The sequence below is a fragment of the Carcharodon carcharias genome, chromosome 2, assembly GCF_017639515.1.
Source record: "Carcharodon carcharias isolate sCarCar2 chromosome 2, sCarCar2.pri, whole genome shotgun sequence".
Lineage (NCBI taxonomy): Eukaryota > Metazoa > Chordata > Chondrichthyes > Lamniformes > Lamnidae > Carcharodon > Carcharodon carcharias.
This window is the reverse complement of record NC_054468.1, coordinates 135,203,001-135,275,089: the sequence shown is the minus strand read 5'-3', so window position 1 is coordinate 135,275,089 and position 72,089 is coordinate 135,203,001. Positions and strand designations below refer to the sequence as shown.

The 72,089-nt window shown below is 43.8% G+C and overlaps 1 protein-coding gene across 1 annotated transcript; it reads left to right on the top strand.

Annotated features, from left to right (window-relative positions):
• Window positions 1–26,024: 26,024 nt before the first annotated feature.
• On the top strand, window positions 26,025–30,176 carry LOC121289345 (cystatin-like). Its single transcript, XM_041208709.1, has 3 exons — window positions 26,025–26,357; window positions 28,521–28,628; window positions 29,888–30,176. The coding sequence occupies exons 1-3, from the start codon at window positions 26,028–26,030 to the stop codon at window positions 29,975–29,977; spliced, it is 528 nt and encodes a 175-aa protein (XP_041064643.1). The 5' UTR covers window positions 26,025–26,027; the 3' UTR covers window positions 29,978–30,176.
• Window positions 30,177–72,089: the final 41,913 nt, after the last annotated feature.

Sequence of the window (72,089 nt, the reverse complement as noted above, 5' to 3'; positions counted from 1 at the left end):
TAAACTGAGGCAAGCAGCTGTGAGCATGAGTGCAGACATTTTAAAGCATTGAAAAAACTCCTGTAAACTGATAAATTCTAGTGTATCATCTCTGCATATCTCTGAAGTAAAACACACAACAAATGACAAAGAGGATGATGGAGAAATGTTTCATTATACCGGCTCTAGCACCATTCTTTTCTTTGCTGGGGATCCAACCATGCTGTGGGATCAATGGATTTTGGGGTTCAAGGCCTGCTTGCTCACTATAGGGATGAACATTCCGGATATAGCAGTGACCCCCAAGAAGTGAATATTTGAGTAGCCCACAGAAGATACATCTACATTTGATAAGGCAGTAAGTGCTCTTGAAAAATATTTTGGGAGAAAGAAAAGTGTGATAATCGAACAAAATACATTCTACCAGAGATACCAGAGAGCTCATCATGGTCAAATACCCTCAGGTATGTTCCCAAATTGTGGAAGTGCTCATTGATTTACAATGCTATGTTCAGCTGGAGGGAAAAAGTGCGATTCATGCTTAAGGAGGAATCATTTTCCAAAGCTGTGCAGGTCGAAGAAGAGGACTTCATTGGTTCAACACATGGAGGAGTCCCTTCCTGAGAGTGAAGTACGGCATGTGTATACCATTAAATGGGAAAGCACTAGGTTATTTTAATGAATGCTCAGCTGAGATCACGGGCATCTCAGTGTAGTTTTCCATCGATGTTGGTTGTATTGAGCAATAAACAATACCATTGATATTTTTTCACAACTTTCACACTCCTGCGAAGGGCACTCTTCAAACTTATGATGACTCTATTATTCTGGTTTTGGGAATGATCACTGTTCCAGTACACTACAAAAACGTCAACCTAGTCAGGTTCATGTTCTACACAGTCAGAGGCTATGGGTATAAGCCTTTTCGATAGACTTGGCTTCAAACTTGAAGACCCCACCTGAGCACACATTAACATGATCGCTGACACAGACTATACATGCCAGTAACTTCCCTATTTACTGGGTTTCGGGAAATTAAGGGGTACTGTCATGCTCCTGGTGTCAACACATCAACTCAGTCAGTTTCACAAAATTTGAGATGGTTTCTATTTGCAATTTGTGCCAAAGTGTCACAGGAGCTGAAACAGCTTGACACAGATGTTATCACTGAGCGAATAGACTCATCACTGTGGATATTGAGCCTAGTCCTTGCGCAACACAAAAGACTATGGCTGGGATTTTTCACTCCGGGCCTAAGTCCCGTGAGGGGAGCGGGAAGCAGGAACATTTCCTGCTGTGGAGCCCAGCAGAAACTTTCCATGCTCCAGCCTCTGTAGGGGACTGTTTGTTTTGTCCTGTTTTGTGTTTGTGTGTGTGTATGGGGGTTCAAATATATTTCATTTTGAAAGGGGGAAAATCGTTACACTTCTAAACTACAACTTGTATGTTAATCAGTTTATTAACTTGTTTTTAAAAAGAAATTTGTTTTATAATAAATAATTTTTTTTTTTTTTGTTTACTAAAAGAAGCCTGGTTAGAGTCTTTTTATGCTGGGAATAACCATACCAAATGTGACAATTGGCCAGTTTTGTGAGTGAATTAAACATTTAAACTATTGTTGCGACCTGAGGAGAAGTGGGGCTGGAATTGACCGTGCAATCCTCCCACCACGATCTGTAACACAGTACATTGTAGGAAGCGAACAACTAATTGCTTATGCATCATATGCATTGTCAGAAACCAAACACAAAACCACTACGGGAGAACAGGTATGAGTCTGCATCTATATTTGTGAACATCAGCACATATACCTCTACGGTAGAAAGTTCACTCAATGCACCAATCACCAAGCATTGACTACATTGTTAGCCACGTCAGGATCTGGTCACTAACCTCGAGAGATGGTCAGATTATCTTCACCAGTACAACTTCCAGGTCGAGTGTCTTGCCAGTTCACGCAACCAAGTAACTGACATACTTAGCCATACTCCAATCACAGACAATATTAACAACAGTGAAGGGATTTGTGATGTTGAAGACTACTGCAGTGATAGCACATGCAGCCAAATCTTGTTACGTGAAATGAGTTGAAGGTAGAATCGGCATCAGACAGCGCACTGCAGAAAATAAGGAAGTATCTAAAAACCAAGTGACCTTGTGAAATTGAGGAAGGACTGGCCCCGTACTACAGAGTACACAATTAACTCTTATTGTTTGATGACAACTGTATCACATGTGGAATTTGAGCATTTATCCCAATAGCATCTTGTCCATGAAAGACATCCAGGTGTTGTTAAGAGGAAACAATGATCCCATGAGGCAGTCTGGTGGCTAGCAACATCTCACTGTATAAAAGAGTTCATTGGAAACTGTGTAGTTTGTATGCTCATTGAGAAATCAGCTGAATCGCGTCCTGCACCAACCAACCCCATGGCCAACAAAGCCATAGCAACGATTCCAACGGTGGAATTTTATGGTCCTGAGGCAACGAGGGCAGGGCCATAAAATGAGGTGAGCCATTCAAAAGTCCATTGAGTTTGGTGGGGCCGAAAATTCCCGCCAGTAGTAGGGGCCATAAAATTCCGGCCCAAGCAGCATTATGACCACAGCCGATATTAGATGCTGCACAAACCAAATCACAGAGGGAAACTTGGCTTGGGACCAGATCATTTTTTTGGTATTCTGAAAACGAGAAGATATCATTGATCTCAGAAGCAAGAGGTCCTGCAACATTTTTGGGATGTTAAAAGTTAAAAGTGAAAGTTTTATTAATGGGCAGAATCATCCTAGATTTACACTAAGAGGAACAGTGGGTGGATAATGCGATTTTTTTACCCGCTGGCCAGTGGTGGGTTTTCATGCAGTATCATCCCAAACCCTTCGCATTAGTTATACATTCCTAGTAAACATGCCATTTCGATGGTGGGCAGGGTCTCATTCACCCACCATGCCATCACCTCGCTGCTTCATCATGCTGGGCACCATATTTAAAGTCCAAATGTGCACACACATCTCAGTGCTTTCACCCCAGGACTATTGCAGAGATGTCCACGAAAGGCAAAAAGACTGCAGCCCCCAGGTTTAGTGACACATCACTGGAATGCCTTTTAGACACCGTGGTGGCCTGCTGTGATGTCCTCTACCCCAACTCTGGCCGTAGAAAGGGCAGCGGTGTGATCAACCAGGGAGGCAGAAGCAGTGGTGATGAAGAGTGCCAATGCTGCATGGAAGAGGTTAGCCATCCAATGCAGAAAGAGGATCGTCTGTGTAGCCAGGTATGGTAACCATCTCAGCATTCTAAACTCGCACACTCAAGCCCATCACACATTCACTGGCATCTCACTCACTATCAGATCAAGGGACATCACCACCCATTCTCACACACATACCCTTCACATGGCCTCATCTCCTCTGGAGACTGCCTCCTGAGCCCTCACCAACTCGAGGCCACATGCACAGATCAACATACGGTCGCACACACATCCTGGGTTACCCTCCTTCCCCAGTATAGCTCTCGTCCTGCAGCCTCTTCCCTTGCCTGAGACCACTTCTTCCCCTTTGCCTAACCCTGCAGCCATTGAAAAGCCACCCACATATGGCTGATCTGGTAGGTAGAGACCTACCGTGAGCCCCCCTAAAAGTGGTGTGGTGCTCTCTGTGAAGCCTGGCACTGATGATTGCAAGTGTTGACCGAAGCAAGGTAGGCAAACAAACCTTAAGGTCCCGAGCGAAGTGCAGCCCATCAGCTGCACGTCGTTTAGGTGCAGTTGTGAAACACGTCAGCGTGTTTTCCTGCTGATGAGGGGGGATGATCCAGCGGGTGGGGAGCAGGGTGGATGATTTCGGCAGGCTGGCCTAATAATGATATGCAGATGTATTACAATGAGATTTCTGACGTCTGATGGTGGGAAACATGGCCTGCCATTAGTGGGCTGACTGTACAATCGCAAACTGGTTTCATGCCGTCGTGAAACCGATCGCACCATATTGTCCGCTCACGCCATGAAACACACCTATCGCCAGCGGGCATGGAAAATCCTGATCAACAAGAAGAAAAGAAAACTTAAGCACAAAAGATTACTATTAAACAGTTAAAGTTAGTCTTATAAAACATTCCCCAAAAAAGTCTCACTACTTGGTCAGACCCTCAATTAAACACCTTCCAGGCAATACTGCCTTTTAGATGTTTAACTATAAAAATCCAGTAATATTACCCAAGGCAAACTGCTGTAGCTTTAATTAAGGCATACCACATGACCTCTAACTCTCTTCCACTTTACTGTGGCGATCCAAGACTGCTTTTTGCAGCCCAAGACTTCTCTGGCTTGACTGGATAGCTGATTCAAACAGCATCTTCTCCTAGCCTAGAGCTAACAGCACCCAGCTCAGCTCAACCAACAGCTACATCTCATAGCTCCAGCTCAACAGCTATAGCTCCCAGCTACAGTAACTCTAAAATACCCTTTTCCCCTTTTCATCTCATGTTCCATTGACCTCACACCTCTTTGAAACTCAAATCCTTCAAAATAGAAAATTTTATATGCTTCCATTTGGTCTTTGCTTTCGAGTCAATAAAATATAACAGCCCTTCTATTTACCTATGGGACTCCTGCAAGATGCAAACATGTTTCTTGGGACCTCTGATTTCCTTTTGATATTCAGCAAACTCTCAACTTACCTAAAAATGCAAATGTTAGATCTAAACTATTCACACGTACCTCAAACCTAATGCCTCTATCCATTTCATGGTTTAAAGCCCCCAGATAATCTCCAGCAACCTTTCCCCAGCTTACTTAAATCATTTACACACACACACACACACACACACACACACACACACACACAGAAACATGGTCTCCTTCACAGAATAACACCGTATTCCCCAAAAATATTTTTTTAAATCATCTACTCTCACAGCAGATAATTTTGGAGAAGTGTAAGAAGCCCCTAGCAATACATGTTTTTTGCTTGTTCTTCATGATTTACATAGCAAATGGCCAGAATTGCTACAATAAATTCCATAATCACCACTTTAGTTATTAACATTCTAAACAAATTGTTTATAAAATGGACTGCAGTTTTTTTTCAGTCAATCCATGGAGTTCCTAGCAAGCCACGGAATTCACTACCATCTGACATTGCAATACAACCAGCAATCAAACGATGGTGCCAAACGATTCAACAGGGTGACAAAGGACAGTCTGAGAGCTAGTATGTTGGAGGGGAAAACAGTTGAACAATCTGTTCACATCCCACTTCAATCCACTCCACACCCTCTGACTGAAAAGACACCAGACCAACTTATGACTGGTCATAATGTTTGCATGCCACTGACCATTCTTTAGCCATCACTGCTATCCAATGAGAGTGTCAGAGCACAAGCATAAGGAATTGTAAATCAACAAGATAAAGCAAAAGTGTACATCAACAAGCGAACACACACAAGAAAACCACAACTTGAAGTTGGAGATTTGCATCAAATGGCCAAACCACAACCACAAACTTGCATAATCTCTATCAAGACCAAAGCAGATCAAGCAGCTGCACAATACCAAGTTATCTGTTGGATGATAGCACAATGTGGAATGCAAGATGCTTGATAATGAGCAGACCATGATATTTCAAGGAGTGCGATTATGAGGATGCATTTTCATTTCCGATGAGTGACTGTAATGTTGATCATCTGCCTCATTGAGTTAATCATGCAGAACTGCAACCTCAAATTTGTAGATCTCAGTGCCTTCATCACATATCTCAAAGATTATTTCTGTACTTAGAGCAAATGGATAAGCTGAATTCTAAGAATTAACTCAATGTACATATGTTTGTTTTTTTTGGGATGATTTAATTTCAAATAATGTCTTATAGTTTCACAAGGGGAAAAGATGTAATGTTTAATTTTCAATTATATGTGTCTACTGAATGTTGACTGCTCACTGTGTTTGATTAGTTAAACCTAGGTATGGTCACTTAGATAAAGAAACTAAACTAAGGCAAGCTGCTGTAAGCATGAGAGCAGACATTTTATAACATTGAATAAAACTCCTGTACACACATAAAATCTACTATATCATCTCTGCATATCTCTGATGCATAAAACACAATAGTTATGTCAAACGTAGAATATTGTGTTCAATTTTGGCCAGGGATATTGAATCTGAACATAAGAATAAAACATAAGAATAAAATAACTATGAGTCATGTTTATCAGAAAAGTCCAGACACTTGGTGTCACGAGGATTACACTTTATTGCCAATGTACGCTGTTATTTGTGTGATTGATTTAAAAGATGATTCTACCAAATGTTGAATCTTCATAGGATCTGTATTTTGTGTAATCACTTTTATATTAACACAACATGTACCTGGTGACTATTAACAAATGAGAGCTATTGTTGTAACCTCACATGTAACATATTGCTTTAACACATGTATTTTTGAATATTACAGTAATTAGCCTGCAGAAGAGTGTTTGGCACCATATAACATAAAAACTACTAAGTTTTACAAAACTGTTAGTTAGAAGAAGCATTCTACCCTTAATGCAATTAACAAAATATAAAATTGCTAACACAGCAGTAACTGTAGCCATATTAACAAATTGTCCAATTACCACTGACAAGAGTCTTTGGAATTATAGCCTTATAGCAAGAAATGAGAGACCTGGGAATATCACGGAAAAATTTGACACTTTTGAGTTCGTAATCCATGACTGGGAAGTTTATTTCTAAGTTGCATAGAAGTATGGAAATGTGAATGTAATTATATTCATTTCAATTTAAGATTGTATACACACGATTGGGAAAAATCTTTGATTACCTTTTAAGCTAAAGATGCTGATGTGGATGACTAAGGCTTACTTGTACAACTTTAGAAAGTTAGATGCTTAGTGAAAAACTAAAATGTGGGAATTGTAAATATGGTCTGAGGGGATTTGGAATTGGTGTCAGAAAGTTAAAATGTTGAGAGAGGCTTATAGCCGTTCCCAAGGGGAACTGAATAAAGGACTCGGATTCGCGATTAGATCTACAGTGTTCCCTTCACCCTTTACTCTGTGTCGATACACCTCTCCTTTATGCCACTCCACAGAGATCCAGATTCAAGGAGGCAAGGCCCCCTAAGAGGGTCCACAGGCAGAGAAATTGCACTCTCAACAATTTTAGTACCAGTGCGTTGGGAGGCTCAGGCTCTCCATAGCAGGTCACTGCTGACATCTGCAGCCTCTTAGAACATGACCTCCTTCCCAGTGGAGTACGTGGGCACACATTGCCAGTAGCTGTCATGGTGACTGGCACCATCATCTACACCAAGGAAGGTCAAAGTGACACAACAGGATTCTAATCTAAGGGCGGCGAAAAACAGGATAAGCAAAAGAAACTGGGCTGATCCCCATTCCATTACTTACGTATACATAAGATGCAACCTCACCTAGGTAATGATTGAAACACAACTTGTTAAGAAAGGGAAAGGAGTGTCACATAGTGTGGGTGGAAAAATAATAGCAAAAACCCATACACAAACAAACCTCACCATGAATGGCACCTTTCAGGCCAAGTTACATAAATGTATGGCTTATCTTGGGTACGACATTCCTCCATTGTCTGAAGACTTCAGTGAGTTAGTGTCACATTTGAATATCTCCTCAAAGCAATCCTACCAACTTGAAAAAGGAACTCAAGGCTAGATTATGAAATTGATGCATGAGAGGCCTTTGGGTTTGAACTGCTTCACATATTCTACCTGTTGTAGTACACCTCTCAGTAGATGCAGCTATGATTTATGTACATCACCAGCTAGGAAATGGACAACATGATAGCTAGTCTGTAGTGTGTAGTCATCCACGTAAGGTCTGTTATCAAGAGCTCTTCAGGACTGTACATATGCTATTTAATCTTCATGAGCAAAGAACCCACACTTAAGCTTACCAATCCCAGTTGAGTGGTCGGTGCATTTGTGTTTTACTAAGATAGTATACAAGTGAAACCATTTTAATTTCAACATGTTCACCGCCAGCAGTGGTTAAAACATCATCAAGTTTTCTACCAAATAATAATTGATCTAAGTATAATATGACAAGATGTTGAAATAGTTCTGAATACCAGACAGACTGTGGTTAGGTCAAAATCTGTTGTTTGAAATGGAAATTATGTGACTGCAGGGACATTAAAGAAAATCTGATAATGATTAGGACATGTTCTGACGTGAATCTGTAGATATAGAATATTTGAGTTTCCAAAATACATTTAATAAGGTGCCACATAACTGCAGAAAAGCCTGTGGTGATGGAGGTAATATATTAGCATGGATAGAGGATTGGCTAACTAATACCAGAGAATCGGGATAAAAGTGTCATTTTCAGGTTGGCAAACTGCAACTAGTGGGGTACAACAGGAATCAGTGCTAGAGCCTCAACTATCTACACTCTATGGTAATAACTTTGATGAAGAGACCAAGTATATTGTAGCCAAATTTGCTGACCATATAAAAATAGGTGGGAAAACAAGTTGTGAGAAGGACGCAAAGAGTCTGCACAAAGATAGGTTAAGTGAGTAGGCAAAGTAGCAGTATAATGTGGGAAAATGTGAGGTTATCTACTTTGGCACGAAAGATGAAAATTTTTTAAATAGTCTAGAGAATGCTGAGGTTTAGAGAGATCTGGTGTCCTCATACATGAAACACAAAAAGTTAGCATTTAGGTACAACAATTAATTAGGAACGCAAATGCAACATTAATCTTTATTGCAAAGGGGATGGGGTAAAAGTAGGGAAGTCTTGTTACAACTGCACAGGCCATTGGTGAAACCGCACCTGGAGTACTGCATATTGTTTTAGTCTCCTTATTTAAGGAACAATATACCTGCATTGGAGGCAGTTCAAAGGTTCACTACGTTGATTCCTGGGATGAAGGGTTTCTTTTATTAGGAAAGGTTGAACAGATTGACCATATTTCATTGGGGTTTAGAAGAATGAGAGGTGGTCTTACTGAACATACAAGATTTTGAGGGACTTGATGGGGTAGACACTTTGTGGCTATTTCCCTCATGGGACAATATAGAACTAGGGGGCATAGTTTCAGAAAATGGGGTTTCCCTTTTAAGATGGTAATGAAGAAGAATTTTCTCTCTCAATGGGTTGTGAATCTTTGGAATTCTCTTCCCCAGAGAGCTGGGGACACTGAGTCACTGAATATATTCATGGCTGAGATACATAGATTTTTGAATTATCGGAGAGTCAAGGGTTATTGGGAACAAGAAGGAAAGTGGATTTGAGGCCAAGATCGGATCAGTCATGATCTTATTGAATGGAGGAGCAGGCTCAAAGGGCCAACTAATCTACTCCTGCTCCAATTTTTTAGGTTCGTATGTTCTTACACTGAATACACTGTAGATAACATGGTGGACAATATAAAATGAGCATTATTTCTTCAAGCTGGGTGGATTTACCAGCATAAATTTAGAACGTCATTAATGTGCAACAGGTTATCTTTCTCACTGTCTGAGTCTACAATATATTTGTTGATGCTTGATTGGCTTGCAGCAGCTATCCATAAGCACTCTTTGCTCAAGCAAGTGAGTGCTCAATAGATCAAAATTGTACATTAGGCGATGGAAGACCAAAAAAGAATCTATATCAAGACATTTCACAGGTCATTAACTTTCATTGATTGGTCTTGGAAATGTCAATATGTCCCACCCAGCTCTAATTCCTGTAGTTAAATGTAAAGGACAAGCTTTTTGCATTGGATTCTTCCCAGCTCAACCTCCAAGATGTACTTGATCCCAGCAAAAACATTGCAAGACAGGTAGATAAGATGTTTAAGAAGGCATAAGGGATACTTTCCTTTATTAGTGGAGACAAGAAGGTTATGCTCGAACTGTATCAAACACCACTTAGGCCACAGCTAGATTATTATGTACAGTTCTGTCACTCCATTACTGGAAGGATGTGATTGCACTGGAGGGAATGCAAAGGAGAATGGAGAATTTCATCACTAAGGAAGGATTGGATAGGCTGGTTTTGTTTTCTTTGGAACAGAAAAAGCTGAGGGGAGATTTAATTGAGCTGGATAAAATTATGAATTAGAGTGGATAGGAATAACCTATTTCCTTTAGCAATGAGGTCAAAAGCAATGAAGCACAGATTTTTGCAGAAGGTTTAGAGGGGAGTTGAAGAGAAATTATTTTGCCCAGATGATGATGGCAGTCTTGAACTCACTGTCTAAAATGGTGATAGAGGCAGTAGCTCTCATCACATTTGCCTTCAGGTCATCTACATTCCAGAATTGAGAGAAAGCCATTCAGCCTTGCCCCCCTAAGATCCAAAACAAAGGTGCACCAAGTCCTCATCTGAGAGTTGATCTCCCGGATGATGCTGCACTAACGTTCCATTCTGACAAACACTTGCAGTGGCAAATGGATAGCCTCTCTCACATCTGTAAAGAATTTGGTTTGACTATCAGCATCAAGCAGACAAATGTCCTTCTCCAGGATGCTGCCAAGCCACCATCTACCAGCATTGACAATGTGATACTCGAGGTTGTTGATAACCTCACACACCTAGGCTTCACAATCACCAGCAATCTGTCACTTGATACTGAAATCAACTCACATAGCGCTAAAACTGCAGCTGTTATGTCCAAGTTGAGTAAGAGAGTGTGGAACTAGTCATTTGGTAGTACAGAACAACAGGCAGAGTACACCAGCCCACACTTGCAAAACTCAAACACAGTGTCCAACATTAAATGTGATTTTGCGATTGGGCAGCACTTGCTAAACAATCCTGATTGCGCTAAGAATTACACTGACAACCAATTTAAGATTATCAGTCTGACTCATAGAGTTGCTCATTTATGCATGCTAGAAGCTACATGTATTCACAAACAAGGCCGTGTCCTTTGTAGACAGAAGGAGCAGGTCTATGCATTACACTTTTTTCAACATATCCAAAACTTGGGAGATAGCCATTCCCTGGTTCATTCTCCATGGCAATGCCTTGACTAGTTGGAGTCAATCTGTCCGGTTTGAATTTAAACAAAATGTTGGCAGTTAACTGTTTTGAAGCGCATTCTCCATGGCAACACCTCTACCAATCAGAGTCCACTTACCAACCAATCAGCAGTTTCTCCTCATGCAGTATAATTGTTGTTCCCTTTACAATTTGCATTCTCGCATATCTGTCCTGATGAATGCAAGACAAAAAGCTTCGGCAACATGTCTCTTTTTTCAACAATACTGAAGAGCGATGGGCTTCATCCTTGGGTCTTGAAAGAAGTGGCTAGTGAGATAGTTGATGTGTTGGTTTTAATTTTCCAAAATTACTTGGATTTTGGGAAGGTTCCATTAGATTGGAAAATAGCAAATATAACTCCTTTATTCAAAAAGGGTGGGGGACAGGAAAAGCAGGAAACTACAGGGCAGTTAGCTTAACATCTGTCATAGAGAAAATGTTAGAAGCTATTATGAAAGATGTTATAGCAGGACACTTAAAAAAATTCAAGGTGATCAAGCAGAGTCAACATGGTTTTGTGAAAGATAAATCATGCTGAACCAATTTATTGGAGTTTTCTGAAGGAGTCACAGGTGCTGTGGATAAAGGGGAACTGGTGGACATATTGTACTTAGGTTCCAGAAGGCATTTGATAAGGTGCTAGATCAAAGCTTATTGCCGAAAATAAAAGCTGATGGTATAGGGGCAACATATTGGCATGGATAGAAGATTAGCTAGCTAACAGGAAACAGAGTGTATCCAAAAGGGGGTCTTTTTCTGGTTGGCGGGACATAACGAGTGGAGTGCCACAGGGATCAATGCTGGGCCTTCAACTTTTTACAATTTCTACAAATGTCTTGGATGAAGGGACTGAAGGTATGGTTGCTAAATTTGCTGAAAACACAAGGATAAGTAGGAAAGTAAGTTGTGAAGAGGAAGTAAGGAGGCTACAAAGTGACATAGGTATGTTAATAGGTGGGCAAAGATCTGGCAAATGGATAAAATGTGGACAAATGTGAAATTGTCCATTTTGGCAGGAAAAATAAAAAAGAAGCATATTATCTAAATGGTGAGAGATTGTGGAGCTCTGAGATGCAGAGGGACCTGGGTATTCTATTGTATGAATCATAAAAGCAAGTAATTAGAAAAGCTAATGGAATATTCTTGTTTATTGTGAGGGGAATTGATTACATTAGGGAGATTATGTTTCAGTTACACAGGGCACTGGTGAGACCACAACTAGAGTACTGTGTAGAGTATTGGTCTCCTTATTTAAGGAACAATGTAAATGTGTTAAAAGCAGTTCAGAGAAGGTGTACTAAACTAATACCAGGAATGGGCAGGCTGTCTTATGAGGAAAGGTTGCACAAGTTAGGCTTATATCCATTGGAGTTTGGAAGAGTAAGAGGCGACTTGATTGAAACCTCTAAGATCCTGAGGGGTTTTGACAGAATGGATGTGGATGTTTCATCTTGTGGGAGGATCTAGAACTAGGGATCACTGTTTAAAAATAAGGGGTTTCTCATTTAAGACAAAGTTGAGGAGAAATCTTTTCTCTCAGAGGGTCATGAGTCTTTGGAACTCTCTTCCTCAAAAGGCAATAAAAGCACAGACTTTGAATATTTTTAAAGCAGAGCTAGATAGATTCTTGATAAACAAGGGGGTGAAAGGTTATCAGGGGTAGGCATTAAGAGTGGAGGTTACAATCAGATCAGCCATGATCTTATTGAATGGTGGAGCAGGCTCGAGGGGCCGAGTGTTCTACCCCTACTCCTAATTCGTGTGTTCGTATGTTACCTGACTGTGAACACTAAACTTTGAGTCGACCAAGACTGCATCTTTAGCACCTTCCTGTAGTGAAGCCTGGACAACATATGCCAGGCAGGAGAAAAGGCTAAACAGTGGCCACCTTTGCTGTCTCAAATGTATCCTCAGCATCTCTTGACAGGATAAGGTCACCAACTCAGAGGTTCTGAAGAGTGCTAGTTCCATCAGCATACACTCATTGCTAAGCTAATGACGCCTGCATTAGCTTGGTCAAGTTCATTGGATGGATGGCAACCATATAGCCAAAGATTTTCTGTACGGTGAACTGGCCACCGGGTCACAAACTGCTAGGTGTGCAAACCTCCGCTACAAGGACATCTGTAAGCAAGACATGAAGATGGTGGATGTTGAAATGACAACTGGGAGTCAGTCACTGACGGCTGTGACCTTTGGAGGCTGACTGCTTGGAAGGGCATTCAAAAAGGTGAGCAGAAACGTAAAGCTTAGCTGGCCAAGAAGTTGGCCCAGAGAAAACAGAGGCCAGAGAATCATGCACCTTTTCAGCCCACTGTTTTCCTCAGCAGCAAATGCTGCAGAGACTGCCATGCCTTAGTGGGCCTCCTGAGCCACACCGGGTGATGCTTAACAGAGAGTTGACCAACATGGCACAAACCATCATCTTAAGAGGTGGAAGGGTTCCGCAATCAAGGAATGGGGTATACAACTTAAGGAATATGAGATGTATAAGTTTCATCATTCTAGGGGTAATTATGTAACTTTATTAATGGGTGTGTTATGTTATGAATCTAATTAATTTGGTGACATGTTCAACCAGAATTGTTGAAAAAAATCAAAGGTCAATTGAAATTTCAGCCTTTTAAATTGAATTACTTTCTTCTGAAATTTATTTCAAATAGGTCAACAGTCAAATTGTTTAATTTGGCATGAAAAAAGCACAATGGATTTTCTATAGATATAGTTAATAACTTACCATAAGCAAAATATTTGTGTATTTGGCCCAATAGATGGTGTTACTTTTACAAAGTTAAGGTGGGGTCAGATGAGACAGTCGTCTGAAACCTGCGTTGCAATTTCCTGTTTGTTGGACTTGGTATAAAATTCCGTGGTTTTTCCTTTGACGCAATGACAGGAACTGGCTTCGGGCACTCACCCAAATAGAGGAGAAATCAAAACAGAATATTCCAAACTATTTATTTTAGGGAGCAGTAAAATGTCTCAGCAAGCATTTGGGAAAGATTGCAATATCTGAATTACTGTTGGTGAAATTATATTTTTGAGAACAAAAGGGCATAAAAACAGACTACAACTGTTCAGCTGATCTATCTACACACTCATGTTCATGTTGTTTTGTAATACTTGGCAGCTCAGCACAGCACAACAGGAGTGAATCTTGGAAAATAACAAATGTTGAGAAGTAAAATGTGTTGGGAGATAAAGTAAAACCTGATGTAGATAACTGACAAGCATATGAAGAGTTCACCATGGCAGAATAGGAACAAGGAACACAAGGAGGTCACTCAACCCATAGAGACTATTTTACCAGTCAGTTAGATCATGGCTGATCGCTATTTTAATTTCATCTAACTGCTTTTGTTCTGTAACTCTTAATGCCCTTGACTAACAAAATATATCCATCTCAGTTTTGAACTTTTCAATCAACCCTTAAATCTCTTTGCTCCTTCACAGGTTAGAAAATACTTTGATCTATCTTTTTTAAGTTAACATGGATGACCTCATACTTCCTCACGTTAAAAACACCACCTGCCCACTCATTTAATCTATCATGACCTTTTGCAGCTTTCTGCTCCTATCTACATCATTTACCATGCCATGTAAATTAGATCCCTCGGCAAACTTAGATATGGCTCTTGATTTCTCCATATAAGTTATTTCTAAATACAGTCAAAGGCTGAGGCCCCAGCACAGAACCCTGGGATGTGCCACTAGTCACAGCCTGAAAATTTGACTACATATCCAGTATCCCTACACTCTGCGCAGGATTTTCCCTCTGGGGCCAGGGAACAGAAGTCAGGACTGTTTCCAGATCCAGAACCCAACTCCGGGAGATACAAGTTGTTCACTGGGATTTTCAATGAAAACCTCCTGCGGCACCACCCGCCCCCCCCCCCCCCCCCCCCCCCCCCCCCCCCACCCCCCACCGCCCTTAACTGGCATGGAGACAAGTTCTCTATCAATTAATGGCAGTGGGCAAGCTTTCAAAGCTGGGAGGACCAATCTCCCTTCCAGCTTGCAAGGAGCAGCAGGTTACAATGGAAGGTAAGTGATGCTTCAAAAGGGAGATGGCCTCTCTCCAGAAGTTTTAAGTTTTGAATTAAAAAATAGATTCAGCTTCCAGACCACCGCTGGAGTGGGTGCAGGGGGAGAGTCTCTCTGGATGGCGGCCTGTGGCTGGGTGGGGAAGTTGGAGAAAGCATGGGGATGAGTGGTTGTATCCACTTGCCACAAGCATTTTCCTCTCAGGAGATTGGTCTTACAGCGAGGAGGAGAGCCTAAGAGGGAGGAGAGTGCAGGCACAGAGATCTAGACAGCAACAATCACATGGCCATCCACCTGGCTACCTCAGGGTGGGGAAACTGCAGATCACAAGCAGGCTCCAGTGTAGAGAAAATGGTAGCCTGCAGCAAGGATATACAGACAGAGGATGAGCTACCTCGAGATATCAGAGCAGCAATGTCGCCAAAGCCTACATTTCTCTGAGAGGCTGTCACAGATCTTTGTGCCATGATGATGGACGAGCTGAGGCCCTGTGGCCCTTAATTTCTACACCTCTGGTTCATTCCAGGGGCCCACTGGAGACATGTGTGGTATCTCCCAGTGACATACTATTGCATCAAGGTAGTGACCAATGCTTTCTTCAGGAGGACCAGCCAATACCTACACTATCACACTGATCTGGAGAGTCAGTCGCAGAGAGACAGAAGATTTGGGGCCATTCCTGGATTCCCCAGCTGCAAGGTTTGAAGACTGTACACATGTGGCCATCAAGACTCCCACAGTCCAGCCTGTGGCCTTCATTAACAGGAAGAGATTCAGCGCACAACTGTGACCACCACCAACATACCTTGCAAGTGTGTAACGGTATCCGTGAAGCAGACACAATGCCTACATACCCAGGCTCTGCAAGGTGCCTGAGCTCTTCACCCCACCATGCGCCTTCAAGGTTGGATTGCTGGCAGCAAGGGCAACCCAATAAAGAAGTGACCACTGTTACCAGTGAGGAATCCTAGGATGGAAACACACTTGTATCTCCCTATTCACCTGAGATGGACAAGGAGCTGGTGGAGATTCCAGGCAACTCATCCACCACAGGCCTTAGCACTGCTGTGTAAAGCTCATGGACAAGGTGATGGCATGCAGGCCCTCGGGCATCCCTCACAGCCACTGACTGCTCTGCTGGATCTGACTCTCCGTGAGAGCCGCCAATTTCTCAATGAAGGTGGCGAGGCACACAAAGGGAGATCGTGGCACTCATGGCCTGGATGGACTCTTCCACTGTGCGAGTCACAGTGCACAAACCCTCTGAAAGCACCGCCAGATCTTCACACACCTCATGCTAAACTTCCAGCATCTGATCTCCTACTGATGAGTCCAAAGGCACTCCTCAGCCGGAGGCTCAAGATGGGCCTGGACTCCCAAAGTCCTCTGGTTGTCAGTGCCCTCAGCTGTCAAAACCTTTGAGAGCTGGTCAGGCATGTGGCGTGTGTGGTGATCATATCAGGTTATGACCCTGGACTTATTTGTGAGCAGTCATCCAGTGACATGAAAGTAACTGCGCTGGTTGAGGTAATGGGAGAATGATCTGATGCTGTATCTCTGAGGTCTCCTCCTCCTCCTTAGAGGTGGATGGCTGTTCTCCAGAAACAGTTGCAGTCTGTTCATGTGGTTATCCTGTGGGACAGAACAGAAGGATCAAAGAATTTTGCCCTTTCAAGCATGAGTCTGCAGAATCAACTGGTACTCAGTTTGATGTATATACAGTGGAGGACACAGGAACACCATTATTCCTTCACACCTAAGGCTCCTTCATGAGGTTCCTCACCCTCTTGCAATTGCACTCCAACCTCATCATCCATGAGGGAGTGGCCACCATGCTGCCCTGCCAGCTCAAGCACCTCCTTCTCCATGGGCATCAGGATAACTTGAAATGAGATCCTACCAATGGTATGGGTCCTTTCCTTGACATTGTGGGCCCTCTTCTCATGCAGGAACACACAAGAGTAATGTTAATCACGCCACAAGAACAGGAATAATGCCTATGTAGGTGATATCTTAGCTGCTGATTTTGGGGCCACTGGCAGGTATGTAGCACTCTGGAGCGACCTTGCAAGGGTCACCACTCCAGGCCAGCAGTCCTTGGCAGAGACACATCCATTCCTTTCATAGAAAATGCTGCAGCCTCACTCCATTACTACTGAGCTGGTGAGCTCTCCCTCCCCAGCAGCTGCAGCCTTACATTTATCCATTTACTGACCTCTAAGGGAACTGGGTTGTGGTACTCACCCATGCAGAGCGGAAATAGCGGATGCAGGTTTGGAGGGGATGGCGGATTAACATGCTTGCGGTACTGCAGCCAGGTTCTCCAGGCGACCTCAGGTTTGCAGACCTGCTCTGCAATCACCATCCAGGCTTGCTTGGTTAGGTGGGGTGGTCTCCAGTTTGGAGGGGATGGCGGATACAGGTTTGGAGGGGATGGTGGATACAGGTTTGGAGGGGATGGCGGATACAGGTTTGGAGGGGATGGCGGATACAGGATTGGAGGAGATGGTGGATGCAGGTTTGGAGGGGATGGTGGATGCAGGTTTGGAGGGGATGGTGGATGCAGGTTTGGAGGGGATGGAGGATACAGGATTGGAGGGGATGGTGGATGCAGGTTTGGAGGGGATGGAGGATACAGGATTGGAGGGGATGGTGGATGCAGGTTTGGAGCAGATGGTGGATGCAGGTTTGGAGGGGATGAAGGATACAGGTTTGGAGGGGATGGAGGATACAGGATTGGAGGGGATGGAGGATACAGGTTTGGAGGGGATGGTGGATGCAGGTTTGGAGGGGATGGTGGATGCAGGTTTGGAGGGGATGGTGGATGCAGGTTTGGAGGGGATGGAGGATGCAGGTTTGGAGGGGATGGTGGATGCAGGTTTGGAGGGGATGGTGGATGCAGGTTTGGAGGGGATGGTGGATGCAGGTTTGGAGAGGATGGAGGATGCAGGTTTGGAGGGGATGGTGGATGCAGGTTTGGAGGGGATGGTGGATGCAGGTTTGGAGGGGATGCGGGTGCAGGTTTGGAGGGGATGGTGGGTGCAGGTTTGAAGGGGATGGTGGATGCAGGTTTGGAGGGGATGGTGGATGCAGGTTTGGAGTGGGTGATTGAAGCAGGTCTGAAGGGGATGCAGAAGCAGGATGGCGGCTTGAAGAAGTGTTCCAGTGCTGGCAGCCTTTTAAAAATGACACCAGCACATCCACCAGTATCAACTGATAACACGGCTGTTGCCTCAGTCTCCGCCTCTTGCCGCTGAATGCTCGGCCCCACATCCTCCACCTGCTGGCGAGATAGAGGTAACTAAAATGGTTGATGGGGCAATATCTTTGAATGTTATTGATATGATCTTCCAGAAAGCACTCAACAAAATTCCCTGTCAGAGACTATTAACAAAAATCAGAGTACAAGGAATTGGAGGCAACCTATTGGCATGGGTAGGAAATTGGTTAGGAGCTAGGGATCAGAAAGTATGGATCATGGGAATGTACTCAAGTTGGCAGGATATCACCAAGGATCTATATTGGGACCTTATCCTTTCACTATATAAGTAATGTAGGTGAAGGATAGAGGGACATATATCTACGGTTGCTGAAGACAACAAATTAAGTGACACAGTAAATGCTGTAGATTGAAGCAGAAAATTGCAAAAGAACATTGGTAGATTAAATGGGCAGAACTGTGGTAGGCTGAATTCAACGTGGGGATGGGTGAGGCATCCACCTTGAATCTAAACAAGACGGGTCAGAGTGAGAAACTGGGAACTGCAAAGGAGCAAGAAGGATAAAGGGTTCAAGTACAGAAATCACTAAAAACTAGAAAATAGGTACAAGTGAAAAGGGCACTCAACAGGGTGTGCACTTCCACCACACTGCATTAACTCAATATGATTACAATTATTAAGTTCTTCCTTGAGGCTTTTTCCTATCTGGTTGATGCTTAGTAACTATAAACTGAAAAAACAAATATTGTTATTAAGAGCTTCCATCTCAATGGAGAGCTCCAGTCCAATCCATATCCAACAACCTGCCTTGAAAACTCTGCTCAGATGTTTTACAGCTGTGACAAATTCAACCATCAGCAGCTGAGACAATCCACAATATTCTAAAACAATCAACAGCATTCTAAATGAAACCCAAAATATATATTTTTAAAAAGTGAATTTGCCCTATCCCTATCTAACTCCTTTATAAAATTTCAGGCCTGGATCTGTAACTTCACCAAAAACTAATCAATTCTTCCTTGGACTTTGAGATATATTTTTTACAGACAAAGAGTAACAAAAAATAAAGATTACCTCTGCCCACCTTCAGTACCTGACGTGAAAGTCAACTAAAAAGTCAATGAAATGTTGCGACTCTATCTCAAGAGGTTAGAATGCAAAGGGTTGGAGGTTATGGCACCATGATTTAATGCTCTGGTTAGACCCCACTTAGATTTCTCTGTTGAGCTCTGTGTACCACTTCAGGAAGGACATATTAGTCCTGGAGGGGTTGCAGTGAGATTCACCAGAATAATACTGAGGCTAAAAGATTTAAATTGAGGAAAGGTTGCATAGGCTACTTTTGTATTCCCCCCATGTAGAAAATTTATGGACAATCTAACTGAGGCGTATAAGATGATTAAAAGATTGGGAGAGTCCAGAACATGGGACAAATTCTTAAAATCAGAGTTGTGTTTTTAGGGGTGATATTAGGAAGCACTTCTTCATACAAAGGGCAACAGAAATCTGGAATACCCTATTTCAAAAAGCTGTTGAAGCTGGGTCAATCAAAACATTCAAAATTGAGATTGATAGACTTTTGTTAGGCATGGATATAAGGATTACAGAAGGGAAGAAATTTCCTGTCGGCGAGTGGGGATGGGGCTCGCTCGCCGATGCATAAAATGATGCACGGTGATGTCGGGCAGGCATCCCGACGTCACTGCACATCCTTTAGATTTTCAGTTCGGCGGGCGCACAGCCAACTCAGCTGCATGCCTGCCGATCTGTCAAAGGCCTATTAAGGCCATTACAAACCTAATTAATTCAATTTAATGAGCTGCCCATCCAACTTTAAGGTTGGCAGGCAGGCGAAGAGCCCAGGCAGCCTTCGCGTTTTTCATGAAACCTCATCCACGGGTGGGATGAGGTTTCATGAAGTGTTTTAAAATCTAATAAAAATGTATACATTTATCCTTTGACATGTCCCAGCTCATGTGATAGTGTCACATGAGGGGACATGTTTTAAAAGAGTTAAAAACCTTTATTTAATACTTTAGCACTGAAACAAATCTCCCTGAGGCACCTCTGTTCCTCGGGGAGATCTCTGTGCTCTTTCGCGCGCATGCACAAAAGAGCGCAGGGAACCTCTCAGGGAATCTACTCTCGCCCTCACAGGGAATATTCAGTGCTTCTGGGCGAGCATCACGCTGAGCGGGCCTTAATTGGCCCGCCCACATAAAATGGCAACGCGTCCCCAATTGGGGGTGCCGATCGGGTTTGTGTCTGCCCCCACCCACCCCTGCACAACCCCGCTGACAGGGGGAAATTTCTGGCCCAAGAGGAAATAGATGGATTTAAGATATAGATCAGCCATGATCTAGTTAAATGGTGGAACAAACTTGAGGGGTTAAATGGCCGACTCCTTTTCCAATATTGCCATGGTGAAGCCTTCATACGACAGTCAAATCTGCAGGTTTTATTTCATTTCCCAACATATTTTATTTCCTAACATTCAACCTGCTGTGCTCAACTGCCATGTATTACAAAACAACATGAAAATGGCTATGTAGGTCAGTCAAAGTTAGTCAGAGTACCTATATTTCTCAATTCTGTTACCACAGCTACCATTGGCACATGAAAACTCCCAGCTAAGTCACAGCTCCCTCTCATTAAAATTGTTGTTACTACTTTTTACAAAAAAGTATTTTGTTGGTTAAAAATTGCAAAACACCACCAAATAATGATTTTCCACACTGTAGTGTACATTGGCATTCCTGATAAGACCAAGGATTCATTTGTGACCTGCATCTCATTTAGCAATCTGTCCTGGAACCACTGCAAATATAAAGTGCAGAGTGTACATGTTGCAATTTCTGGTTTTATTTTTCAACTCTGATTATCTTTGCCCATCTGATTGTTACAAAGGGCGAACAGGTTGGAGGAACCACCTGGAACAGGACACATGAGCGCACTAAGATGCTCTCTCAGTCTGCTGCCAAAAGATAACAGGGGCAAAATATATGCAGCCTGATAGAAACTGATGTACCATTGAAATAAATATTTTAGTCTACATAGGTTGCATAGTGAGAAAAACAGACATACATTGATATTGTATTCTTCAATTCAAAACATCCCAAAACAATTTACAACCAATTAAGGACTTTTGAAGTAGACTCTGTTAAAATGTAGGAATCATGGCAGCCAGTTTGCACACAACAAAGACCTACAAACTAGAATGTAGTTAAGTAACCAGATATTTCTGTTTTAGTTATGTTGGTTGAGGGATAAATGCTGGACAAAACACATGGGAGAACTCACCTGTTCTTCTTCAACATGGTGTCGTGGGATCATTAATGTCCACCTGAGACAGCAGATGGACCCTCAGTTTAATGTCTCATTCAGAAGACAGTACCTTCAACAGAGCAGTGCTCATTCAGTACTGCCTTGAAGTGCCAGCCTAGATTATGTGCTCAGATTTCTGGCACAGAACTTGAGCCTACAACCTTCTGGGAACATTGATTTAAGGTAATGCAGATGGACAGGGATGAAGAGAATTTCTTTTAACACAGTGAATTTGGATGACCTGAAATGCACTACCTGAAAGTGTGGCAAAAGAAGATTCAATAGCAACTTTGAAAAATGAATTTATATACACTTCAAGAGAAAAACTTTATAGGGCCATGGGGAAAAAGGGAGAAGGACCAACTGGACTCAGCAGAGGGCTACCATTGTGGCCAGGCTGTGGCCTAATATTTCATTAATGGCACATTCCCAAGGTGATGTTGGAACAACGTTCAGTGGCATTTGACATGCTGAAGCCACTCCCACTGGCCCATTGAAAAGAGGACATGTCATTTATCTATCTTTCCTGGCACCTTTGGCTATCAGGATGGAGAATGTTACATAACCTAGTGATATCTGAGTCAATTCAATGTCCTGGTCATCTGTCCAATCTATGGCCAAAGCTAAACAATATTGCATAGAATTTACAGAACCAGGTCATTCAGCCCAACTAGTCTATGCCAGGGTTAAGGCTCCACATGAGCTTCCTCCCACTCTATTTACTTCATCTCACCCTATCAACATATCTTTTTATGCCTTTCACTCTCATGTACTTATACAGAATCATAGAATTGGTACAGCACAGGAAGAAGGTTGTTCAGCCTGCTGTGTCCGTGCCGTCTCTCTGCAAGAGAAACTCACCTAGTCTCACTCGATCCCCTGCCTTTTCTCCATAGCCCGGCAATTTTTTTCTCTTCGGCTAATTATCCAATTTTCTTTTGAAGGCCTTGATTAAACCTGCCTCTACCACACCCTCAGGCAGTGCAAATCCAATCCCTAACCACTCACTTCCTCTCAAATGCATAACCGAGAATTGCTTTTGGGTGATGTCACTGATGAGTATTTGACAAGCGTGTAAAACAGTTTGACTCAGCTTGGCTTAGCTGTCGGACATTGTCTTCCATATATTCATGCGGTATCCCAGGTTGCCATCCCTTTTTCATTTTTGGAAGGGCTGCTCCCCAATTGTTGATTGTATGTTTCCCCCACAGTGTTCTTCTCTGAGCATCCAATGTGTAGGGTGAGCAGGTATGATGGGCCTCCTACTTGAACTGCTCCTGGACCTGATGAGAGCTCTCATATACAATACAAGTGTGTGTTGGAAATCTGGGCTGCTTGACCATGCTTAGAGTTTTGGAATGAGCCAGATGAACACAGAATATCAGTGTATGTTTCCACCAGTTCATTTTAAGCTTTCCTTGTATGACAATCTCCGTAGAGACCAATAAATTTTTAAAAAAGGAATTCCCATGACTCCAACAGAAAGTATTGATGGACAAGGTTTCATTTTTTTTAGAACTTTTACTATATCGATTAAACAAAAATCAATATAATTCAAACATTAACTAACTGGTAAATGATACTTCAAATTGAAGGTTAAATTTCACTTTAAGTAGTCTCTACAACAAAGACGTGCTTCATGTAGTTACAAGCACTCGCATCACTTCCCATACAATTGTGGCACACGTGCAATTTCACAGTCTTTCCAACTCGACCTCCAGTACATGGGATCTCACACTCCCCACTTAATGGATTCTGCCCTTGAGACACTTTCAATGGCAGCCACATGGCATTCAAGGTTCATGGATAAGGTTAACCCTGACCAGGTGCACACCTACGAACTCCCTCTCACTCGGGTCATGACAGTCCTGTTGAATCAGGACCAGGTTCTTCAGGATCTTCCACACCACTACCTATAAACTTCAGCAACTTGAATAAATAGTACTCACCACAAAACACTTCTAAAAACTAAACAACCAATACCAATAAGTTAGTCTGTGGAGCGTAACGGAGTTAATGTTTCAGGTCAAGGTCTCATTTTGATCTCTATTCAGTTGATAAAAACTCATCCCAACCTGAAATGTTGACACTGTTTCTCTTCATAGATGCTGCCTGACCTGCAGAATATCTTCAGCATTTTTTGTTTTTGTTTCAGATTTCCAGCATCTGCAGTATTTTGCTTTTGTATTGGTGCCCTTTTTTGAGCCAGGTTTCTGTTATCACCACAACATCACATTCCCATGTGGCTATCTGCACCTGTAGCTCACCACCCATATTTACCATATTATTGTTGCATTCCCTCTTAATAACTTACTAATACCTTACTATTTCTTACTCTATTGCTGTTTTTCCCAATCTTTTGTGCATCTGTTTCTCCTTTATAATGCTACATTCTGGTCCCCATCCCCTGCCAAGTTAGTTTAAACCTTCCCCAATGGCACTAGCAAATTGCCCCATGAGGATATTGCTCCTGGCTCTGCTGATGTGTAACCTATCCAGCTTGCACAAGTTCTACCTCCACAGAACAGGTCCCAATGTCACAATAATCTAAAGCCCTCTCTCCTGCGCCACCTCTCCAGCCATTATTCATGAACTCTAACCTACTAGCAACAGTGAGTGGCGAATTGGGAAATATTACAAATATGCTTGCAGCCTGGAAGGAGCCAGACATTTAAAGAACTAGCCACAATCAGCTTCACAGCCACAGGTTTTGTTGACCTCACCCTGCTGTGGGGCCGAAACTGTGGTTTTCAGTGAACACCTCCTGAGTGAAGTGGAGACTTCTGACACACTGTTCCTCACCAAGGCTGAGTTAGGAGAATTTTTCCTTCAACACCCTGGACAGATATGGGCTCCTGCTGAGAGGTCTTCTCCCCCCTTCTCTTCCTCCTTTTCAGTCTTCCAGCTTGTCCTGCTGTATCACCTTTGCTCATTCTCCCTGTCATGCTGTCCAAGTGATTGCTGCCACGTCTGGGAGAAAGTGTGTTCTACAGAATCCTCAAGCCAGGACCACGCTACTACCTGTAGGCTTCAGCAACTTGAACAAACAGTACTCACCACCAAACACTTCTAAAATCTCAACAATGAATGGCAACTAACCTGAAAGTAGTTGATCTCTTTAAATAATGCTAATGGGAGATCCCTCCTGCTGCTAAATGCATGTTCAAGCTGTGCAAGTTTGAGGCAGAACACTGACCGTAAAGTTAAGCTCCAAAATGGCACTAGCTGGCATCAAGTCAACTTTACACACTGATTGTTGACCTACCCTGCACACTTCTGGCACATGCTCCCAATATTGGAGCTAATGCTCTCATCAAGATGGAACTGCCACAGATAGCATCAGAAGTGTGTGCATGTCCTGTGGATGCCATTTTGGAGCCAAAATATCACACATGCCATTTTAAAAATGGGTGCTATCTAACTAAATCTTGAGATCCTTGTCTTGAAGTGTGATAGGCTGATTAATATTCATGGAATCACAGAATCATTGCATGGTTGCAACACATAAGGAGGCTATTCAGCCCATTGTGAACTTCCCAGCTCTCTGCAAGAACAACTCACCGAGTGCCACTCACACGGATTTTCCATGTAACCCTGAAAATTTTTCCGGTTCGAGTATAATCCAATTCTTTTTGAAGGCCCCAATTGAATTTGCCTCAGAACATTCTCAGGCACAGCATTGTAGATCTTAACCACACACTACATAAAATTGCTTTTTCTCATGTTGTCATTGCTTCTATTGCCAATCACTTTAAATCAGTGTCCTTTTGTTCTCCACCCTTCCACCAACAAGAACAGTTTCTTCCCATCTACTCTGTCCAAGCCACTCATGATTTTGAACACTTCTATCAAATCTCCTTTTAATCTTTTCTTTTCCTAGGAGAACTACCCCAGCTTGTCCAAAGTATCCACATAACGAAGTTTCTCATCGCTGGAGCCATTCTCGTGAATCTTTTCTGCACCCTCTCTAATGCCTTCACATCCTTCCTAAAGTCTAATGCCCAGAATTTGACACAATACTCCTGTCGAGGCTGAACCAGGGTTTTATACCAATTCATCATGACTTCCTTGCTTTTGTACCCTATGCCCTATTTATAAATCCCAGGATTCAGTATGATTTATATATAAGCCACTCTCTGCCCGGCCACCTTCGATGATTTGTGCACAAATAGCTCACAGATCCTTCTGTTCCTGTACCCCCTTCAGAAGTCCAGGCTTGTTCTTTAAGCTGTTAACTTCTCTGGGGCTGTGACATTACTTTTGAAGGCACTGGTGCCAATTATCCAAGTTGAAACTTGTAAACTGCCCATTTCCCCTTACACAACAGGGCTTTCCTATTATGAAAGCCTGACCCATCAATTCTTCGGCTCAGCCCATCTATTAAATCACTCCCAAGTGTCACTCAGAGTCTCAGGGCCGCCTGCCCACACTCCGATTGGTTGTCTAAGGGTGATGACGAAGGCAGGGGAGGGAGGGGTCGGTGATGTACGTGGCCCGGCCCCGCGGCCGCTCTTTATAAAGCAAGAGGCAAACGGCTTCTGGACACTTAGCTTTCGACAAGTCGGGAGTGTCATGATGTTGGGGGTGGCGCGGGGAGTGGTGGCTGTTGTGTTCCTGGCGTCTCTGGTGATTTGTGCGCAACTGTTCGGCGCGCTCGAATCCGTGTCCACGGAGCAGCCGGAGGTGCTGGATGCCGCGCACTTCGCCATGAGCGAGTACAACAAGGCGTCCAACGACATGTACCTCTACAAGATCATGAGGATCGTGTCTGCCCAGCAGCAGGTAACCGGGGAGATGAGGAGTGTTCAACCCCTTCTCCAGGAAAAAAAGAGTCCAAGTTTAAAGGGAGGAGTTGGGATGGGGGAGGGTAGGTTTCGTGGGGAAGTGAACCTTGGTTCAAACCATGGGGAAGTTTGACAACATCCTGCAAGTAACTGGGAAAGGTGCTGTGTGTTTTGGTTAATGCCCACCAGAACTGAAAAAAGAGATAGCAAAGCCCTTTAATGTAGTATAATGTCCCAAGGTATCAGGAGTGTTATTAATTAAAACAGCTTTGGTAGGGAGTCACAGAAGGAGATATCAGGACAGATGGCTAAAAGCTTGGTTAAAGATGTAGGGGTTTTAGGAGGATTTTATAGGAGGGGAAAGACATGGAAACATTTATGGAGGGAATTGTAGTGTTTAGAGGCCAAACAGCTGATGGCATGCTGTCAAGTGGGAAAGGATTAAAATTGGGAATGCTCGAGATCAGGATTGGAAGAGTGCAGATATCTCTGAGGATTGACAGGCTGGAGGAAATTAGAGAAAGGAAGGACATGTACATGGGGGATCTTGAAAAGAAGGATTAGCATTTTAAAATAGAGGTGCTGTTGGACCAGAGGTCAATAGAGGGCTGCAAACACAGGGGTGATGAATGCAAGTTAAAATACAGTTGGCAGTGTTTTGGATAGACACAAGTTTGCATAGGATAGAATATGGAAAGCTGGTCAGGAGACCATTGGAATAGTCAAATTTAGAGGCAACAAATGCACGGATGAGCTGCGGAAGGGATTGAGTCGGGTGATGTTATGGAGGTGGAAGTAGGTAACCTTGGTGATAGTTAAGATAGAAAGTCCCTGTTTAAAGTTGTTCAGCTTTTAATGGAGTCCATATTTGAGTTTGGCATTGGGAGTTTTGATATAAAGTTTTTTCCCACCAGGTCTAACATAGGATCACATGACCCAATCAGTACCATTTTGGAGTGGCCTCTCATCAAACCTCTTTCTCACTGACCCTCTGGTTTGTTGCCAATCCTCCGGTTTGCAGATTACCTCCTGCAAGTTGAAGCTTCTCCTCTTGCCGCTCATCTCCAGAGCCTTCCTCATATCAAGAGCTAAGGAAAGGGAAGCAGCAAGAGGGAGGATCAGGGAGGAGGATGTGTGGTGGGCAGGAGTTTTGATGAGCAAGATTGATGGGGATAGGAGGGTTGGGGAGTGGGAGAGATGGTGAGAGGGAGGGTTAGGGAGCAGGATGTGTGGCAAGAGGAAGGGTCAGGTAGCAAGTGGGAGGTAAATAGTTATTTCATTTACCAATGTAGGAATTTAGCAATGTAAGTATTTCAATTTGCGGTGTTTAATGTTCCTTTCTGATAAAGGCCCTGCAGAACCTAATTGCAGCTTTTACATTGGTTATAATGGGAAAACTATTCGCTTAATGTTTTTTCACTTAAACCTCCCATTTTCAGGCATGCAACAAGTGAGGACTTGGCCTGTGTGGTCAGAGTTCATTTTGTAGGCAAGCACAGCAAAGATGCTGTGAAAGAGGACAGAAATGGTTTAATGTCTCCTCCAAAGTCAGCACCTCTGGCATTGCAGCAGTCCTTCAGTGCTGCACTGAAGTGTCAGCCTAGATTATGCGCTGAGGTATCTAGAGTGGAGCTCCAACTCACAGCCTCCTGATTCAGTTAAGAGTAGTTCCACTGAGACAGGGGGAATGCAACAGGAACAATGCTAAAATTTGAACTCAATAACTTTGAATTAAAAGACTTTTCTCAACGGTCACAAATCAAACTTTGATTTGCCACTCAAAACTGCACCACAAACTTCCATTAAATCACTGACTGCAAATTGTACTGGGCAGCTTTTCAGTTTTGCTTTCTGTCAATAAGCGGGTTTGCCTGGAAATGGAACTGCATACTGACACAGTGGCAAGCCAAAGTTTTATTTGTGCAGGTTGAGAACAGTTGAAGGATTAACAGTTTGTTAATAAATTGTGAAAATTAGAATTTCTGGCACAAAATTCCTGTTTCATGCTTAATTCAGATTACTGGAGATTACATTTTGTGCAGAAATGAATTTTCAGCAGTGGACCATATTTAACGCTTGCAAAAAATAATTCTTACATTTTGGTTCATGCCTTCAGATTTTTTACTAATCTGGATTTGGTCATTTGTTTTCTTCCTTTCAGATTGTTTCTGGGCTAAAGTACGTTATTCAGGCTGAAGTGGGGAGAACACAATGCAGACGGGGAGCGGTTGATGATCTGGAATCCTGTGAATTCCATGAAACCCCACAGGTAATTTTACATTAATGGAACACAGTTTGTGGATTTTGGGTTCTGTTTAGTAGTCTCTGGCCCACATATCTGCAGGAGAAATTCATTACCTGTTTTGTTAACGGTGTCCACTTCAAATAGTCTTCTCTACAAAACTTTCTTTGTGCCAATTCTGATGCTTTGTAGGTCAAACATTTTCTTTAGATTATTTGGATTCTTTAAATCTGAATAGACTTGTCTTGGAGCTGCATCCTGCACACTTGTTTTGGAGTGCACCTTGAAGTTATGTATGGGGGCTTTTCTCAATCCTAGACTAATTTTGTAACACCTGTATCCAGCTTTTCCCTGGAAGAAAGCAAGTAGCCCTGTAACTTGCAGCAGAATTTGTGCTCTTCATTAGTTGAGAGCAGCCTAGCTACTTTCTTGATGTATAAGGTTGTTCCTGATGAGGGAATAAATTCTATGGGGAAGGGATGTGGAAGGGAATAGAAGGCAAAATTTGTCTCACTAGAATGAGAATAAAGTCTTACACATCAGTGATGAGGCCAAAATATAATCTTGAAGTTTATAATGGTAATTCTGATTTTTCTAGAAGCTAGCTCTAGCTTGAACATATGTCTCCTTCATGACTTAGGTGTTAATGGAGTTATTAGAAAAGGCAGGAGAAGATTGAATACACAGATTACTCACTTGCCTAAAATGATAGGAACTAAAGAGGAGAAAAGGTGAAGTGATAATACCTGCAAAGCTTTCATCTTTAATTATATGGAAACATCCATCTAATCTATAAATATAATTCGTTCTAGCTAGATGACCATGTTATTTGTATTTATTTTTTACTGTATCATACAATTATATATAATTCTGACCTTTTTGTAAAACATTATATACCAATGTTATAGTGCTAACATGTTTGAGAAAACACTTATTCACAACAGAATGGTGCGATCTGATATGAAGCTAGGATAAAATTTAAGAATGGGTTCTTGGGTAACTTCTAATGTTGTGCAGGAATAATTGTGTTAAGAATGCATTATGTAATCTTAAAGTACTTGGTGCTATGACAAACGCAACAAAAATACTGTTTTCTTGATTCACTGAACATTTTAAACACCTCCATCTGTTTTCTCTAATGGATTAAAACTCTATATTTCTATCAGTGGAAATTGAGTTTCTACCAGGTTTAAACCACCCTGTTGGAGCAGGGATGACATAATCTAGTTTAAGTGACAAGAATGCACCCGGAAAGGGAATCTAATTTCCAACTATTAATTTTTCAGAAAACACTTTGCAGCTTTGAGGTTCTTGTAGTCCCTTGGAGAGAAGAAATTTCTATGATGATGATGACGTGCAGACCATCAAACAACTGAATTTCTGCATTGCAGCAGATTAATTTGCATTTGGTTAACAGCTGTTTGACGATAAGCTCCTGCTGTGCTTTCAGTATACTAAAAGCAACCTTTGCCTTTATTTTATGGAAATTGTGATATATGAATGTTAAATGCATCACCTACACAGCAAAATCACTGTAGCTTCCATTTAAGTTAAATAAAGATGCCTAACACTGAACTTGTATGACTCAGCAACGTGAGGCTGCTATATTTCTTTCTTGACCTTTGTGCATCTTCAATCTAATAAATCCTGCCTTCCAGCGTGTGGTATTGCCAGTATTTCCTACTGTTCTAGGGAAATCTTAATTAACACCCTTGATTTTCCATGGATGGAAGAAACCAATCCTTGCAGGAAAATTGCTTCCTCTAAAAATGTTGATCTTTAGAGTCTCTTGGGGATGGATGAAGTACAGTGATAAATTAATCTTGATCCCAGATCAGTGGACAAGTTAGGAAAAGCTACTGGAAGCTGTTAAGGGGTTATTTCTTATTCTTGACTAGGTTGAGTTAATTGAATCAAGATGAGATCTGATTGTGACTTCTGCAAGTTCACTGGTGCTCTATTTTACCACTGCCCCAAGAGAACATCTAAGGCACCATGTAACAGAAGCATGAACATAAGCATTTTAGATGTGCTTATTTATGTGGTAGATAAATTGATACGGCTATTGGGTGAGCATTTTAATGGCTTTTATTAGTGTAATGTCAGTGCATAATTGGGGTAAGTAATTTAGAGTCTACTGTTCTGCCACCGTTTAAACTAATTTTCTGTCACAAATCCCATGCTTTCTGTCCACTCCTGTGATCAATCCTTGAATTCTAGTTAACTACTTAAATGATGAGAACCAGTGACAATTCAGTTCTGAGTTTCCCACTCTATGCTCTCAAATTACTGGTGGTAACTTCAACTAGAAATTCTATAGTGCAGCATTTAATTTCATCAGCTGAGGATAGTTGAAGGAAAAGAGCTACGTTGTTACAGCTGGGATCCGCAATTTTCAGTGATTTTTATAGTTTGCCTCCATGTTCCTGTCCAGTTAGGGGTGGCGGATGGCTTGTGGAGGTCCCTGCTGCAGACAGTGCAGCCCACTGCAAGGGAAGCTGGCAGCCTTCACTGTGACCATTTGGGGACACTGCTGAGGCCCAAATAGCAAGAGCAGAAAGGACACGCTGAAGCTGCCATCAACATTGGGGCAGCTGGGACCTTGTTAGGTCCATAGTGATTGGAGAGAACCCTCTCAAATTCCACATTCAATGGCAAGGCTGTAACACGGGAAGGCAGCAGACTTACCTTTTTCTGCTGGTGACCCATCATAACTCTTCTCCAATTCTGATGCAGCTATGATCGCCTGCTGTGAAGCTGCTGCCTTGTGGTTTTCAAGGGTCTGACACAGCAGAATGGCCACGTAATGCTGGCAAAGTTGCCATGTGACTTGACCACTTTCACACCACAACAGCTTTAACTGGCGACACACTGCCAGCAGTGCATGCCCATCCCAATCAACATAAATATCACCAGAGGAAGGATCTCATCTGCAAACTGGCCCAATGCATTTTTTCAGAATTTGCTTGCTAACCTTCCATAGGCATAGAAAAATTCAGTCTGAGAAGAGGCCTACTGATTTTTCTCTGCCTCTCAGCCACTCAGTGAAATGTTAGACAGGGTCAGGAGAGAGCTGAAACCCTTTCCCTTACTGTTCGTAATCTGTCCTTTTTTTGAAAAGGAAGCTGTTTGTGTTTCATAACTTCGTTGATTTAGATAGAGGATTATTTATTCACACATTCACCCTGAAAGTCTATAAACGCTACATTACTCAAGCACACACAAGGATAGAGTTTAAGAGAATAGTGCACTTTCACAAGTTGTAAACAAGATAATAGTTCAAATGATAAGCTTGCTGTAGGAAAACCAGTTGTTGGTCTGGCAAATGTGATGCTTTCTCTCAAAGGGCAGTTTGGGCGGTTTCAATAATTGTAGTCTTATATCAGGGATTACTGTAGGATTCCCTTGAATAAATGGATGTTCAGCAGGTCACAAAGTTAGTCACTTGTAGTTTCTTTTTAACAGGCGATCAAGTTTCTTTACAGGTAGATTTGGAATAGGAATCAGGCTAGGAGCCATTTTAGATGTAATAATCTCCAAGTTCAAAAGGTGTAGGTCTAACCCTTTTCTGCTGCTGATGTCCTGCACTGGTGTGTAGACTGCTTGAGTTTCTCCCTGGGTCTTGAGATAAGTATAGTTAGTTATATGAAGACAGTTTCAGTCACATGATCAACTTCCATTGTCCACATAATAGTTTGGATCCAGGGTGATTGATATACAATGGGGGAATGATTAGTAACACAACAACATACCAGCTACTAGTTCACTGGAAGACCTTATTTGATATTCCATCCTCATGTCTCTGACATGTCTGGCTGTCAGTGTTTGTTTGATCTCTTCCATTCAGCTAGTAAGAATGCACCTGAAACTTATTTGTATTTGAAAACTTTTCAGAGGCATTTTCAGTCATGAGTTAATCCTTTGTGCAGAAATTGCAAATGTCACCTGACCCTTGGCAGCCATCTTCACGGTCTTGTTTGTGTTCCCTTTTTAAAAATAAAAAAACAGTTACAGAAAATTATATAGTAAGTTCTGTCCATGTTTAAAGTTATGGAAAGGATATACCTTCACTGGGCATGACAGTAGGATTTGCAAGAGGAGGTGTGATATTCCTGACATTCCTACCCTGGTATGGCATTGTGGAAATTCTGTAGTTAGTTGTTCTAACGTGAGATTTGATAAAACAGCTGTTTTCCAACTTGTTGGCAGTAAAAGATTGAAGCTTAATAATTTGCTAGCCTCATCTGTCTGCCTTTGCAAAACTTGGAGTAGCAAATGTGAAGACATTCATTTTCCAGTTCAGACCATGGTGTTTCTATTATTGTTGAATTCTTGGCTTATGATATGGTATAATTATATACTGGGAGTAAAGTTACACTCAGTCTAACATGTTTTGGCTACTTGCAGGAAAGACCAGCATTATTGCAACAATATAAAAGTTGTGTCGAAAACATGTAACAGGATCATCTCTGATCACCTCCCCATCATATTCAGTCACATTACCACCAAATTATGAGCTTTGTACTAAATGTCAGTAGCAGCTGTGTCTCTAGTGGCACCCTCAACCGCAATATAGTGGTTCCCTATTCGACATATCTGAAAATCAGGATTGACACTGCAGTGCATTATTGTGGAAGTGATGCATAGTTGGAGGGCTACGTTTTGGAACATATTGAGCCCTTACGAGAGCTCAGAGAAATCTATTCCCCCAACTTATGAATTTGCATAACCATACAAACTTTGCAGTTGAAACGAGCATTATTTGTTGGGTGCTATTTTCTGGCAGTTGAAAGGGAGACTTTTGTGGCTTAGGGCTTGAAATTGCTGCCTTTTTGTATCCTGAGTTGATACAACTGTTGGTTTGTCACCACGGCTTTAGAAGACGGCTCTTGCATCTTTTCAGGAATCCTCATAGTTGCCAGTTAATAAGATCTAAGTTCTTTTCTGATTGTATAAGTATTTCACCATTTTCGCTATAGATCTTTCTGATTCTTCAGTAGTTTTCTTAGGAAATGTAAAATGTTTCGACTTACCATGCAGGGGTTAAGAATATGATCAAGAAAGTGGTTCTCCTAGGATGAGCAAGTTTGCGGGGGTTATTTTTTGGGTTTGATTTTTTTTTGGGGGGGGCTGCGGGTTTCAGCAGAGGCTTCGGCCTTTCACTCTTTGGTGTTGGAATCACCGAACAGTTTGTTTTCCTTCTATTTGGGGCTTTAGTGCCTATCAGGGTAACAAAGTGGTGATGGCTGCAACCACTAATTGAACTCCAAACCAGAGGGTGCGTAACACCTTTTAGGGTGGTGGTGAACAATAGTGAAGGAGGTACACCCATCAACCATACCCTCTTTGTTTAGAGTGTCCTTTTGGAGTGCTATGGGTTCAAAACTATGCACATTTACTGCCTGAAGGGCTTTCCAAGTGATGGATACTTTGATGTCACTTTCAATAACATTGTTGCATTTATGAAATTTTTCAAGGAGAAAGGAAACCTGACACTGTTGAGAAACCTCACAGTGGAGCCACTGTTTACACTGCCGTCACAATGGAACTGTGTTGTGAATGTGCATCTTTGCAACCCCCAAGTTTGTGTCATAAACGTGCATACTTCCTCGCCAAGTAAGTCAAGATGATAGCAACAGCATAGAAGTCAAGCACACCTTTGGGATTTGGACCAGCAAACAGCAGGTCAAGGTGACATTGAAGGTAGATGGCAAGGGATCAATCCTCCACTCTCCCTCCACCTTTTCTATGCTGGGCAGCTCAGAGTTTGTCACACCTGTGGGAAATCTAGTCACGTTGCAGCCAACTACAGCACCATTGTTGTGGGACAAATGCCACTTGGAGTCTGGAGTTGGTTAAAGTTGTTGAATTTATTACAAGCATGCAGGAGAATGCTTCAGTGAATGGAAGTATTCTAAAAGAGCAGTGAAAATAACATACGAAATAGGAGCAGAAACAGGCCATTCAGCCCCTCAAGCCTGCACCGCCATTCAATAAGATCATAGCTGATCTGTTTGTGTTTCCATTTACACCCGATAATCTTTGATTCCCTTGCCTAACAAGAATCTATCCACCTCTGCCTTAAAAACATTCAGTGACCCCACGTCCACCATTTTCTGAGGCAGAGAGTTCTAAAGTCGCACAACTCTCAAAGAAAAAATTTCTCATCTCTGTCCTATAACAGTGGCCCCCTAGTTCTGGACTCGCCCATAAGAAGAAACATCCTTTCCACATCCACCTTGTCAAGGCCATTCAGGATCTTATGTACTTCAATCAAGTCACCCCTCACTCTTCTGAACTCTAGTTAAAACAAGCCCAACCTATCCTCATAAGACAACCCACTCATTCCAGGTATCAATTTAATAAACCTCCTCTGAACCATCTCCAAGACATTTACATCCTTAAATAAGAAGACCAAACTTGTACACAATATTCGAGATGCAGTCTCGCCAATGTCCTGTATAACTGAAGCTTAACAATCCTTACTTTTATGTTCAATTCCTCTCCTAATAAAGAATAGCATTCCATTAGCCTTCTTGAGTACATGCTGTACCTGCATATTAACTTTTTGTGACTCAGGCACAAGAGCACCTAGATCTCTCTACAGCTCTGAATTGTTCAGTCATTCTCTGTTTAAGTAATATTCTGCTTTTTTTTATTCTTCCTGCCAAAGTGAACTTCACATTTTCCCGTATCATACTCCATCTGCCAGATTTTTGCCCACCTTATCTATATCTGTCTGCAAACTCATGTCTTCTTCACAACATACTTTCCTACCTATCTTTGGCATCTGCAAATTTAGCTATTATGCCTTCAATCCCCTCATCTAAGTTGATGTAAATTGCCTTCTCCATGACAGATGTCAAGCAAACTGACCTTTGGTTTCCTGTTTTCTGCTTCTCTCCCTTCTTGAATAGAGGAGTTATATTTATTACTTTCTAGTCTGATGGAACCTTTCCAGAATCTAGGGAATTTTGGAAAATTAACACCAATGCATCCACTACCTTATCAGACACCTCTTTTAAGACCCTGGTCAAGATTTTCCGTACCCGCCGGTGTCGGGCATGTTCGGTGGCATGAGCAGACAATATGATGCGATCAGTTTCACAATGGCGTGAAAACAGTTCGCGATCAGCTGCTCAGCCACCAATGGTGGGCCGCGTTTCCCGCCATCAGACGTCAAGAACCTCATTGTACTACATCTGCATATCATTATTAGGCCAGCCCACCAAAATCATCCACCCCCCCACCCAACCCCCACCTCCACTGGATCGTCCGTCCACATCAGTGGGAAAGCATACCGAGGTGTTACACAACAGCATATAAAAGGCATGCACTTGGCGGACTGCACTTTGAAAGGAACCCGGAGGTGAGTACACAGTACCGTTGTGCAGCGCTTGCCAGGGTCGCCTGTTGGACTTCAAGCTTGAGGAACATGTTGGGGTGGAGGCTAAGGGCAGCCCTGCTCTTGAGGTGATTTGTTGGGGGGGGAGGGTGGTGCATGGGCTGCCTTGTGGTTGAGGTGACTTGTGGGAGGGGCAAGGGCAGCCCTGCTATTGAGGTGATGTGTGGGGCACAGCAAGGGCAGCCCTGCCATTGAATATTATGCACAAGTATTCGGAGTGGGCGAGGAAAGCAGTCACACATTAGGGAAACCTGTATAAAGTGACTCCGTAACTGGGACAGTTCAAACGCAGCCATTGATATGATTGGAGTCAGGCTTCTAAGCTTATTTTCCCAGTCGAGCAATGCAGAGGCATCAAAGTGCCACCAAGTGCTCCAAAGCTTTTCACCCCACCCCCAGCACAGACTGTAAAGTCATGGGCATTTTAATGGACTGTAGAACAGTTAGACAACTGCACATGTTGTACAATCTCCTTGCTAAAGGTGATCATGGAGCAGTCACTGCTGAAGGTGCTCATAGCTCCTTGCAATATCAGCATCCCGGTTTGGACCAGTCTTCCTCCATGGTTCAAGCTGTTGGCCAGGGGCTGCAGCTGAACTGCTGACACATAGGCAAAAGCAACTTTTGACCTTAAGTAACCTGAGTTCAGTCACTGGCCTGAGCTGGCTGGAACCGGTTTGAAATAGCTAAGTTTCGTGAAGAACAAAGGGAATGTGATAAGACACATGGGACAAGACGATTGGTGGGATATTGCAGGGACCACATTGATGGATTCACCACAAAAGCTATCGGAATTATTAAAAAATAATGTGGCCTGGGAGTGGAGAACAGAACACAACCAGAATTACCTGGAAAAACTCAGCAGGTCTGGCAGCATCGGCGGAGAAGAAAAGAGTTGACGTTTCGAGTCCTCATGACCCTTCGACAGAACTTGAGTTCGAGTCCAGGAAAGAGCTGAAATATAAGCTGGTTTAAGGTGTGTGTGTGGGGGGCGGAGAGATAGAGAGACAGAGAGGTGGAGGGGGTTGGTGTGGTTGTAGCGACAAACAAGCAGTGATAGAAGCAGATCATCAAAAGATGTCAACAACAATAGTACAATAGAACACAGGTTTTAACCGAGGTTTTCCACCCACGGTCGTTGACAGGGCCCTCAACCGTGTCCGGCCCATCTCCCGCGCATCCGCCCTCACTCCTTCTCCTCCCTCCCAGAAACATGATAGGGTCCCCCTTGTCCTCACTTATCACCCCACCAGCCTCCGCATTCAAAGGATCATCCTCCGCCATTTCCGCCAACTCCAGCATGATGCCACTACCAAACACATCTTCCCTTCACCCCCCTTATCGGCATTCCGTAGGGATCGCTCCCTCCGGGACACCCTGGTCCACTCCTCCATCACCCCCTACTCCTCAACCCCCTCCTATGGCACAACCCCTTGCCCACGCAAAAGATGCAACACCTGCCCCTTCACTTCCTCTCTCCTCACTGTCCAAGGACCCAAACACTTCTTTCAAGTGAAGCAGCATTTCACTTGCATTTCCCCCAACTTAGTCTACTGCATTCGTTGCTCCCAATGTGGTCTCCTCTACATTGGAGAGACCAAACGTAAACTGGGCGACCGCTTTGCAGAACACCTGCGGTCTGTCCGCAAGAATGACCCAAACCTCCCTGTCGCTTGCCATTTTAACACTCCACCCTGCTCTCTTGCCCACATGTCTGTCCTTGGCTTGCTGCATTGTTCCAGTGAAGCCCAACGCAAACTGGAGGAACAACACCTCATCTTCCGACTAGGGACTTTACAGCCTTCCGGACTGAATATTGAATTCAACAACTTTAGGTCGTGAGTCCCCTCCCCCATCCCCACCCCCTTTCTGTTTCCCCCTTCTTTTTTTTCCCAATAAATTATAAAGATTTTCCTTTTCCCACCTATTTCCATTATATAAAATAAAAAAAAACCCACTAGAGCTATACCTTGAGTGCCCTACCATCCATTCTTAATTAGCACATTCGTTTAGATAATATCACCAACTTTAACTTTAACACCTATGTGTTCTATTGTACTATTGTTGTTGACATCTTTTGATGATCTGCTTCTATCACTGCTTGTTTGTCGCTACAACCACACCAACCCCCTCCACCTCTCTGTCTCTCTATCTCTCCGCCCCCCACACACACACCTTAAACCAGCTTATATTTCAGCTCTTTCCTGGACTCGAACTCAAGTTCTGTCGAAGGGTCATGAGGACTCGAAACATCAACTCTTTTCTTCTCCGCCGATGCTGCCAGACCTGCTGAGTTTTTCCAGGTAATTCTGTTTTTGTTTTGGATTTCCAGCATCCGCAGTTTTTTTGTTTTTATTTTTTAGAACACAACCAGGCCATGACCACTCTAAAGTGAACACTAACTGCTACGCCTGCTCTGAAGACCCCAAATCCAACTGAGCCATTTTCATTGGAGGTGGCTACCATAGACACCACCCTTCCGGCAGTTCTACTACAGGAGACACATGGGAAATTACAACCAGTAGCGTGCGACTCACGCATGCTCTTGCCAGTAGAGCAGGGGTAACCGGTATGCGAAAAACACTTGCTAGCTGTCTTTTGGGCAGTGCAGCATTTTACCTACATAGTGGGACTAAACCCACTTACAATATTAACAGAACACAGCCCCGTACAGCTACTGTTAGACAGAAGGATTAAGGATGATGCAGTTAGCCAAAATAGAATCGCTAGATGGACATTGTTGCTGCAAGGGAGAAATATAACCATAAAGGGGGTAAAAACCACTATTAGTTTATCAGGGAGAAAAACATGAGTGTCATTTGATGATAGCAAATGACCCCAAGGGCCCATTTGTATCAAAGAAAAAGGGAGGGAGTAAGACCGGGCCTGAAAGCAGAAAAACAAAGGAAACAGGAAAGGAACAACCCTATTTTAAAATTTTTGTGGATGGCTCTTCATCAGTACAGGATGGGGAAAGGGGAACAGGCTGTGGGATATTCATGGAGGATGAATACGCACAGGAAAGATATTGTGCAGCTTTGAAATTACCTAAAACCATGAGTGCGCAGGCAGCAGAACTGACAGCCGTCACATTATGTGGTTGGCCGCCTGGAATACTTTCCGCCTAGATCAGTCATATATTCTGATGGTATGTATGTCTTTCATAGCCTCACATTTGCCCCTATGGATTTGTCTCAGCAGATGGAAGGCCCCTTCCTTCGGCCCCACTATTATGGTACATCTTTGAAGAAGCACAGGGGAAAGGATATGGGGTCACAAAAGTGAAAGCTCATTCAAAACTATCTCCCAAAATGAACAGGAAAGCTGATTAACTAGCTCAGCGAGGTGCTGTAAGTGGACAGGAATGGCAGCCACCGATTGGGGAAATCGGGGGCCAGAAAGAGAAGCAGGTCAAAGTAATAGATTTAATGGAGGATCAAAAGAAAGAGAGAATTGAAAAAACTACTAGAAGGAGAAGAGTCAGACACATACAAAAGGCACAAGGGGGTCTGTACTTACAACGGAGTGATTTTATGTGAAGGACAGTTTGTGGTGCCAGAAGGGGGATGAAACCAAATAATCCACTGGTACCATGATTTATGGGGACATAAAGGAACGGAGAGCACCTGGGATAGGAAAAAGGAGGTGTGCTGGTGGCCCGGAATGAAAGGTGACGTGGAACACTATGTCAAGAATTGTTTGCTCTGTGCACAACACAACCCCGATAGAAATGTTAGGAAAGGGGCCCTCCGACAAACTAGACCAGTAGAAGGGGCCTTGGACTAATTTACAGATAGACTATTTAGGATCCCTTCCCCCCACTCCAGGAGGATACAAGCACATTTTAATAGTGGATACCTTCACTAAATGGGTGGAAGCTTTTCCGACCAGAACAAACACAGCCAAAATTACTGTGAAAATTCTATTAGAAAAGGTATTTACCCATTGGGGTTTACCCTGAAGCATAGAGTCGGATCAGGGAACACATTTTACAGCCCAAGTAATGCAAGATGTTATAACCCTTTTTGGGGTCAAACGGAGATTCCACATAACCTATAGACCACAGTCTAGTGGAATTGTGGAAAGAATGAATCAGACATTGAAAAACATGATAGCCAAAATGTTGCAGCAGCACAAGACAACCTGGTAGGTTGTTCTGCCCTATGTGCTGATGATAATCAGGAATACCATGGCTTCATCAACAGGCTACACTCCTTATAGACTCAGGACAGGAAGAGACATGAGGGGAATGGAGAGGTTGGTAGGTTTAGAATTGTCTGAACCCGAGGTAGACCACATTATATCAGAAAAATGGGTACAACAGCTAGTAGAAAGAGTAAATGAAGCCAATTATGTAGCTGCTCACCAACAGGGAAAGAAGAAACAGCAGAGCAAGGCTTATTTCGACGCAAAAGCCAGCCCAATAGAGTTGAGCCCTGGACAAAGAGTAATGATTAGAATACACCAGCCCACCTCATTCTTGAGTCCCAAGTTTGCTGGCCTTTATGAGATAGCAGATAAAGCTAGCCCATCTGTATACAAGATATCAATGACACCAGATAAGAGTGGCTGGTATCACATTAATCAGCTAAAGTTAGTGGGAGAAAAACAAGATAATCACCATTGGCATGTGCTACTCGATGTTAATGATGTTCCGAATCCAGAAGGTCAGGGAGATCAAGAACAGGACCTGCTACAGTTTAAAGAGGAGGTGATTGAAAACAAATTTGATACTGTCTGTTCACATGCAAAGGCGAATCCAGGGAAAAAAACGAAAGAAAAATAAAACAAAGAGGGGGAATAAGTGGGTTAGAAGAAATGGACGGTTAGAATCTGAAACAAATTGGGAACAGGATATGGACGTTCTGGCTCAGTATATGGAGAGACTGGACTTAAAATAGTACTCGAAAGAAACTGTAAATAAGAACAGAAATTACACTTGTTCATTACAGGTCCAGCCTAAAATGAAGGGGATAATGCATTTTGTTGCTATCGGATTGACCATCATCAGAACTACGGTTGAACCTGCCTCGGAGCTGTTGCAACAAATGAACGTGCCTGAAGCAGTGTCTACAGAGGAGGGATATCCTGAGACCAGGAACAACATTGCCCTGCAGAATAAGACAGTCCGAACCAACAAAGGGAAAAGAGAAGACATAAATTTGTATTATACGGGAATGGATGGGTTAACGTGCGCGGGAAAAATTTTGGGTATACCGGAGGGAGCATAAGTACAGTTTTCATGCAACAAAGTTCTAGAGATGACATTGTTGGTAATCCCAGAGGGAAAAATCATTAGTCAGTTTGTGGGACCATTTATAGAGCGACCATCGGGGAGCGATGGTCGAGGTAAATTTATGGTCCACTGGGACCACACCTATGTGAATATGATTGGGGTAGTGACTCATATCAGAAATATATTGATTGGGGTGGATATAGCAGGCGTTTTAGAAAGATTGGCTGGATCATCATCAATTGTTCAGTACTTATGAAAATTGTTCATTGTCCATTCTGCCTGTTAACAGCCAGTCCTTTTTACAATATGCTTTTGTGGGACAAACGTATTCATAGCCATAGCGGCTATGAACTATAACAAAGGATGGAAACAGCGCCCTCTGGAAGGACACAATGTGGCCATTAACAACGTGACCTTAGACCTGGTTATCGGTGGACATGTTCTGCCTAAGCCAATAATGAGGATGGTAATAAATGAAAACCTCACAGTCCAATGTATCGATATAGACCAAGATCTGCGGAAATATGTTCCTACCGAACTACCAACTATTCCATTCCTGACAGCAGATTAGATGCAAATAGCAGAGGAAGTCAATGAGATAATTCATCAATGGACTAAACATACTAAAATAATTAGAACTCATGTTGATAAAGCAGAGGAACTGCTACGAGACCCCACGTTCTGGGATAAGTTTTGGAATTGGGGATCTAATGTTCAAATACATCCACGAGTCAGGATTTTATCACGTGCTGCTGTAGTTGTGATCATATGTGCTTTAATACTTGTCATATTCAACATATTAGCTTAGAAGGTGGAAAATTGAAATTTTGCACCGATTGAATGTTAGTGCTGTAATGAAACAGAAGAAATGATTATCAGTATAAGGACACTGTGAAGTATATTTTATATACACTTCTCTTTTATATTTTAATATAACCAAATGATATTGTGAATGTAACATGCCCATTGGGGGACAATGACAACCTCAGGATTGGTACACAGAAAGGGAGAATAATGATCCTAAGATAAGTATCTTTGGATCAAAAGGGGGGAGATGTTGTCCAGGGGCTGCAGCTGAACTGCTGACACATAGGCAAAAGCAACTATTGACCTGAAGTAATCTGAGTTCAGTCACTGGCCTGAGCTGGCTGGAACTGGTTTGAAGTAGCTGAGTTTCGTGAAGAACAAAGAGAATGTGATGAGACACAAGTCCTTATTTAGAAAAGGAGTAATGAGGTAATGCTACCTAAGTCCTTGGGACAGAGCCAATGAAAAGATGCCACCAACTAGGCAAGCAAGCCTAAACCAACGGGAGAGAGACAGCACAGCATGAAGACATAAGATTCAGTATAAGAGTGGAGAATTTCGGGCATGAAGCCAGTGAAGACTCCGGAGAACAACCATCACGGAAGTGGAAGATCCTACGTCAGCAGCGTAGAGACGACGTCGAAAGAGAGAGAGAACGGAACGCCTGGCCAGCGTCAGCTCTCCTTTTCAGGTTTTAGCTTTTATATTCTGTGACCACTCAGGGAGTGTCAGAGAAACCTAGTGGGTGTGCGTTTAGATCCTAATTTGGGTATAAGACTATATAACCTGGTGCAAACTGCATGTCTGTATCTAACCAGACATGTAAGCTATATGTTTATGATCTAATGACGTGAATAAAGTAAATTTAGAGTTAAGAGAGAATTGACTCTTCTCCTCTTTGTACTAAGCCAATAACTGTTACTGGTGACCCCCAGTCAACAAAACTAACAGTGCAGCCTTGCAGTGCAGGTTAGGAGAATGCCTGTGCCTGAGCTGAGAGCACAGCATGCAGTCCAATGGGCAAAGCTGCCGCCAATCAGTCGGTTGGAGTGAGGCAGAAATGGGTGGGGTTTCAGGCAGCCATGAAGTGCACTAAACTCTGGCCATCCAAGTGGTGGCCAGCACTCTCCAAGAATCGTTAAGAGGCCTTCACGTTTAACCAGAACATGTCCTTAGTACACCCACGCTAACCATGTGTCTCTCTCTTTCATCCTGCAGGAGGAGTACATCAGGACCATGGAGCCTGGTGAACTAGCTGTCTGCCTCACGGCCTACAGCAGGTGAAGACAATGGAGGAGAGAATGACTGAGGGTCCTGGCTGTGCAGAGACAGGAGCAGCAACCTCAGGAAGAAGGGGTGGCTGGTGTTCCCACACACACCGCCCAAGAGCCACAGTGAGCCGTCGTTGGTTGGCGCCTAGTGACACTCAGGGGCTATAGGCACCACCTTTCATTCCTGCAGATGAACGAGAACCAGTGTCACCGAAGACTGTGCATGTCTAGGGAACTGGTCAGTCACATCTGCCAGCTACTGCAGGATTTGGTGCCACGGGGACATGGAGGGCATCATTGCCAGTGGCCTTGAAAGTGACCGTGGCACTCAATTTCTACCCCAGTGGCTCCTTTCGAGGCTCCACAGGTGACCTCTGTGGGAACACCCAATCTTCCACCCACAAATGTATCCATGAAGTCATGGATGCCATCTTCACGAGGGCACATAACTTTGTGCATTTTGCCCAGGTCCAGGACAGCCAGGATGCAAGAGCGATTGGATTCGCCCAGATCTTCAGCTTCCCACAGGTGCAGAGTGTGATTGACTGCTCTCACATGGCGCTCAGATCTCCATCACAACATGTGGTAGACTACATCAACTGCAAGGGATTCCGTTCGCTGAATGTGCAGCGGGGCACTGTGCATAACTCCCACATCCTCAGTAGGTCACAGATCCCTGAAGTCTTCCAGGGTCCACAGAAGCTGCAGGGATGGTTCCTTGGGGACAAGGGTTACCCGCAAAGAATGTGGCTGATGACACCCGTGCAGCAGCCTCAGACTGCAGCAGAGTGATGGTATAATAAGGCTCATGCTGCAACTCGCAACATAGTGGAGCAGACCACTGGGATGCTGAAGATGAGGTTCCCATGCCTGGACTGGTCTGGTGGAGCCCTGCAATATAGACTACAGAGGGTGTCGCGCATTGTCATTGTCTGCTGTACCCTTTACAACCTGGTGCTGCAACAAGGAAATGAGCTGGCTGAGAAGCAGATGGAGGAGTTGGAGTTCTCCTTTGATGAGGAGGAGGCCAATGAGGATGAGGAGGTCCTGAAAGGCGACGATGACAGGGATGAGGCCCTCACACTGGTTAGATAAGGCAGACGCGCTCGGGAGGCCCTCAAAGCTACTAGAGTTGTGGAGGATGATGATAACATGCAGTGAGGTGACCCCATAGATCCTCACATTCCAGCTGTGAATGTTTGACTCTAGTCTGGCTTATGGCAGCGCACATACGCTCTGTGGTAATGCTCCTGTCATGGAGATGCAGTGGAGGTCCTAATAGTCGCTTGATTGCAGGAGGATGATGATGACGACACGGAGTGAGGACACTCCATAGATCTTCACATAGCCTCCGAGAATGTCTGGCTGAGGGCAGCTTGTTTGCATTCTGTGATCAAGGTCATATCATAGAGACGCAGCCATGAAACTTTAGAAGTATCTGATCCTTTGTCCACCTTCAGCTCCTGAGCCCTTCAGGAGCACAGCATCAGTGGTCACAGATGCTGAAGAGATGAGGGCCAGCCCCACCTTAAAGGTGCTGAGAGCACACAGAGAGAATGATGGAAACCTGTGGTGCCTGCCCACTACATTCTGGCAGCAATGCCAAGCGCTAAGGTGCAGGCATCAGTAATATGTCCAGGGAGTGTGAGGCCGGACCATCACTTCGGCCTGAAGACTGCATAGAGAAGAGGCCCTGAACTGAGACACCTGCCTTTATCTTGTGCAGAAAGGTTTCACATCTAAGAGACACGAACACCGTTCATTGGAACAAGGAGCCATAGGCAGGGAGACACTCTTGGTAATTTATTGACAACAATAAACAGTACACACAGTGATTAACACCTGTGCCCAGGCCATGCAACTAATCTTTAACTTTCCTAACCTTGCCCTTTGGTGCTCCCCTGACATCCACAGCGGAGGTGGAGGCAGCCTACTGACTGCAACACCCTTGAAGGGCGAACTCTTGAGGGCCAAGACTCAGAGGTCCCCGATCTGATTTCGGGGTCCTGCTGTGTGGCAGTAGTAACCTCCTCAGTCTCTGGAGCTGGAGCTGCTGAGGTCACAAGGAGGGAATTCGGATGGGCAGGACACTTCTGGAACCACCTGGATGGATGGCCCTGGGACATGCACCTGCTGATCCTACTCCCAATGGGTGCCTAAGGGCCCCTGGTTGACTCCTTGAGGAGAAGGGGTAGCTGAAGTAAGATCAAGCTTCCCTACACCCCTAAACACTGTGGAGGCCAACAATGGCATCAGCAATGGAGTTAAGCCCACACAGCAGTGCATGACCAATGTCCTAGACCATGGTCGCCATCCTACCATTGTTGACCTTAGTGCATTGGCACGCCGGCGGTATCACCTCAATGAAGGTGGACAGACTCCTACATCATATCTTGCAATTGGAGGAATGCAGTAGACATCCTTTCCTGATGTTCCCTAACTTGCCTTTGCAGCTCCAGCAACTGTGACATAACCAAGTCCAGAGGCTCATTATCTGACTCGGACTCAGCAATTTTCTGGCCTCCAGCAGTCCTCCGAGCTGGACACCAGGGAAGTCTCTGCCGCTGCCTGCTGTGGATCAGACAGTGCAATGCATTCACCAGATTGCGAACCCATGGCTATTGGAAGTTAGGTGCCACCCGAGGTGCGTGTCTCTGCACTGGTGGAGGTGTGGGTGAGGATTGTGAAGGGACTTCAAGGAGGGTGCCTCCAGAATCCTCTTCAGAGGTTTCTTTGGAGCTTGATTGGAGGCCCTTGGGTCATGCACTCCGTAAGCTGTTTCCAGGGAGTGCCTGTAGAAGCAAGGGGTGGCAATTAGTGCATGGCAGTAGCCTGTGAAACAGGTCATATCACTCACAGCACGATTGTCTGATGGATGTTGCACTGCTAGGCTCTCACTTGGTAAAGCAGCAACAACCTCACCGTTAGTACAGAAACGGCTCAGATCTGCACAGAAATGGCTCAGACCCTCACCGGCCAGCTGGATGGCTCTGTTTTCAAAGTCCATGAGGATCTTGATTTTTTCCACAAGTCTGCGACCTCTCCCTCTTGTTGTGTGCCAGCTTGTCCTGCCTAAATAGAGATGGTGAAAGTGTAAGCAGGATGCCTGCCAAGCCAGATGATAAGTATGCCTGGCATGTGTGGGTGGTGAGTGGTCCCATGGATGGGATGAGGACAATGATGGTGCGTGTGAGGCAGTGACTGGTGATGTCCCTTGAACCGGTAGTGAGTGAGACCCCTGTGGATGTGTGATGGGTTTGTGAATGTGAATTGAGAGTGATGAGAAGAGTGACTTACCCTGGCGGAATGGAGATCATTCATCCTCTTGCAGCACTGGGTGACTGTCATCTTTTGAAGGGCGTTGGCACTGGCCACCGCCTCCCAAGCCTGGTTAGTCATGCCGGTGCCCATCCTGCAGTCAGAGCGGGGATAAAGGACATCCTGGTGGCGTCCATGGCATCCAAAAGGCGTTCCATTGACGTGTCGCTAAACCCAGGGGCTGCAGTCTTTTTGCCTGTCATGGATATCATTCCTGTAGCAGTTGTAGGCTAGAAGGACTGAGATGTGTGCTCGTGGCTGGACTTAAAATATCACACGCACCTTTTCAACTCTTTCTTGGACTCGAATGCAAGTTCTGTCGAAGGGTCATGAGGACTCGAAACATCAACTCTTTTCTTCTCCGCCGATGCTGCCAGACCTGCTGAGTTTTTCCAGGTAATTCTGTTTTTGTCTTAAAATATGGTGTCTGGCATGATGGCTGGCGGGCGAATGAGAGCTCACCCACCATGGAAACAGCATTTCCCGCGAATGCAAAAGTAATGTGGCAGCTTGGACAATACAGTGTGAAAACCTGCCATTACGGTCGGTGGGTAAAACTTCGTCTTACCCGCCCAATACCACACTTAGTGCAAATCTGGGACGATTCTTCCCCCTAGGATGAAGTTCATTTGGACCTGGAGACTTGTCAGTCTACAGCTCCATCAGTTTGCTTAGTACCGCATCCCTTGTAATTGTAATTTCACCAAGTTCCTCTCTCTCTCTCTCTCTCTCCCTATCTCTCCACCCCCCACCCCCCACCCCCCACCCCCCCACCTCCTGATTTATAGCTATTACTGGAATGTTTTTTGTATCCTCTTTAGTGGAGACGGAAACAAAATATTTTATTTCATCTGCCATTTCCTTATTATCTACTATTACCTCCCCATTCTCACTCTCTAGAGGACAAACACTCACTTTACCTACTCTTTTCCTCTGTGTAAATGCCTGTAGAAACCTTTGCTATCCATTTTAACATTTCTAGCTAGCTTCCTCTCGTATTCTAGTTTTTTTCTCTTGATTAACCTTTTAGTCATTCTTTATATTCTGACCAATCATCTGACTTGCTACTCATCATTGCGCACTTATATGCTTTTTCCTGAAGTTTGATGCTTTTCCTAACTTATTCAGCTTACCAGATGGTGGGTCCTCCCTTTAGAATTTTTCTTTACAATAGGAATATACTTATTCTGAGTATTCTGAAAAATTCCCTTAAATACCTGCCATTGCTTCTCTATTGATTCATCCCCTAGCCTAGTATCCCAGTTAACTTCAGCTAGCTCAGCTTTCATGCCCACATAGTTGCCCTTAATTATGCTTAAAATATTAGTATCAGACCTACTCTTCTCCCTTTCATACTGAATATAAAATTCAATCATATTGTGATCACTGCAGACTAGGGGTGCCTTTACCCTGAGGTCATTAATTAAGCCTGTCACATTATATGATACCAAGTGTAATAAAACCTGCTCTCTGGTTGGTTCCAGAACTTGCTGCTCTAAGAAACTATCTCGAATGCATTCTATGAACTCCCCATCCAGGCTGCTACTGCCAATCTGATTTTTCCAGTTTATATGTAGACTAAAGTCACCCATGATTATTGCTGTCCCTTTATCACAAGCACCCAATATTTCTTCTTGTATACGTTGTCCTACATTGTGGTTACTGTTAGGGGCCTTGTAGACCACTTCCACTGTGACTTAATTCCCCTACTATTCCTCACTTCTACCCAAGCCAATTCTACATCCTGATCTCCTGAACCAAGGTCATTTCTAACTATTGCACAAATGCCATCTTTGATTAACATTGCTACACCTCCACCTTTACCTAGCTTCCAATTTTTCTTAAAGGGCATATACCCCTCAATATTCAGGACCCAACCCTTGTCATCCTACAGCCATGTCTCAGTAATGGCTATCAGATCATATCTATTTACTCCAATGTGCGCTTTCGATTTGTTTACTTTGTTATGAATGCTACATGCAGTCAGGTACAGAGCCTATAGTTTTGTCTTTTTGTTATCTTTGTGACATCTAGTTTTGATTCTTGGTGCATTCTTAGGTTTTTTTCTCCCTGTCCTTTCCTGCTGTTCTCTGACCCTCATTTCCCAAATTACTATTTTCCTCTCTTACTGTAAGGAACATATCTTTTTATTTCTGTTGGATTGTTGTAAAGAACATATCTTTTTATTTTCTGTTGGACCACGGGTTAAAATTACATTGGCTGCAGGTTGAAAGACATGTCCACTGGAACAGAATGAGAGATATGTAGTCCTGGAACAGAGTGTACCATGAAAGACAGGATAGTGCTGGAAAGGTGTTCTGGACCAAGGCGGCTGCCTGGCAACAACATTTTAATTGGCTCCTGAATAGGAATGAGGGTTTGTGTGAAGACCAGTGCAGCTGAATAGCTCCTAACCTGAAAGGTACAAGACCTAAAACCTAAGATTAAAACAAAATACTGCGGATGCTGGAAATTTGAAGCAAAAACAGAAAATGCTGGAAAAACCCAGCAGGACTAGCGGCATCTTTGGAGAGAGAAACAGAGTTAACGTTTCGAGTCTGTGTGACCCTTCTTCAGAGAGGGTCTGAGTTTTTACAGCATTTTCTTTTTTTGACCTAAAACCTATTTCTCCTGTATGTAGAAGATTCCCAAATTCCAAATTAATAGCTAGCTGTTTTGTTTTTCTCCTCATATCTCTATAACCTGCTTTCTCTCTTGTCAAGCAGCAAAGGGGAAAATCACTGTTAGAGACATTGAAAGGCAAGTGCTCAACCAGTGAACTAAATACTGAAAGTGCTGGAAGACCATCTCGTGTCATTAACAAGAACTGAAAGGAATTTAGAAGACATCGAACAAAATCAATCCATCGAATCCTATACTCCAGAATTGGTGCTATTGAACTGTTTTATCCCAACCTTAAAATCCATGTTTTTTGTGCATCTTATGTGTCTTGTATGTGTGTGTATAGAAATTTAAGAAGAGGTAGAGCTTAGGATATAGAATTAAAAATTAGCAGTTCATATTTCTTTCTTTTGCCCCTGGTTAATTACAGTTTGTTCAATGAACAGTTATTTACTTATTAAGTTTAGAAACCTGGTGCTCATATTCCCTTAACCTAAATTAAAAAGTTAGGTAGAATTGGGGCAATCTGGTGGATCGGTCAAACTTTTCACATTTGTCACAGCTCAGGTACAGTGGGGCTTGATATTACAGCACACTATCCCCAGTGAATCGTGACAAAGTTTGGGGATTCAGGTCTGGGTTATTTTGCAACAAAAGACAATGACGATTTGGATGTAGATTTAGTAAGCAATAAAAGCTAAAAGGAAACACCAGGTTTGTACTGTCAAAAATAAGATGGCACTGGAAACTGCTAAAGCTTTCCTGCAAGTGGAAACGATGTCCCTGACAATTTTACAAGGGATCCCAAAAGCCAGGTTAATCGAATTGACAAGTAAATTAAGAGAAGGATTGCCTGCCAAAACTAGGAAGGCAGAGATAATCGAAGAGATGGCACAGCATTTGAAATTGAAAGGAATACCCGAGAGACCGAGCTCTCCAAGAGGTGGTTCATTGGAATGGGCTCAAATTCAGTTGCAAATAAAAAAAAATGGAACTTGAAGCAGCAAAAAAAGAAAGGGCAGAGAAAGAAAAAGAAAAGGAAAGAGAGACAGCATTTCAAAAGTGCTGGCAATTAAAAAAGAGACACCAGTAGATGAGACAGGATATATTTCCAGATCAGAACCCAGTAGGGAGATGTTGAACTTTGTACAAGCTCCTCCAAAATTTGAGGAGAGGGATGTTGAAGCAGTTTTTATTTCATTTGAGAAGATAGCCAAACAGATGAGCTGGCCAAAGTGGACATTGCCCATGCAGAGCAAATTGACAAGTACAGCACAGGAAATTTATGCTTCACTGTCAGAGGAGATTTCTAGGGATTATGATGTGGTTAAAAATGCCATTTTGAGTGCATATGAGTTGGTCCCTGAAGCTACAGACTAATGTTTCAAAATTTAAGGAAACAGTCTGGGCAAACTTACACTTTTGAAAGGATTAAGCAAAGTAGTTTCAACAGGTGGATATGAGCATTAGGAGTTGAAACCACCTATGAAGTTCTCAGCAAGACCATGCTCTTGGAAGCATTTAGAATCTCCCTACTTTCTGTTATAAGAACTAACTTTGAAGACCAAAGGGTTGCAACTGCTAGACAGGCAGCAGTAATGGCTGACGATTATGAGCTGATCCATAAACTTTTTTCCATCACCCCCAAAAATTTGAAAAGGATAGAAAGTGGGAGAGTGAAAGGAAGGCAAGTAGCCGGGGTAAAGAATGGATGGCTGGGAATACCTTGAGATCTCCTCCCCCAATCAGGAAGGGAGGTACTGATGGTGGAGGTGAAACTTGAAGGCCTAAGTGTTTGCATTATAATAAAGTGGGACACATTCATTCAGAATGCTGGAAATTGCAAGGGAAGCCCATGGGACCATGTAAGAATGAGTCCAAAAAGGGAACTCAAAAAGAAAATGCCATGGATCAAATTGTAGCTTTAACTACAAAGAAGAGTCTGGAGGTAGCCACTGCTGAAAATGCAGGTGAAGTGAATAAGGTATAAAGAGACATAAAGGGTTTTTGTCTAAGGGGAAGATAACCCTTTTTTCATCAAATGATGCAGCTAAACCCATAACTATTAAGTGTCACAGGAGCTACTCAAGCTCTTTTGCTGGAGAAAGATCTAACTTTCCCTCTGGAGAGTTCAATGAAAGCTAAAGTTTTGGGAAATGGGGTAAGTGGAGATTATATCCCAGTTCCATTGTACAAAGTGCAATTGGAGTGTGATTTATTGTCTGGATCGGTGGTTGTAGGAGTGGTTAAGAAATTACCTGTGGATGAAGTTGATTTACCTCTGGGGAATGATTTGGCAGGAGTGAAGGTTATAGCTTTGTCCATAAAGTGGAAAGTCCAAGAGAGACTAAAGAGATGGAACAGTTACAAGAACAATTTCCTGGTATGTTTCCATCGTGTGTGGTGACCAGAGCAATGGCTGAACAAAGTCCATCACTGGGAACAGTGGGGCTTGATATTACAGCGCACTATCCCCAGTGAGTCGTGACACTTACCTTGTCCCTACTCTTTGATATACCACATCCTTCCATATTTGATGCCTTGTCCCCACTATTTAGTTTAAAACTCTCTCTACTGGGGGGTCACGTCATGAGAATGGAATAAAACGTGGCTGAAGACAGCTCCCATAATTTCTGTAATTTATCCCAATAAAAATTATTGATTTGGGTTAAAAGGTTCAGCGCTTTGGGGTTTATTCTGATGCTCAACATACTTTCGAAATGTCTAAACCCAGAGGCAAACGGAATCAGAATGAAACCAGGTCTGGTGCTTTATTGACTGTGGTGTCCTATACTATAGCTGGTAACAACATGGCAGTTCCCCATGCTGAATTTAATTCTGTCAGCACACTTGCTGACTTACAGAGCACTATTCTCGCTGAATTTGCTGGACTCCATTTGGAACTGCGTTCCTCTGTTGCTACTCTACAAGCCTCTGTTGCCTCCTTCAAAGGCTGCAGTATGTTGAACAATCAGCTACTGACTCGCGTGACAGAATTGTGGTTCTGGAGACCCGCTGCACCCAGCTGGAAGCCCAAAATGCTAAATTGCTGACTAAGGTGGATGACCTGGAGAATTGGAACAGAAGACAAAATTTAAGGATTTCTCAGTGTCCGAGTGTGCAGAACAGGGAAAGCCTATAACTTTTACTGAGGCACTTCCTTTGGAGGTTTTCAGCAAGGACAGTTTTGATTCACTGCCGGTAGTGGATCGAGCCCATTGCTCTTTGATGTCATGGCCGCAGCACGTTGAGCCCCAAAAGCCAATAATACTAAGACTGCATCACCATAGAGTGAAGGAGCAAATTATGCATTTGTCTAGAGAAAAGTGTCAACTATACTTTCGTGGAAGCAAGATATTCATCTACCCTGACCTCAGCGTGGATCTAGCCCAGTGTCATGGAGAACACAAATCTGTTAAAGCCCAACTTCGTGAAGCCTTCTCCACCCTGCTTGCCTGCATGTAACTTCCAACGGAGTGAATAAGATTTTCAATGCGCCGCAAGAAGGTTCAGCCTTTTCCAAGGACACAATTGTACCTTCTCTTAACAAGTCACATTGTGACTTCACCCAGGACAAAACAGTACTCAATGTTCAATTAGGTAACTATGTGTGATGGTTCTGTTACACGATAACTTTTGCTGGTTATACCAACCTCTTTGTATCTTACGTCCGAACTGCATTAATCACGGGAAGTTTTACCTAAATCCTATGGGTGTTTACTTTTTACCTTTTATCACATGTGCAATTGAATCCTTTGGGATTTGAATCTCTATATTCTCCCTCTCTTGTTGAGTACAGTATTACAAAACTGTTGCTTCTGGACAGGTTCTGCACCTTGTTTAGCATATGCTGAGCTTTACAACACTTTTGTTTGGGATATGTTTTCGTATTTTGCTTTAATGTGGGCTGTCTTTTCAAGACACACTGGTAAGATAGGCATGAATAGCACACTAGCTGTGAGAGGTAGCATTCACCTCGTTTGGGGAAGTGATGTAAGCTTTTCTTTTCTTCTTCCCTTTCCCTTCTATTTTTCTCCCTTCTCTTCTCTTTTTTTCTTGTTCTTTTCCAAATATTCATATATACTTTCCTTTTGGTCAGTTTTTAACATTCTTCAGATGGATGAGCTCTGGTTCAAAAATAATTAATCATTTATTTGTAATGGTTAACCTACAGGGACCATATGCTTTGATACACTTTAATTTTCACAACGTCCACTAATATTAAGGCCTCACAGGGTAGTTTTCTAATCCATTTTATTACCTTGAATGTGAAGATCTAAACCACCCAGTTAAAAAAAATAAAGTTCTCTCTCATTTACATCATTTGAAAGTGGACATTTCCTTCCTGCAAGAAATTCACTCACGTACAGCTGACCATTTTTGAATGCAGAAGAGTTGGATTGGGCAGATGTTTCATTCTAATTTTCATAGTAGAGTGAGAGGTGCAGCAATTCTAATCCATAAAGGTATTCCCTTTAAGCACCCTCAGGTTATAGCTGACCCTAACAGCCACTATGTTAAGGTACATGGCAGACTTTTTAACTGTCCATTGATCCTAGCTAACACCAGTTTCATTTCAAACTTCTTATTTTCCATAAAAACAAAAACAAAAACAAAAAAAACTGCGGATGCTGGAAATCCAAAACAAAAACAAAAACAGAATTACCTGGAAAAGCTCAGCAGGTCTGGCAGCATCGGCAGAGAAGAAAAGAGTTGACGTTTCGAGTCCTCATGACCCTTCGACAGAACTTGAGTTCGAGTCCAAGAAAGAGTTGAAATATAAGCTGCTTTAAGATGTGTGTGTGGGGGGTGGAGAGAGAGAGAGAGAGAGAAGTGGAGTGGGGGTGTGGTTGTAGGGACAAACAAGCAGTGATAGAAGCAGATCATCAAAAGATGTCAACAACAATAGAACAAAAGAACACATAGGTGTTAAAGTTAAAGTTGGTGATATTATCTAAACGAATGTGCTAATTAAGAATGGATGGTAGGGCACTCAAGGTATAGCTCTAGTGGGGGTGGGGAGAGCATAAAAGATTTTTTAAAATTTTTAAAAATAATGGAAATAGGTGGGAAAAGGAAAATCTATATAACTTATTGGAAAAAAAAAGGGAAGGGGGAAACAGAAAGGGGGTGGGGATGGGGGAGGGATCTCACGACCTAAAGTTGTTGAATTCAATATTCAGTCCGGAAGGTTGTAAATTGCCTAGTCGGAAGATGAGGTGTTGTTCCTCTAGTTTGCGTTGGGCTTCACTGGAACAATGCAGCAAGCCAAGGACAGACATGTGGGCAAGAGAGCAGGGTGGAGTGTTAAAATGGCAAGCGACAGGGAGGTTTGGGTCATTCTTGCGGACAGACCGCAGGTGTTCTGCAAAGCGGTCGCCCAGTTTACGTTTGGTCTCTCCAATGTAGAGGAGACCACATTGGGAGCAACGAATGCAGTAGACTAAGTTGGGGGAAATGCAAGTGAAATGCTTTCATTTCACTTGCATTTCCCCCAACTTAGCCTACTGCATTCGTTGCTCCCAATGTGGTCTTCTCTACATTGGAGAGACCAAACGTAAACTGGGCGACCGCTTTGCAGAACACCTGCGGTCTGTCCGCAAGAATGACCCAAACCTCCCTGTCGCTTGCCATTTTAACACTCCACCCTGCTCTCTTGCCCACATGTCTGTCCTTGGCTTGCTGCATTGTTCCAGTGAAGCCCAACGCAAACTAGAGGAACAACACCTCATCTTCCGACTAGGCACTTTACAGCCTTCCGGACTGAATATTGAATTCAACAACTTTAGGTCGTGAGATCCCTCCCCCATCCCCACCCCCTTTCTGTTTCCCCCTTCCTTTTTTTTTCCAATAAATTATATAGATTTTCCTTTTCCCACCTATTTCCATTATTTTTTAAAAATTTTAAAAATCTTTTATGCTCTCCCCACCCCCACTAGAGCTATACCTTGAGTGCCCTACCATCCATTCTTAATTAGCACATTCGTTTAGATAATATCACCAACTTTAACTTTAACACCTATGTGTTCTTTTGTTCTATTGTTGTTGACATCTTTTGATGATCTGCTTCTATCACTGCTTGTTTGTCCCTACAACCACAGCCCCACTCCACTTCTCTCTCTCTCTCTCTCTCCGCCCCTCACACACACATCTTAAAGCAGCTTATATTTCAACTCTTTCTTGGACTTGAACTCAAGTTCTGTCGAAGGGTCATGAGGACTCGAAACATCAACTCTTTTCTTCTCTGCCGATGCTGCCAGACCTGCTGAGTTTTTCCAGGTAATTCTGTTTTTGTTTCTGTTCTTATTTTCCATACCTGATTTAGACTCATCTCACTTACTTCTTGGAAGAGACTTTAACTGTGTCCTTAACATAAGTTTAGATCACTCATCCCCAAAGTATGTTCCAAAATCAAAATCAGCCTCAGCCATTAGGTCTTCTCTGGATACACACGGATTAGTAGACTCATGGTGTTTTCTATGCCCATCAGTAAGACAATACCCCTTCGTCTCTCCTGTTCACCACACCTACTTACGTATTGACTATTTTTTCCTTGACAAGAGGCTGCTCCGTTTATTCAATCTTGCACATACAATAGTTTTGTGACCTCTGATCATGCCCCCTTAGTTTTAGCAATATGATTCCATAACCAAGCTGTTTCTCGTCCACCATGGCATCTTGATGCTCTTCTCCTGACGGACCTGGATTTTACTAAATTCATTTCCTCACAAACAGATACTTTTAAAGAACTTAATGCTACTCCAGGTATTTCCTTAGCTATTGTCTGGGAGTGTATGAAGGCTTACCTACGTGGGCAAATAATTTCATATACTGCTCAACTTAACAAACGCAATACCTCAAAATTGTCCCAATTAATTGATTAAGTTTTCTTTGTGGACCAGCAGTATGCTATTGCACCAACCGCAGTATTACCAAAACAGCATCTGGCTCTGCAGACTGAATTTGATTTTCTTTCTCTTAAACAAACAGAAAAGCTTATCCTTAGCTCATGTGGTACATTTTATGAGCATGGTGAAAAAAACGGTAGGCTCCTGGCTCACCCGCTTTGCCAGTCTGCTTCTTCTCATATCTCCCCCCCCCATATTTTCCCTAATCTTGAGCGATTTGGTCTCATTTCAAGTTTTAAAGTTAATTTGCAGAAGAGTGCAATTTTTCCTATTAACTCTATTTAACCTCTATAACCTTTTTTGAAGGGCAGGGAAGGTCTCAGTAAACTATTTTAAATATTTAGGAATTTTAATTACTCGATCCCTTGGAGATCTTTTTAAGTTCAACTTTGACCCTTTGTTGGAACATACGAAGCATGACTTAATACGTTGGTCTAGCTTACTCCTTTCTTTAGTTGGTAGTATAAATCCTGCAAAGATGAAAATTTTGCCAAAATTTCTATACTTATTTCAGTGCATTCCATTGTTTATCTCCAAGCATTTTTTTTGTTGCAATAGACCAATTCATTTCTTCTTTTATTTGGAATAAGAAAACACCCAGAATTTGTAAATTTTTTCTACAAAGATCCAGGCATTTAGATAGTTTGACACTGCCAAATTTTCAGTTCCATTATTGGTCTGCTAATACCTGTAATATTTCTTTTTGACTTCATTCAGACTCGGCTAGTTTAGCTTGGGTGCAATTGGAGGCAGCCTCCTGTCAATCCGCATTTCTGCCTGCTCTGTTGTCCTCAACTAGTCACTTTTCTTTAAACCCTATTGTTAGACAGTCACTTAATATTTGGACCCAGTTCAAAACACACTTTGGGCTACAAACTCTTTCTTAATGCAGCCCTATTGATGCAAATCACTTATTTCCACCTTCATTAGGAGATTCGGCCTTTCAAGTCTGGCACACGAGAGGCATCAAAACCCTTGCTAACTTGTACATTGATAATACTTTTGCTTCTTTTGATGCTGTCTCGGAAATATAATTTGCCCCATTTACACTTCTTTTGCTACTTACAAACCAGAGATGTTGCACGCAAAACAAAATTGCTCAATTTCCTTTACTGCCCCCTAAATCACCGATAGATATATTAGAACTAAATCTTTTTGTTAGGGGGTTCATTTCCAAATTGTATTCGCTAAATTTTTCACTACGCTGCCCTTTGCTTTCTACCTTAAAAACTCTTTGGGAGCAAGATTTTAACTCAGATTTATCAGAAGATAACCGGAAGCCTATCCTCTCTTGTGTACATTCCTCATCTGTATGTGCAAGACATGGGTTGCTACAGTTTAAAATATTACATCGTATCTATCTATCCAAAATGAAATTATCTAAGATTTATTCAAATTTGGATCCCACTTGAGATAAATGCCATAGTGCCCCAGCCTCTCTAATTAATACGTACTGGTCGTGTTCTAAACTGGCTTTGTTTTGGACAAAAATCTTTACATCTCTCTCATGTATTTTAGGCAGCAACATTGAACCTTCTCCTATTACAGTATCCTTTGGAGTGGAACCAAATGGCATCCCTCTGACAAAAATTCAGACTGATGCACTCGCCTTTTCAACATTTTTGGCTAGATGCATTATTGTATAATATTGGAAACAGTCTGCCCTGCATTCTTTTACTGAGCGATCTTGTGCAGAATCTTAAACTTGAGAAAATAAAGTACACTATGGGCTGAATTTTCTGTTTGGTGGAGGGGGTGGGGGTGGGGGGGGGGGTGCAGGGGCAGAGGCAGAGCAGGAGCGGGCATGGACCTGATCGCCATTTTACACAGGCAGGCCAATTAAGGCCCGCCCAGCGTAATGCCTGACTCCCGAGGATAGCAGGAGTGGGCAGATGGCAGTGGGATTGCATAGTCCACCAGCTCCAATGGCGTTCTGGTGGCCTATTTATATGAAGCGCTGGCAGCCTTTGCAAGGCTGCTCACAATGGCAAGTGGAAGGGCTCACCAGAGGGCTTCTGGTGAGCAGGCCAGTCCAGAGGGTAGGCCAGCGGAGCAGGCCAGGCTGGAGGGTAGGGCAGAGGGACAGGCCAGGCCAGAGGGTAGGGCAGGGGGCCAGTGTGCTCCTCATTTTTCGGATGACTGCCTTGCTGCCCTCCTCGAGGAGGTGGCAGCATGGCGGGAGGTTCTGGTTCCCCAGGATGGGAAGAGGAGGCCCCCCCACCTGATGAAACATGCCTGGGAGGAGGTGGCAGAGGTGATGAGCTTCCGCAACGTGGTGCAGCGCACCTGGATCCAGTGTCGCAAGCGTTTCAATGATTTGTTGCGCTCTGGCTGGATGAGTACCATGTCAGCATTGTTCATGTAACCCAGCAGGTCAGCTTACCTTCCCTCCACCGTTCCCCCTGCCCCCAAGTCTGAGTGTAGGAACTGCATTGAATCATTGATGGCGTTTGTCCTTTGCTGGGTGGGCAAGCAGAAACTGCCCATGCCGAGGTCAGCCTGAGAGGGTGATGAAGAGATTTGTTTTGCCCCCATAGCACACTGAGTCCTACATGACTGGTTTGGGAGCAACCTGGAGGAGCTGCACCTAAGCTCCAGGACATGTCCAAGTCAGGGTGATGACATGCTGGGAGGAGAGCTTCAAGGTGGTGTGGCAATAAACCATCTGCTGCCCTCTACGTTCCACATGCTTGCGCCTCCTTGCTATGGAAGGATATACCATGAGGTGCCTAATGTGATGTAGGCAGCATGTTTCCAAGGGGAGGTACGGTGGGGGGTGTGGAGCAGGCCTAGCATCTTTGAGTGAGTGCTCGGCAGCAGAGGGGTGAGGAGGCTCTGGTGCCCTGAGATGTTCCACTCTGGTTGGGGGTGGGCCGTGCGCGAAGAGAGTCCATGTGCAATTTCTGCATGTGTACGGTTTCCAAAACTGTAATGAGTGCTTGGTTGGACATTCAGCTTTATTAACAAGGCCCTTAGTGACTGTTCCTAACCTGGTTAGGTGTTGAGTATGGAGCCTACAGCCCAGGCTTGTCCTGGAGGTCCACCTGTGGTGTGCTAGCTGAAGGTTCGTTGGATTAAAGCCACTCGGGTGTCCCTGCCTTCCTGCAGTATACCCGGGTCAGTGTCTACCCCCTCAGCATTTCCCTGTGTGTGCTCACCCTTGCACTCGTTCCTGGGCTCATCATGTGCAGCCACAGCCACTGCGTCGACGTCTTCATCGTCCACTGTGTACCCCCTTTCCAGCACAAGATTGTAAAGAGCGCAGCATGCAACCGCTATCACCGACACATGATCTGGGGGGTACTGGAGTCCGCCCTCCGAGCAGTCCAGGCATCGGAAGCGCATCTTGAGAAGACCGATGGTTCTCTCCACCACCGCCCTTGTGGAAGGGTGGCTCCCACCATGCCGCTGCTCGGCTTCTGTTCTTGGATGCGGAGAGGCGTCACGAGCCACCTTCTGAGGGGATAGCCCTTGTCACCCAGCAACCATCCATTCAGGATGGAGCACTGAAGAGCCCCAGCACCTGGGAGTGTCTGAGGATTAAGGCATCACGGGAGCTGCCTGTGTGCCTTGCACAGACTTGTAAAATCAGCGTCCTGTTTTCATACACTATCTGCACGTTCATGGAGTGGAAGCCATTCCTGTTGACGAAGGCACCGGGCTCACCTGCTGGCACCTTGATGGCCACATGTGTACAGTCTATTGCACCCTGGATGCAGGGGAAGCCAGCAATGGCCACGAAGCCTCTGGCTCGCTGTGTCTGGCTTGCCTGGTCCCAACGGTAGTGGATGAAGGTCAATGCACGCCTGGACAGTGCGTCAATAACCTGCTTGACACAAGTGTGGACAGCTGCTTGGGACACACCACAAAGATCACCCACCGACCCCTGGAAGGAGCCAGAGGCATAGAAGTTGAGGGCAGTTGTGACCTTCAGAGCTACTGGCATGGGGTGTCCACCCACACAGTTAGTGGAGATCTTAGGCCCATCATCTGACAGATATAGTTGACTGTCTCTCTTGAAAGACGGAGCCTCCTTCGGCACTGCACCTCAGACATATTGAGGTGGCTGCTTTGCCGCCTGTACACCCTGGCAGCAGGATAGTGGCATCTTCTGCTGCCCCTTCCACCTTGGACAACCTCTTGGTCTTGCGCCCCTTGTGCCTGTGCCTGTCCTCCCAAAGGTGGCTCCCCTGGAGGCTGAATGTGCATTCCTGGCTTCCTCCCCTTTCTAGCCCTCCCTTCCTCCTCAGAGTTGCTGCCTCCAGTGGACAGTTCAGCTCCCATTCCCAGGCTAAGGGAAGGCTTCCTGAAACCTGCTGGCCCCGAAAAGATTCCTCACTGCAGAGTGCTAACCTGAAGGTTAAGAGTCCAGAAAAAGCAGCTGGTAAACGTTTTGAATCATACAGATTCATACAGACAAGTTTCAAAAACATTCAGAAATAAATGCTTGACTGTGCACACTCCTGACCCCTGAGCCCTCTTACCCCAACCGTGGGTGAGACTAATACAAATGTGTCCTACCTGCTTGTCTGTTGCCTCCGTGCGCCGGCGCCGAAAAATCGGTGCCTCAAGGGCCTTCAGTAGCCCATTAATTAATGGCGGGCCGCGTCAGACATCATCGCACACCTGCCCAGCAAAATATTGCAATGGTGCACAGGATGCTCGCCTGACGTAACCACGTGTCAATTTATGCGCGGATGTGCGGGCCCACCCCCACACGCCAAAGGGAAAATTCAGCCCTATAAGTGGCCGATGGATTTTATGTAGCTTGGCAACCTTTCTTAGATTATTTTGAGGAACTACAGCTCTCTACTTTCATATAACTGACCCTAATTATTTTGTATGTACTATACCATGTGAAACTATACCTGACCTATGAGTGAGCCCCCACTCTCAACCAAAAAAGCTTACACAGTTGCAGAGGCTCACACTCCTGCACTCCTGCCCTTTGGGTCCCTTTACCTGCCGCATTCATAATCACACCCTCCTGTACCTGACCATTGACCAAATCAGAAGACCCCATCCTAAGTGGTGCGACTGCCTCCTGGTACAAAGCATCCAGGTAACTTTCCCCCTCCCTGATGTGTTGCAGAGTCTGCAGCTCAGCCTCCAACTCAATGACTCTGAGCCAAAGTTCCTCGAGCCACAAACGCTTACTGCAGACATGTTTGCCCAAGATCACAATGTTATCCAGGAGCTCCCACATGCTGCAGCCTTGACACATCACCTGTCCTGCCATCCTTAATGTGTTTTAAATAATTACTTAATTATATTACTTATTTATGTTACATTTTATATATTTTATTAACTTTACCACCAATTTGTATGCTATACTAAACCTTAGGAATAGAATAGACCTTAACCACTCACTAGATGAAACAGTTAGCTCCTTTCTCTGTAGTAGAGCTAGAACCAATTCTTACAGAGTGAGAAAGATAGAAAAAGGAAATGAACACCTCCTTCCCCAGACTCCCCTTCTCACTAAACTCGGAGTCTGCACTCAGTTTGCCTTGGCTGCACTCAAGAGGCCTGTATTTATAGCCAGCTGAACTGAGGCTAGAGTAACCAGATTCAACCAGTTAGCTAATCTACTCAGCTGTCACAGCAGAGAATGAGTTTACCCTGTCAAAGCGGCAAGAAAAAAACTTAGCCCGCTTACACAGCACTTTCCAGTTACTTCTGATTATAGACTAGATGAGATTTTAAGAGCAAAATTTAAGAACAAAATTCACACTTAAACTCCTCATCTCACCAAACTCCAAGTCTGCAATCAGTTTCCTCAGCCACACTCCATTTATTTATACATTTATACACAATAAAGCTTCAACTGGCCGCATGCCCAAGCATGCTCATGGCCTTCATGTGTCCCTCGTAAACATGTACTATCATAGAACCATAGATTGGTTGGCACCACATCCACAAACATTCACTCCCTCCATCACTGATGCACAATAGCAGCAGTGTGTACCATCTACAAGAAGCATTGCAGGAATCCCCAAGGCTCCTTCAACGGTGCCTTCTAAATCTATGACCACTACCATCTAGAAGGACAAGAGCCGCAGATAGATGGGAACACCCACCACCTGCAAGTCACTTACCATCCTGATGTAGAAATATATCACCGATCACTGGGTCAAAATCCTGGAACTCCTTAACAGCACTGATGATGTATCTACACCACATGGACTGCAGCGGTTCAAGAAGGCAGCTCACTACCACCTTCTCAAGGGCAATTAGGGATGGGCAATAAGTGCTGGCCCAGCCAGCGAAGACCACAACCCCTGAATGAATAAAAAGAAAGAAAGGTTACAGTGCAGAAAGAGGCCCTTGAGCCCATTGTGTCTGCGCTGACCATAAAAAGAAAAAAAAGAAGTTAGTCGCTCATTTTCAATCCCACTTTCCAGCTCCTGGTCTGTATCCTTGAAGGTTACAGCGCTTCAGGTGCAGATCCAGGTACCTTTTAAAGCAGTTGATTGCTTCAGCCTCAACCACCAATTTAGGCAGTGAATTCCAAATGCCCACGACCCTCTGGGTAAAAAAGGTTTCCCTCATGTCCCCTCTAACCCTTCTGCCAATCATCTTAAATCTATGCACCCTGGTAACTGACCCCTCAGCTAGGGGATACAGGTCTTTCCTGTCTACCCTAGCTAGGCCCCTCATAGCATTCTATATACTTTCTTAGCACCTTATCCACCTATCCTGCCACCTTCAGGGACCTGTGGACATGCACTCCAAGGTCTTTCATTTACTTAACCCCTCTCAATATCCTCCCATTTATTCAGTATTCACTTGCTTTGTTTTCCCTCCCCAAATGCATTACCCCACTTCTCTGGATTGAATTGCATTTGCCACTTTTCTGCCCACTCAACCAAACCATTGATATCATCCTGGAGTCGATAGCTATCCTCTTCACTATCAACTACGCAGCCAATTTCTGTATTATCTGCAAATTTCCCAATCATGCCTCCCACATTTAAGTCCAAATCTTTAATATATTACAACAAACAGCAAGGACCCCAACACTGAACTCTGTGGAACACCACTGGAAACCGCTTTCCACTAGCAAAAACATGCATTGACCATTACTGAGCCAATTTTAGATCCAACTTGCCACCTTCCCCTGTATCCCATGGGATCTCACTTTTCTGAGCCAATCCGCCATATGGGACCTTGACAAATGTCTTACTAAAATCCATGTAGACAACATCCAATGCACTACCCTCATCAATTCTCCTTGTTACTAACTTAGTAGAATTCTTTGAGGTAGTAAGGCACAATTTTCCCCTAACAAAACCATTCTGACCTCCCTGATCAATCCATGCTTTCCCAAGTGACAGTTTATCCTGTCTCTCAGAACTGATCCTGGGGACAGGCACTGGCGTGATGGGATTATCATTGGACTAGTAATTCAGAGACCCAGAGTAATGATATGGGGACCCAGGTTTGAATCCCACTATGGCAGATGATGAAATTTGAATTCAATAAAAAATCTGGAATTGAAAGTCTAATGATGGCCATAAAACCATTGTTGTAAAAACCGATCTGGTTCACTCATGTCCTTTAGGGGAGGAAATCTGCTGTTCTTATCTGGTCCACCCTACATGTGACTCCAGACCCACAGCAAAGTGGTTGACACTTAAATACCCTCTGAAATAGCCTAGTAAGCCATTCAGTTCTCAAGGGCAATTAGGGATATGGGCAATAAATGGTGATGCCCACATCCCATGAACAAACAAAAAAAATTTGCCCCCCACTGAAGTCAGACTGACCTATCACTCGCACCCTTTTTAAATATTGGTACAACACAGACCTCCTATCTTTTGGTAACTCGCCTGTATCTAGTGAGGATTGGAAAATGATCCTCAGAGCATCCACTATTTCCTCCCTGGTTTCCTTTAACAACCTGCATTACAATCTATCTGGTCGTGGTGATTTATCCACCTCCAAGGATGACAGTCCCTCCAGTGTTTCCTCTCTCATTAAGCTTATTGTATCTAATATTTTGCACTCTTCCTCTTTAACTAGAACATCTGCATCTCCACTGTCCTGAATGAGGACAGAGACAAAGTAGTCATTGGGAAACCTGCCCATATCTTCAGCATCCGTGCTCACTTCTTTGGGCAGGAGTCCTCTCCCCGTTCAACGGATCCTTTTACCTGCCTCCAATATTCTCCCTCCACCTGGACTCCTCCCTCTGGATTCTTACCTTCTCTTGATCTTTTCATTGAGAACTGTCGTCTCAATTTCTTTGCACCACTCACCCACTCTAACCTGTCTCTCTCTGAACTTGCTGCATTCCGTTCTCTCAGGTCCAACCCTGACATTGTCATCAAACCTGCTGACAAGGGTGGTGCTGTTGTTGTCTGGTGCACTGACCTCTACCTCGCAGAGGCTGAGCGTAAACTCGCAGACACTTCCTCCTACCTCCCCCTGGACCATGACCCCACCACTGAACATCAAGCCATTGTTTCCAGGACTGTTACTGACCTCATCTCCTCTGGAGATCTTCCTTCCACAGCTTCCAACCTCATAGTCTCCCAAACTTGGACGCCCCACTTCTATCTCCTACTCAAAATCCACAAACAGGACTGTCCTGGCAGACCGATCGTGTCAGCCTGTTCCTGCCCCATGGAACTCATTTCTTGCTACCTTGACTCCCTTCTCTCTCCCCTTGTCCAGTCCCTTCCCACCTACATCCGTGATTCCTCTGACACCTTACGTCACATCAACAATTTCCAGTTCCCTGGCCCCAACTGCCACCTCTTCACCATGGACGTCCAATCCCTCTACATCTCCATCCCCCACCGGGATGATCTGATGGCTCTCCACTTCTTCCTCGAAAAGAGGCCCCAACAATTCCCATCCACCACTACTCTCCTCCGTCTGGCTGAACTTGTTCTCTCACTGAACAATTTCTCCTTCAACTCCTCTCACTTCCTCCAAATAAAAGGTGTGGCTATGGGTACGCACATGGGTCCCAGCTATGCCTGTCTCTTTATGGGGTATGTGGAACATTCCTTGTTCCAGTCCTACTCCAGCCCCCTCCCACAACTCTTTCTCCGGTACATCGATGACTGCTTTGGTGCTGCTTCATGCTCTCGTCTGGACCTGGAAAAATTTTATTAATTTTGCTTCCAATTTCCACCCCTCCATCATTTTCACATGGTCCATTTCTGACACTTCCCTTCCCTTCCTTGACCTCTCTGTCTCAATCTCTGGTGATAGACTGTCCACCAATATCCATTACAAGCCTACCGACTCCCACAGCTACCTCGACTACAGCTCCTCACACCCTGCTTCCTGTAAGGACTCCATCCCATTTTCTCAGTTCATTCGCCTCCGTCGCATCTGTTCTGATGATGCCACTTTCAAAAACAATGCCTCTGATATGTCTTCCTTCTTCCTTAACCGAGGTTTTCCACCCATGGTCATTGACAGGGCCCTCAACTGTGTCCAGCCCATCTCCCGTGCATCCACCCTCACATCTTCCTCTCCCTCCCAGAACCGCAATAGTGTCCCCCTTGTCCTCACTTATCACCCCACCAGCCTCCGCATTCAAAGGATCATCCTCCGCTATTTCCGCCAACTCCAGCATGATGCCACCACCAAACACATCTTCCCTTCACCCACCCGGTGGCATTCCACAGGGATCGTTCCCTGGTCCGCTCCTCCATCACCCCCTACTCCTCAACCCCCTCCCACGGCACCTTCCCATGCAACCGCAGAAGGTGCAACATTTGCCCCTTTACTTACCCTCTCCTCACTGTCCAAGAGCCTAAGCACTCCTTTCAAGTGAAGCAGCATTTCACTTGCACTTCTCTCAATTTAATCTACTGCATTCGCTGCTCCAAATGCGGTGTCCTCTATATTGGAGATACCAAAAGCAGACTGGGTGACCGCTTTGCGGAACACCTTCGGTCTGTCCGCAAGCATAGCCCAGACCTCCCTGTCGCTTGCCATTTCAACACGCCACCCTGCTCTCATGCCCACATGTCTGTCCTTGGCATGCTGCATTGTTCCAGTGAAGCCCAACGCAAACTGGAGGAACAGCACCTCATCTTCTGACTAGGCACTTTACAGCCTTCTGGACTGAATATTGTGTTCAACAATTTTAGATCATGAACTCTCTCCTCCATCCTCATCCCCTTTCCCATCCCCCTCTTTTCCAATAATTTATATAGATTGTTCTTTTCCCACCTATTTCCATTTTTAAATGTATTTCCATCCATTGTTTTATCTCTACCTTTTGGCCTATTTCAATCCTTCCCCCCAACCCACCCCCACTAGGGCTATCTGTACCTTGCTTGTCCTGCTTTCTACCCTTCATGTCACCTATTGGCACATTCCTTAGATAATATCACCACCTTCAACACCTCTTTGTCCTTTTGTCTGTGACATTTTTTGGCAATCTCCACCTATCACTGGCCCTCTATCCAGCTGTACCTGTCCCCCCCACCCTTAAACCAGCTTATATTTCACCTCTTTTCTATTTTTCCTTAGCTCTATTGAAGAGTCATATGGACTCGAAACGTTAACTGTATTCCTCTCCGCAGATGCTGTCAGACCTGCTGAGTTTTTCCAGGTATTTTTATTTTTGTTTTGGATTTCCAGCATCTGCAGTTTTTTGCTTTTAATGCTACACCCCTCCTTTTTTAATTCCCCACTCTATCCTGCTTGAAAACTCTATATCCAGGGATGTTGAGCTGCCATTTTTGCCCCTCTTTAATCTAAGTTTCCATAATAGCAGTGATATCATGCTGCCATGTATCTATCTGTGTCCTCAGCTCATTGGCTTTCTTTGCTATAGTCCTTGCATTTACATATGCACATTTTAACACTGCCAAATTCCTGTGCTGTACATTTTTTAACCTGTGCTTTTCAGAGTCACTCACTAATTTTCCATCTCCTGTTCCATCCTCTGAGTTCACCCTCAGGTTCCCAGGCCCCTGCCAATCTAGCTTAAATCACCCCGCCCCCTAACAGTACGAGCAAATCTCCCTGCAAGTATATTCGTTTCAGTCCTGTTCAGGTGTAGACTGACCAGCTTGTACAAGTTCCACCTTCCCCAGAACCAGTCCCAATGCCTCAGAAATCTGATGCCCTCTCTCCTACACCAGCTTTCCATCCATGTGTTCAATCAGTCCATTCTCCAATTCCTATAATCACGTGCACATGGGACTGAGAGAAATCCTGAGATTACTGCTTTAGAGTTCCCTGAAATCTGTTTTCCTACCTAAGTCATTGATACCAATGTGGGCCACAACTTCTGGCTGATCACCCTCCCCCAGAAAAATGTCCTGCAGCCTTTCCATGACACCCTTGACCCTGGTACCAAGGAGGCAACATGCTATCCTGGAGTCACATCTAAAGGCCACAGAAACACCTGTCTGTTCCCCAAATTAATGAATCCCCTATCACTACTGCTCTTCCTCTCTTCTTCCTCCCCTCCTGTACAGCAGATTCGCCTATGGTGCCACAAACTTGGCTCTGGCTGCATTCTTCCCAGGAACTAACACCCTCACCAATATCCAAAAAGTAAAGCTGATTGGCAAGCAGGACACAAGGGGACTCCTGCACTATCTGCCTAGTTTTCTTGGACTGCCTGGAGGTCACCCATTCCCTTCCTGCTTCCAGGCTCCTAAGCTGTGGTGTGACCAGCTCTCTGAGCGTATCTCTCAGCCTCACAGATGTACCACAGTGACTCCAGCCGCCACTCTGAAACCCGGAGCTCAAGGTTCTACAGCTGGTGACATTTCCACATGTGGTCATCTAGGACAGCAGTAGCGTCCACAACTTCCCACACACTACAGGACATGCATTCCACACGACCAAGCTGTCCTGCCATTGCTTCAATTTACTTCTCTTGTGTTAACTTTATTTTACTTTATTTTGTACTTATACTACTTTATTTTACCTGGCCTTAACTTTACTTTCCTCCTGCTTGTGCTTTTTTACTGAAGTCTAAGAAGCTCCTTCTTTTAAGATGAATGTGTTTTTCTAATTTTCAGCTACTTGAAGACCCTCCCTAACAGCAGTTTCTTACCAACTGACTAACTTGTGATGTCACTCCTGTGCAGCTTCTCAACTACTGGTCTCCTGCAGACTGAGAAAGATGGAGAAAGAAAATGAAAAGACCACCTCCTTCCCTTCCTCCCTTCTCACCAAACTTGCAGCAATTTCATTCTGTAACAGTACATTCCGTGACACAGCATTTAACCTCTCTTATTTATACTTCTGAGATTTAAACTGAATCATCTCTCTGGCAGTGATCTCACCTGCTCTCCAGCAGAGAGCTTGATTTGTTTGATTAGCCCTCCCCAAGCCTCTAAGAAACTTTTTAAAAAAGTCAATTTAAGTAAAAGGCTCAACTGCAAGCAAGCAGTATTAGATTTTATAAAAGCTTAACCCTTAAAATTTAAAATTTCACTCCCTTCTCATATTCTTGCAGATAAGCAGGCTGGAAAAACAGAAAGCTGCTTGGGCTTATTAGCTACAGTAACTTTTTCTCTGTACACATATAGAAAAACAACAGCAGATGTGTAGGCCAAGGGTTGTGGTGGAAAAATACAGTGAGAGAGGCAGCTTTCTTGAATATAACTCATTATTAATATTGCACAGTGTGCAAGATTATCACCCTTTGGTAACAACTAATACAGATGCTGATGATCAGGATGAGCACTGAAGCAACAACGTCAGCTTTTCTGCCTAATTCCCACAAATTAGATTGCATTTGGCTTGCCACAGCACTAGCACTAGCAGAGCCACTCAATACCTGGCCGTCCCTTTGGCTAAATCGACTTGCACTCTCCCCTTTACCGTAACCTGCCAACTCTGATCGATATAGCTTCCAACTGTCAGTAGGGCCTTTTTAACTGCTTCCTCATTTAACCTGTCACCCCACCAAGGACTGCAAAACATACCAGTCAGAGTTCTTCCTGCCAGGTGGAAATTTCCCCGGGTGAATGAGATGGAAATCTGAAGACAAAATCTACAGTTGTTTCTACAGCTCAATCCCCCATAGAGGTAACTATCCGTTGCAGTCAGGAAGCATCACTGGTTCGGAGATGCCTGGGCCACCCAAAAGGCCTTTTTCTGAGGCTCTTCTGTGAGTGTCACTGAAGAATTGCCATTCGTTGGTCTTGAGGTGTTACACGTACACACTATTCAGGACTTATGACACAATTGGTTACTGAAAACTGAGTCTTAAGTTGAAACGTCCTAACTTGGAACCAGTTTTCCCATAAGAACAATGGACAGAATTTTCAGGTCGACCCCGATGTCATCCCACACTTGTGCGGTCGGCAGGCATGCACGTGTCGAAGTGCGCCCGCCAACAATTAAAGTTGATAAAGTTCCAATTATCCCGAATCTTTCGTGGTCAGTCCAACCTTACGGTTGGCGGACGGGCAAATCCACCAAGTGGACTTTGCATTTTTGATGAAACCTCCTCCAACGGCGGGATGAGGTTCCCGTTATTAAATTTAAAAAAGTACAGACAGAATTTTTAACATGTACATGTTCAGGTGATTGATTGTGATGCGTGGGCATTTTTTTCCGGATTTTAAAATCTTTATTTAATTGTTTTGAGGCAGCTCTCTGCCTTCGGGGACCTTTCATTCAGTGCTCGCCTGCGCCCGCCCTTAAGTCAGTGCCAGCCCTCCTCCCACCCCCACCCTGGCAGCACTGATATTTAGGCAAGCGCTTCACGCTGCTGGCCATTAATTGGCCAGCCAGTGTGACATCACGGACAGGGGTCGATTGCAGATGGGGGTCCATTCCCCGGCCACTCTCGGGCCCACCAATGGTGCTCACATGCCAAACTAAAAATCCTGCCTAATGTTATAAATGGGAGATTGGTTCCTGAACCAAGGCCCAGTATCCTATTTTCATCAAAATAACCCAGAATTTTGTACTCAATTATAGACAAGTAATATAGAGACATTAATGTATTTATGTTGTAAATAGCAATCATGCTGACATAAAATTAATCATATAATAAGCTAAAAATACATATAGAAATATAGTACAGTATTGTACTAATGGCGTCGGAAAAGCAACTGAACGTCTTGAATCAGGGAGATGGGCGGCGCAGAATGTTGATGTGCACATATGAACGTTTGAAATTGTTCGCTGGCACAGCATCATAAAGTCAAAACCAGCATGGGAAGGTCAAAACAGGCTGTCGATTTATAAATGTCATAAGTGCTGTTTATCGTAACTTGAACGTTATAAAGTTGAGGACTTCCTGTATAATGTTGTGATTCAGTTATGCACACATCTGTGGTCATAAGCAACATTCTATCAGCTTTTACCATATATCCATATGATCCCATTGTATACACCTGCAACCACCCCTAGAGATTCAACTTTTTACCCCTCCCCGAGTGCATTCTTGGTATCTTGTGGCATTATGAATAGAAAATTAAGTATTCTTTTATTCCCCTGGCTGTGTTTTCAGTAGCTCTCTTCTTCCTTGCTCCAGATTAATTAAACTCAAACCACTGATCTTCCCGTGTGTGTGCTGGAGCACAGTCCCAAGACTAATATCTTCGATATCTAATACCGCTTTATCAATTAGATCTCATGCCAGTATATCACAGGTCAATCCCTTGGATTGGGAATCAGTTGACTTTATCATGGCCTCACCCAGTTCAGACATTCCCTTCAGTAACCCCTTTCCTTGCAGCCCAAAGGCTGTAAATGCATATTCTGTTGCTTGAGCAGCAAATTGCAGGCTTTTAGCGCATTCTTGCCATTAGGCATAATCATTAATACTCAAGAGTTGCCATGAATTCATGACTGAATAGTCCTCCCACATCCCCAAATATGCTTTGTTTCCATCTACCCTTAAGGCTCCTTACTCCAGGAGCTATATGAATTTTATAATCACAGATTAGATGCTGCAACTTGTGTTCTACCCAAGCAGATTCTGGATGATCACCAACATTGTTCTTTAAGACTGGGATTATTCTACTCAAGTTATCTGTTATTTCTAATGTGACCATGGCAACATCATGCAACAATGTTTTCTGATTCCCTACCCTAATCATGCTGTCCTCTGGAGGTGGTACAGTGGTGGGACGCTGCGTCATTAAATTAGAACATCTTACATCAATACATCCTAATCAATTAATAATGTTTTTTTTCAAATTCAAATAAATTTTATTACTATCATATAAGTATTTAAATTTTGTTACGGTCTGTGGTCATGAACGAAAAGTCTTATGACAATGATGGAGCTCTTCACTGTGCTCTGTTTGTCACATTCTTGATGTACTGCCAGCCCTCCTGAGTGTATTCATTACATTTTGTAGGCGCAGCCGACAAGAAGCACATCATTGCTTCAACTTCTGTATTCCAGTACTCAGCTACGGGCACATCCGGCTTGGGAACATCTGGTAGCTCCACTCCGAAATACTTTGCCTACTGATCCACAGCAAGCAGTACAACGGTTGATACCTGCTTCAATATCTCACAACTTTGTCCCCCTTTTCCGCGTAAGTCTTGGTCATAAACGAAGTACACAGTCCTTCCAATTATCCCAACCTTTGTAAAGAACCTCACGGTCCTGAAGATGGACGCCATGAGCGAGGCTGCAGCACCCGTGACCGTTCACCTTCCCTGCTCCCTCAATAATGTTGGTGCACAGTTCTTGACAACGTTGTCCTTCATGCCTTGGATAAGAAACACCACTCCTGGGAATTGTCCAGGCATACTATTATGGTGCAGCTGGGGTTCCTCAAGCACAATTTCATACGCATTCAATTCAGGGTGGCTCTGCAATGTCTTTTGTCGTACCCAAGTCAGGTCCCACGGACCTACAACTACAACTGGTTGGGTTGTGTGTGAACTTGAGGTGACCTTAACTGATATTCACACATTAGTTTCTTTATCCACTTTCCCCTGCCTCCTTTAGGCTGC

Bases quoted from the DNA above. Each gene is read 5' to 3' on its own strand.
- LOC121289345 (XM_041208709.1), top strand. From the start codon at position 26,028: ATGACGAAGGCAGGGGAGGGAGGGGTCGGTGATGTACGTGGCCCGGCC. The intron at 26,358-28,520 runs GTAACCGGGGAG...TCTTCCTTTCAG, and splicing joins TCGTGTCTGCCCAGCAGCAG to ATTGTTTCTGGGCTAAAGTA. The intron at 28,629-29,887 runs GTAATTTTACAT...TTAATTTTTCAG, and splicing joins AATTCCATGAAACCCCACAG to AAAACACTTTGCAGCTTTGA.